Source organism: Rutilus rutilus (assembly GCF_951802725.1).
Source record: "Rutilus rutilus genome assembly, chromosome: 19".
In the NCBI taxonomy this organism is placed as follows: Eukaryota; Metazoa; Chordata; class Actinopteri; order Cypriniformes; family Leuciscidae; genus Rutilus; species Rutilus rutilus.
In genome coordinates, this window is record NC_140232.1 from 11,609,110 (window position 1) to 11,681,198 (window position 72,089).

The following is a 72,089-nucleotide window of genomic DNA, read 5'->3' on the forward strand; positions in this document are numbered from 1 at the left end:
ACTTCATAAACTAATCACTAGCTTCCGGTAACGTCCGTCCGCACGTTCACGAGAGAGTCAAGTTCCAGTGTGTGACGTAGGAGTAGCGTAAGCTTAGGTGAGAGTCAAGACCTCTCGCGGTTCAAAGAAATAGTGCTAGGCAACAAATTGAAACTCCTCCGACATTTCTCTTAAAAAATTCTCATTTTAGACTTCTAATTTGTGACTGGTGTTTTGTTTTGCTCTATCCTCTGCGCTTCCGCGTTCGTCACTATACATCATGCGTCAGGTCAGAGTTCACTCTTCAGCCAGAACTCAACTCACGTACGGAAGTCAGGGATTCTAGTTTATAAAGTTATAAATATGGATATTTTTCTTACAAAAATGCATCGCTTCACTTCAGAAGACCTTTATTAACCCACTGGAACCGGTATGGATTACTTTAATGATAGAAGGAAGCGTTTTTTCGTAACTTCAAAATTTCAGTTACCGGTACTATTCACTCCCATTATAAAGCTTGGATGAGCCAGGATATTTTTTTTAGTATAACTCAGATTGTGTTTGGCTGAAAGAAGAAAGTCATATACAGCTAGGATGGCTTGAGGGGAGTCAATTATTGGATCATTTTCATTTTTGGGGGCTACTTTAAGTAGGACTTAAGTACATCTTTGTATGTAATTTCATAATTACCTCTATTGTCTTCAAAATGTGGTTAAAGTGTATACTGCTGAATGTACTGATAGGCGTTTATGGTAAACTAAAATATACTCTAATGCCATTTCTATTTAAACTTGTATGCCATGTACTTAAATATATTTGTTATTACACATTTGTACGGATGAAACTGCAATTTAGTACATTTAAAGTATACTAACTTTAAATGTAATAGCAAATAACACACTACAGTTAAAATTACTTCTCTAAAGCATGAAAAAAGATTATTAAAATAATATTACTAAAAAAATACACCACTTTAAAGAAAACATTTGGCATTATTGCAAAGTGCACTTTAAAAAAAAAACAGTCATGAAAGTGTACTCTTTAAGTACACTTAAATGGCCTTTTATTTCATTAATATATTGTCTGCAAGTACGGTTTAAAAAAAAAATATATAATACTTTATTTTAATTATCCACTTTACTGACTTTCTATTAACTATAAGTGACTTTGGAACATGTCAACTAACTAGACTGTTAGTATAGGTTTTAGGGTTTGGAATAGTAGAATAAGTTGACATGTATTTGCAAAATTAGTAAAATGGACTATCCAAAAAAAAGTGTTACCACATAGTAAGTTTAATTTTTGAAGTACACTACAAATGCACATTTAATACAATTAAGTGAACTTCTTTTTTCCCAACGGATGATTGGAGTCTTCATGATGTGAGTGTACATGTCTTTAAACTGATTTAAAAAGTGTTATTCCTTTTTTTTTCTTCTTTTTTTTACTTTTTAAAGAGGAAAAAGCTACCAAGTACACATTTAAATTCTAAATCAGTGATGAACACGTTGTCTTGTAATTTATTTAAGCTTAAACCATCATAAATGTAGGCCTATTTCTCACACTCATTCTGAGCCCAACGAATATAATATCTTTAATAGACTTTTTTTAATTTCATAATTTGAGCATTTTTTTCAGCTCAAACATTCTTTTGCCCCACATACATACAATTTCACACAATTTTATATACAGAGTTTGAAAGGTAGACTGATGTGCTTGCCTAAAATGTATTTAATATCAATAAGTATTCATCTGACATTTCATTTTCGGTTTCCCTTTGTAATCTCACTTAAATAATACATCTATCTCTACCACTGTACCTGATCAAAAACCTGAACAAAAACATATGCACCTAAAATCCTGTTCTCATATTTGTCCTGTTAAACACAGCATCAAAACTCCATCATTTGATATTATAGTGCTAAAGTTGCCACAACTGTCCAATACTTGCTAGAAAAGCTTTTTGAGGAAATCAGTGAAAGAGGAAGTTGACTGTATCGACTTGGTATGGGATGGTATTGTGATCAGTGCAAACAGGAAAAATAAAAAAAAACAAGATTTTTGGCGAGTATCACATTAAGCATAGAAAGTGATATTATACAACAAATAGGTGAATGTGTTCCCTCTCGGCACACTATGTCAAAAATACATTCTAGTATATGGGGTTCAGGTGCTTGCTTATGTTGTAGGCCTATAATAAAAATAAAAAAAAAGCATTTTTTTTTTTTTAAATGTGCGTAGAGTCCAGAATATTGTAATGGTTGGAGGAGTGTAAAGCTTTTTTTTTTTTTCTCTTTTTTCTGAATTTTCTAAATAAACAAAAAATAGCAGCATTGAACAGATAAATCTGATGAGGGCCACAGTAAAAAATAATAATAATAATTTAACAGGGATTCATGGTATATTGATTATCGGATAATATTGGATGTATTTATTTATTTTATTTATTGGTATCCCTCAAAATTATATATAATTGTGTATACTTGATTACCTTTGTCGTCATCTAACACTCACTTAAAGTTAATCTTTAAATACAGTAAGAATTTGTCAAAACCACAATTTAATCTTTAGAGAATCTCAAAATATAGATTTTATTACAAATTCGTAATTGATTTTAGTTTAGATTTATTTAGACTAAATAGTGTAGAATCATTTGCTATTTATCTGGTTTTATCAGCATCAACCAGAATTTTAATATCAACGCATCCCTATTTTGAGTTAATGAAGAATTGGCATTTCTCTACTACTTTTTACAACAGCAACCATATTTGAAAAATCCATTGCAAATTGGTGAAGCCGTCTACACGCTCTCTCTGTTCTCGGGAGAGTTCAGGTTTGCTTGCAACGTGAGAGTGGGAAATCTTGTAGCTTATATTGAGGTTGCTGGACTGGGAAAAATCAGTGGACTACTGAACCTGGACAACACAAAAATATTAACGTGGCAGGCATTTTACACATTCACAGCTAAAATGTGGGGGTTAAAATAAATAATAATAATTTAGTATAGATATTGTACAAAATCTAAACTTTTTATATTTTAAAAAAACACACTGTGCTTGGAAAGTCTATAACGTCTAGAGTTCTTGTGTCCCATGTATTTGAAGAAGTCCATACTCAGAACATAGCACTGAAAAACATGTTGGAGGACCTACTGGTCTGATTCATTTTTTTTGGCAAACAAACTAGACCAAACCGGGCTGAAGTGGATTGCTCCTGTACTCCAGTACTTAATAGAACGTTAGCGGTATCAGATCGCTCCATATTACACTCCTTCATGAGCAGTACCAGTTCAGTCGTTCTCTCCATAGACGGGCTGTTTGTGAGAAAGTTCTCGTAGCGCTTGCCTCTCTCTGGTTTTATCTTTGCACTCTTCTGTCTTTTAGTTTTGGAGCAGGCTCCCCTGATGGCTTTCATGGATGATTTTTGTGGGCCCTTGTGGTCTCTGCTGGGGAAGTCCCGCCAACTGTGATGTAAGTCAGTCCTTTTCCCTGTTTCTTCTTCCTCAGCGTCCTTTCATTTCAGCCATGCTAGAGACTCTCAGCCATCCTGCTCCTCTTGGTTACAGCTGGAGGAAATAAATAATAAGTGTTAAAGCTGAAGTACGTAATGTTTTTCAATATATTTTGTAACTTTTTTCCTACTCCAACTGAATATGTAGAAACAAGTATAAGAACCATTTGTAGGTGCAATAATCAAACATTGGGCCCTATTTTAACGAACTTGGGAAATTTCCCATTCCCTTCCCATTTCCCATGACGGATTCGCTATTTACATGGCGGAATTTGCCAGCTTAAAACTGAACGCATCTCCAGAGAGCAAACGGATCTGCTCGTGCGCGAGGTTAAAGCGCGCAAGCAGACCATCTACGGGACAAGCCGGATTCCACCATATCTTTATGCACACAAAAATAATCTTTTACATTGTAATCCTTTTATTTTTAGAGTGTACGCATCCGCCTATAGGTGCCCTTTAAATAACAAAAATAAATAAATAAATACTGCGCCATTGGCCCGGTTTTTGTTGGTCATTGGCGCAGTCTATATCAGTTGCCTCAAAATATCAATGCGACAACAATGCGCCTGAACACACCTTGTTTTCAGACCAACATGCCCATGGGAGCACAAATGGGCGCAAATGAATTTGCCATTTAAACAAGGTGGCGCTGGACGCTGGTATTAAGGAGAGGATGACCGGGGCCATGTATTGCGAGATTTTGGGGAACAACCTCCTTCCCTCAGTTAGAGCACTGAAGATGGGTCTGATCAATGCGCCTGAACACACCTTGTTTTCAGACCAACATGCCCATGGGAGCACAAATGGGCGCAAATGAATTTGCCATTTAAACAAGGTGGCGCTGGACGTGAAAAAGATAACTGACACCAGCAAAAAACACTTGTGCCTGGCGCCACATTCCACCTAGTGAATGATAGGGCCCATTGTCTGATACAGCAACATTAGATTAACCGAGATTGGGGCGTTAGCGGTACTGTTTGTTTCTGACCACAGACAGGGAAGTGTTCTGTTTAGGGAAAAAGTCATTTTTTGGTGATACATAAATGACACACAACACCTTTAAGGGTTACACAAATTGTACAAAACAACATGTTTGGAAATTCAAAAGAAGCAGTCTGATATTACATTGATTTAAGTGGTCAAAGCTGTCCACACTGTTATAGTCAGTATGAACGGCAACATTGCCAAAGACGCTGGCTGCATGTCTAAATGCAAATCTTGTTCTGACAGTCACTGGCTTGTAAAAGGCATTAACTTGTCAAATGCTATTTAGATGGACTAGTACCCCCTTCCTCTGTTGCATGCCAGTTCCCAAATTCAGGGTTTCTTAGCTTTAAAAATCTGTTGGATATGGCAGATAATTAAATACAGTCCCAAACCGACCATTAAGATGTTTAGGGTTAGAAAGATTGTATTATTTTTTGGAAAGAAAATACTTTTATGCAGCAAGAATGCTTTAAATTGCTCAAAAGTGACTATTCATAAAATAATCCTAAAAAAAATGTATCATGGTTTCCATAAAAAAATATTAAGCATCACAACAGTTTTTAACATTGACAATAATAAGAATTGATTCTTACACTGAAAATCAGCATATTATATGATTTCTGAAGGATCATGTGACACTGAAGACTGGAGTGATGATGCTGAAAATTAAGCTTTGCTTTCACAGGAAAAAAATACAGTTTAAAGTCCCCATAATAATTTACAGTTTAAAGACCCACTCCGATGAAAATCATGTTTTTCTAGGTGTTAACATGTTCTTGTGGCATTTTTCTGATGTTAGAGGACATATATTGAGAAAAATAAGCTCAAAGTTGTATTTCTGAGTATTTCTGCATTCAAATGGCTGTGAATCAGTAGCAGGCGCTAAAATGCCAGCTAAAATAGACTGGAGTTGTGACGTAGTAACTCCACTGGGTGGGGCCACACAAGCGCATACTCCCCTCCGCCCCCGCCCGCTCAGGTTCTGAGGAGTAGAGAAGACGATGGCGGATCAACACCTATGTGCGGTAGCCGGTTGCAATACTAACTGTACGTTCACACCGCCGCCGACTTGAGCGGCAAAGAAGCTCTGGCCGCCCTGTACGCTTGTCAAAAAGTACGAGGAAGCTTGTTGACGCTTTGGCCGCTCTGAAGTAGCAGCATTCTATGTTCGATCATGGGAGAAGAGAAGTGCCACACCATGAAAAGTAAACAGAATAAACAAGCAATACATTGACACTAGAAACCTTTTATAATGACAGCATTTGTATAACCGTTTTGGTCACATTATTATTTATAATTATTAGTGAGTGCGCGCGCGCGGCCGGGGCTCTCTCTCTCTCTCTCTCTCTCCTCGTTCTTATATGCCCTGTCAAGCGCGGCCTGTTAAACTGGCAGGAGGACTTAAAAACACATAATGATAAGCTTTCACTCTGTGATGGTTAAACTGCAATTAATCCGATAATGATAGGAAACCCAGCAACGGCGATGATCAGCTTCTCCTCCGTTTTCTCGGAAGCTCAAGTCGGCGCCGGCGGGTGTGAACGTACAGAGGAGAGGAGGGGGAGGGTCGTCTCCGTGCCAACGGCTCCGCCCACAACGCAGAGGCGAATTGCTAATGAGCTACTGCCGCTCTGCTGAAGCGAAGTCCCAGAAAACGGCACAGGTTTTGTGATTTTGGCTAAAAACGGCATAATCATCATTTACAGACCACTGAGAATGTTTAAAAATAGCTCGAAATATGATCGGAGTGGGACTTTAAAGTCTCCCCCCCCGTACGGGTGTAACGATACCCTCATGTCACGATTCAAAACATACCACGATACTGAACGCGCGATACAATATTATTGCGATACTCCAAGACATACGGTTAACAAAAAAATTACTGTTAATTAAAATGCTATATTTGGTGTTACATTGTGTGTGTAAACGAGTAGGCTTGAACTCTGTCACTGACTAGATATATGTAAATTAATGTAGGCCAAAAAGTCCCCCATTGCATTGTTATACATTATATTCACCATTTTTCAGGTATATAGTAGTTTACTGTAGTATACTGACACTAAAACTCTGAAAACCTGCATTTTTTCTGACACTATATATTGTTACACCCCTACACCCTTGCCTAATTTAGTATATGTGGTTCTATGAATATGCAAATTAGCCCCGCCTCCACTCACACAAGCTCAGAGATCCACTCATTGATGATCACACGTTAACGTGATTGGCTACAAGGTAGTTTGTGACGTCAGAAACACCAGCGATTTTAAACAGCGTTTTTGAGTGTTTTTGGTTCACTGCAGTTTTAAGGAGAAAATACTTAGCAATGGAGCTGACTTATGAATTTGCACATGGTTTGTCTTAAAGCATATTAAAAACACCACATAGACACATAAACAACATTAAAATCTTGATTTTCACTTCAGGGGGACTTTGAATTATAAGAAAATAGAAAACCCAGACAGCAACATAGATCAGATCCGGGCCACATCCGGTACATGATGATTCAACGCCTACCTGATGTGGGCCGGATCTGGGCCGACACTATGTTGCTGTCTGGGAACAGTCATTTTAAATAGTAAGAGACTGCTTTCAAAAACATAAAAAAATATCACCCAACCCAGACTTTTGAATGTTAGTGTAAGAAATTTGAACCCGTTTCACCTTTCAGTTTTTTTTTTTTTGTTTTTTTTTGGGGGTCATGTCTCATCTTGCCTAGGCCAGCAAATGAGCTAGGAGTGCAAACTGGTGCATCTTCATAAAAAAATGTGCATCACGCTTCGGTTTCGTGGTTAATCTGTAGTAGATGGTAGACATTCTGTTAATTAGAATTGACTTCGACGGTTGGATCTGTGGGCGCAGCAGTTATAGTGCACATATTCCAGTCTACCAGTCTACGACATCTCAATCCAATTCCATTGTCAATCTCCTCTGCTTCCTCTAATGAAGACTGGCTGGCCGAGTGATACTTTTGCCAATGATATTCTCAGTTAAGAATCCCTCATCTCATAGCGGCCTCTCGTTAACCTCTTCACACTGCTGTGAGCCCTAACTCTTCTTCTTCTCCACTATTTTCTTTCGCTTTAAATGCCTGAGATTCTGATCCTATCTCGGCTACTGTACAAGTCTCCACAGGAACACATAAACAATACCAAGCGTTTATGTGCTATCTGAGGGAAGAGGAAAAAACAAAATGAGAAATGTTCTGAGAGTGCCCGGCCCACCACTCGATCCTCGGGGGGGGCAGCGTGATGGACTATAAGATGACCAGATACATTTCCTAGGTAAAGGTTCTCGGTTTAATTGTCAAAATACAATGAAATAAGACATTTTGGTCCCACTTTATATTACTATAACATTTAAATGAATCCATAGACACTTTCAGAGCCTGCTATGAAGATTTGACAAAGTGGATGTCTTTTTACATCTTACAATTTTCTACATCTTAACGAATCCAAGAAGGAAATCATTCTATTTGGGTTGCGTCTGCTACAGCAATCTAAAGACTAAACTTAAGAAATTTGAACCAAATATGAGATTTTGCATAAAAAAACTTGGGCATCCTAATTGAGAGCAAACTTGAAATGGATAACCAAATTAATGATGTTGCCCGGTCTAACTTCTTTCATCTTCGTCAAAACAGTGTATGTGTTCCGAATTGAGTTCTCTTTCACGTCTTCTTGTGCTTGAATGCTTTAAGGATGTAAGGGGCAGGATGTAGTAACACTTGAGTCATTACTATTACCTTACAAAAACCTCAAAAACTTACAATGCTGTTAACTTTAGAATACTGGTCCAAATAATTAGTAATTCCTTCTGAAGGATTTGGTAATACTTGAATCATTACTATTGGTTTACCATGATCTTCAGTCTAGAATAATTATACATTATGCATTACTCTCATTAATTATAAACCACATATAGTAGTTCTTATTTTTCCTCCAAGAGGTATAAAAAAATAGTAGCTACTGATAATAGTAGCTAGTAGCAAATAGTGAACTACCGCATTCAACTGAGCGCTGTTACTTACTCATTAGTTAATTAGAGTTTCTTGTGAGTTAATATTAGTTAGTAACTAGGGGTGTGTTCACACTTGGCTCTGATAATGACAGTTGGCTTTAATAATCAAAAGGTGCAGTTGCTGCATTATAGTTTCTGTTCATTTTTCAGAGCATACATTATAGTCATGAAAACTGGTTTCCCATAGCTTTCCAGTCAGTTAAGCCAGGTTTCATTGATTGGTTATTGTCTCGATTACTTTGTGAAGTTGAGTAAGTATGCTACTCTCTTTGCTGCTACTGTCACACAAACAGATGTATGCATGAGGTGTTATGTTCCAGTGAGGTGTTTTTCAGTGAGTTTTTCCCCATTTATTTTCTCCATAGAGAACCGCCCAGGACAAACTTTTACCATCAAACTTTTTCATTGAACTTTGGCCATCTGACTGTTGCACTATTGTTTTGTTACCTCGACATGCACCATCCGCTTTGATTGACATCATAACATGATCCATGTTATTGGTGTTTGTGTTCATAACGCTTTTCATGGACACTCAGCCAAGGTTAAAGTTTCACTGTGAGCTCCAAAATGGAATAATACCCATGGTGCATTGTCCATACATTTGAGAAAATATATTAACGTGCCCCTATTATGCTATTTTAAAGTTTCCTAATGTTGTTTTGGAGACTCTTACGACAGGTTTACATACATCAAAGGTCAAAAAACTGTTTAATTTCCTCATAATATATTTGCACATCACCACATTTTCATTGATTCTCAAACGAGTCGTCAGATAAATCAGTCTCTCTAAATCCCTCCTTTCCGCGAGCTACTCTGCTCTGGTTGACCAGACATTGCAGTCTGTTGTGATTGGTTTACCGCGTACAGCGCGTGTGTCGTAAACAAAAACGTCCATTGCCATAACAACGTCTGCATGTCCTGAGGCTTCCTACACGGTAAACTAAACACAGTAACGAACAATGACGTCTATTTTACCATATCAATCCGAGCGCGAGACCGATGATGAAACATTGGAAGAATTCATTCAACCCGAACCTCCATCGCAAGGACGACTCGAGCAGGACGTTTCTCAGTGATGCACTACTCGGTTTGAGGTGTTGCAACTGTAATTCCTCACCATCAGCATTAACAAGTGCATGTCCATCAACAAACTGATTATTTTACTTATAGGCCTACTTATTTATTTACAGAGTATTTTTCTAATTTATTGCGGTGAACATGTGGAAACTGTATCAGTAAAGTGTGTACATTAGCTGAGCTCTAGCGTGAATGACTGACAATGAAACAATTCTTGCTCCATGCTTAATCTTTACTCAAAGTAGTGAGAACGACAGACGATCTGCATCAATATACACAGTTTTAGGTAATAGTGGCCCACAACTGATCAGCAGAAGTATTTCAGTAAGACAGTAATAATGTGAGTTAGCCAGAAGCAGGAGACCTACACAATATAAAACTCAAAACTAAGTATTTTGAACACCATCTTTCAAGAGCAAGCGGTTTGCGAATTCTGGATTGAACTCCGAGATTTGAGAAGCAGTCGTCTGTCAGTAAAATAAAGGGAACACAGCAAATGTTTAGGATTATGCTGCTGTGGTATCGTGGAAAAGATGAATTTTAACCACTGATCTTTCACATTGTAGAGCACAGCTTCTTCCCGACATGATGCTGTCCAGTATCCACAGGAATCAGCTGCAGGTTTGAGGGCGTTCAAGTTTTCCCTGGTGTATGCGCGCGCAATATGCTAATGTTTCGTCTTGACGTCACAACGAAACGGCTTATGACTCGTTTGAAGAACAATTAATTTAATTGACTCAGAGTCTAACTTTATATACGGTGCACTTTCAGATTTAAAACTTTGCAGGATGTTTTCATTCACTTAGAGCTATGTTACACACTACATGAAAGGTCATTTTCAAAAATCCATAATAGGGGCCCTTTAAACAATACATAGCCTCGTCCTTTGCCACCGTTAGCCTCATCAGCCGGAAGCCCACTTCACCCAAGCTGCCGAGGTCAGTGGCAGTGCAGCCTCGCTTCTGTTGTGAGTTTGGCCAGTGCTTTCAGGTTAGTCTGCGAAAGTCTGTTAAGTGTGAAACTTGTGACATTTTTCCAACTTTTTGAAAACTGTGTATTTAGTTTAAAATATCTTTTTCTGAGTAAAGTTAGATGGTTATGTTGGCCATTTCTAGCTCTATATTGGACACTGCTTTATTTGGGAAAATGGTCCAGTGAAATGTCAGATCTTAAACATGGTGAACTTCAATGATTGATGACCTGAAAATATTTGAATCACGTCTCTCCTTGCTGCCATGCCCAGAAAGGCCACCTGGAACACGTTTTGAATTTCTTCGTTTGTGATCTCGCTAACTCAGCTTGAGCCGTTCCCTCCTGTCATGCTTCCACTGCTGTTTTTCTTAAGAAGCTATTCATTAAAACGGAGAGGTTTGGGAGTTACCTGACACTGTAGGGGTCAAAGGGGCCTCTTATGTTATAACTTCAAATTGGGGGTGTACTATTCCCAGTGTAATTATTCAAATGAATCATCGAATGCATGTCATGACATGAATGCGCATTTCAATATTCATATTATCCACACTATTATTTATATCCTGTTGGCTTTGTCTGCTTATCGGAATAGTTTTATGGTGGCACCCAAATCATTCATCTCATTAATCTCTCTCACTCTGTTATGGATTCATTTCTGATTACCTCATAAAGAATCAAAGGACCAAGGGGTATTTTTGATGCGCTGAGAAAATGTGCAGCATCTGTTTGTCTGCCGTCATCCATATCCATGTGATGTGACAATGAAAAGCAGACCGCAGAGTCTTAGTGGGAGTTTCATTTCCATTGCAGAGTCGATTAGAAGGTTATGCTCTTCAGCCATCAACTTTTCCACTTTTCAAACTGTCCTTTTAAACAGAAAAGGTTCCCTTTGTGAAGCAGACGTGCGCTTAATCTTAATTTTTATTAAAATAATATTAATTAAATAAAAGGTAACCTAAGTGTTTTTAAAAACAGCAAACTTGTATGTTCTTAGAACGATCAAGTACACTTTAAAAAAGTGCTCTTTTGTAATAAAATCAAATGAAAAGTTTAAATTTAAAGGTTTAAATTATTATGTTAATCTTTTGTCGTGCTTTAAAGAGGTACACTTATTTTGATGTGCTGACTAGCATACTACAGCACATGTACTTGAATACAATTTGAGTGTAATTTAAAGGGATGGTTCACCCAAAAATGAAAAACCTGTCATTTAAGAACAATTAAGAAACACATACAAGTTTGGAACAACATAAGGTTGAATAAATGATGACATAGTTTTATTTTTGGGTGAACTAATTCAAATATTTTAAGTGGGTAACACTTTACACTAAGGTCCCAATAGTTATTGCATTGAGTTACACTAACAATGAGCTATGCATTTGTTACATTATTTATTCATCTTTGTTAACGTCAGTTAATAAAAATACGGTTTATTGTTCGTTCATGTTAGCTCAAGTCCATTAAACAATATTAATAGAGACAACTTTAGTATTTTGTTTTGTACTTATTGTAAAGTGTTATCAACTGTGGTTATGTTCATTCATGCATTTTCCAAAACGCATGTCCTATGCAAAGTTGTGGGAATGTTGTTAGTTCACAGTACTCAATGCATAAACTAATGCCAATTAATTGAACCGTACAGTCAAGTCATTGTCCCTCATTACAGCATCTCATCATACAATTTTTTTAAATTTAGAAAAAGTAATTTTCCCCCATCCAACTCAAGACTCTTCTTGTCCTTCCACATTTTTTTATCCTTGAATATGAACTCCAGCATGGTAACATGAAAATCATAATGTTCTAGCTGTAATGTTCATTCTAAAAATGAAAACATACTAAAAATAGCCACTCTGGCCACACCTATAAAAAGGAATAGAGTTTATAAAACATAACGCAGTCACATATGCGCTGTCATATCTTACTCTCCATTGAGTTTTACCTTGATTTACTGCACTCACTGGGCATAGTGTTTCCATTTTAGATGAATCAAAGTAATTTATTTAGCACAATGTCTGTCACACACAGTGCCTGAGGGAAATTGAGGTCGCCATTGTAATAAAATGTAGACCAGGAGTGGAAAGCATGATATCAGGCTAAATAGAAAGGTTTAGCTTGTACTGAGGGTGGAATATCAGTATCCTGTTTAGCTTTAGCCCATTTATCAAATCCGTCTTTGAATGTCCGGAAAGCCTTTCATGCACAGTGCGTGGAATTCTTCTCATAGATGCTATATAGAAGTATAAGAAAAAACAACCTCCATTTACATATATTTTTTTACCCTTTGGTTTCTCATAAGAAAAATGCCTATATGTTTTGCTGACAAGCATTGACGAGTGACATTGTCCAGTATCGGAGGAAAAGGCTTTCTGCAAATATCAAGGAAGTGAGTGCTACACTGGGAACTAAGTCATGACAGGACCGGTTGACACTTTTGTTGAGCATTCCATCCAGATACGGCCTTTATAAAAAATAAAAAAAAACCCTACATGATCCAATCTCTGCTTGTTGGCCCTAGTTCAGCACAATCATCTCTTCCATCAGCTGAGTTCGTTGCAATCCAATTCTCGTTTGTTTGCTTTTTGCCACAGACACATCCATCTCCTTTGTCAATGAAATTTGGTGTCATTAAATGTATACACAAATGTTTGTGCAGTCATTTTGAGTAATAAGACGTCGTATACCGATTATGTGCTTCCATGGATGTAGCTTTGTCTCATCATTCAGCAAAATGGAGCTCTTCCAAGGCTGATTTTATGCTCCAATACCAGCTGTACCAAACAGTTAGATGACCAAAAAAGTCCTGTAGGTCCAACAGCTTCATAATATGCCTGTTGTCCATCTAGTTTACACAGTTTAATCGTAAATGAGCTGTTAAGCCTTGAGGTTAGAGTTCAGAACACTGATATAATTTCAGCCACTTAGTCAAACCGCAGTATTGGCATGGCTGAGGAGCTGATCTCACAATCGACAAATGTTCTCACAAGTTTTATTTGCTTACTAAGGGCCAGATTTACTAACTGTGCTCCAGCACAAACTCTCTTTTGGCATTAAAAACTACTGTCAGGATTTACTAAAGACACGCAATGAAAAAATTGTGCTGAAAAGGCATTAACAGGGTTATTTTTGCGGCTGACTTCATTGCATATGCATTTGTTGGAGTTTCGCTTTCAGACGCAAAATATATGGGGGGAGAGTATTTAAATGAATCATGCAAGGTGATTTACTAAGGTTTGCGCTAGTCAATTTACTGGTATACTGTTATATACAATTTATTGGTATATTATTTACCGCCCAAAAAAGGGTGTCTTAAAGGGATAGTTCACCCAAAAATGAAAATTATCCCATGATTTACTCACCCTCAAGTCATCTTAGGTATATATGACATTCTTCTTTCAGATGAATACAATCTGAGTAAAAAAAAAAAGAATCCTGGCTCTTCCAAGCTTTATAATGGCAGGGAATGGCTTTATATTTAATAAGTTCATGAAGCGATGCATTCGTGTTAGAAAAATATCCATATTTAAAACTTTATCGACTAAAGTAACTAGCTTCCGGCAGACGGCGTACACATCAGTTTGCAGTGAAATAGTAACCCTTGAACTTGATGCACAACGTAATGATGAACACGGAAGCGCAGAGGATAGAGCAAAACAAAATACCAGTCACAAATTATAAGTCTAAAACGAGAATTTTTAAAGAGAAATGTCGGAGGAGCTTGAGTTTGTTGCCCATCTCTGTTTGTTTGAACCGCGAGAGGCGTCAAAACTTACGCTACTTCTACGTCCTACGTCGTACATCTATCCTCTGCGCTCTTTTGCCGTAAGTCGACTTGCCTAGGCTGTCTGTCGGATAGGGCTGGACGATTTTGACTAAAATCATAATCGCAATTAATCAAACAAGTTACCTCGATTACGATTATTGAACGATTATTTATAAAAAAAAAATCCTATGTCACTGGCAAGGCTTATACTGTAAATACGTTCGTATTTTTTCTAATGAAAGATTTAGGGATGTCCCGATACCACTTTTTCACCGATACCACAGCTTTGGCTATTTGCCGATACCGATATCAATCCGATATCTTTATTTTATTCTTGAACTAATACTACTAATAATAAAATATATGAAAGCACTTTGCTCAATTAGCCACATAAAAACATCTCACTCAAATGGAGAACAAATACTTCTCCAGTATATAGTCCACATCAACAGTTGATAATGAAGGACTGCCACCCTTTATTCAAAAGGCCTTGAGATATGTTTGGTAACCTGAATGAATTTAAAATTAATTAGCTATATTTCAGATCAATATATTTGTTTCCTTAAAATTTAAATTAACTTTAATAACTTCTCATCTGAATTATAAATCGTTAATTTCTGTATAAAATAATAGTACCATTAAAAACACATTTTATTTTATTTTTTAATCAATGTAGAATGTGTAGGCCTAACTTAAAAATAAAAAGATTAGTGCTCTGTTTTATGGCAAGACATGAAAACCAATGCAATATGATGAATGTACAAAAGATGAGATCATTTTTGCTTTGTGATTTTGGTTGGGTGACAGTTGTAGGTTACAGTTTGACAAAAGCACAATGTTTTACACAAATATAAGTAGGCTAAACACTTTGCAGTTTTAATGATGTCCTGTATTTACAAATTGACGTTGATGTTATAATGACGAATGATGTTTTTATGTTTCCACTGTTAAGATCGCGCCCATGCCTCTCTCTCTCTCTCTCTCTCTCTCTCTCTCTCTCTCTCTCTCTCTCTCTCTCTCTCTCTCTCTCTCTCTCTCTCTCTCTCTCTCTCTCTCTCTCTCTCTCTCTGACACACACACACATTCCAGCATTGCAATCTTGACATTGCAGCCTGTTCATTATGCTGCGTTCACACCAAACGCGAATAGAGCGTCAAATTCGCGTCTATCGCATCTAGTTCTACGCTTAAACATTTTGAATCCATTCGCACGTCCAAAGCGAATAGGACGCGCGTAAGCGAGTTTGAAGCGAAATAGACGCGCGTTCACGGGTGGAGTCACGTGACTACACACGCGGTAATATGTTTTAAGGGGAAAGTACATTAGCACACAGAGGGAAATAACCGAAATAACCGTCTTGGTAAAATTACGTCGGTTATAGGCTCTGAATTTCGGTTTCGATTACTTTTCGATTAATCGTCCAGCCCTACTGTCGGAAGCTAGTTATTTTAGTCTATAACGTTTTTACACAAACGCATCACTTCACTTCTGAAGGCCTTTATAAACATGCCAGAGCTGTGTGGAGCACTTTTATCATGGATGGATGCACTTTGATGGACTTTGATGGACATAACTCCGATTGTATTCGTCTGAAAGAAGAATGTCATACACACCTAGGATGAATTGAGGGTGAGTAAATCATGGGCTGATTTTCATTTTCGGGTGAACTATCCCTTTAAACCAGACACTAAATTGCACTGCTCTTGGTAGATTGCGTTGGTCATTATGGAAAAGATCAGGCTGTGTCTGTGATTTTTTTTAATTTGCATGTCAGTAGATCACGCACAGAATTTTCCACCCCCATCTGCGCTTTTTTGGAATTACGCTCTCATGCTAATTTGCCCTGTTTTGATAAATCTGGCCCTTAATCTATTACAGGACTCTACACGAATGGCTTGAACAAATGCTAGATAGTTTGTTCCTATGAGGCATATGATAACTGAAAGTCAGCAAATATTGTTAAGAATTATATTTGTACATATTTGATTATCAAGTCACTGTCAAAGTTCACCTAAAAATCTCAGTTTTAATTTACTGCCTTCATGCCGATCCAAACCTATATGAATTGCATTGTACAGTGGATTACAAAATAAGATATTTTGGAAGAAGATTTTGAAAGATATGCTAATATGATTAAAGTCAAAGGGGCTTAGTGTTGGTTTGGACCCTTTGTATGAACCAAAACCACTGAAATATTTCCCCAAAAGAGAGAAAGTCATAGAGGTTTGGAACGACGGTAAGTAAATGATAACATAATTTACATTTTGGGGTGAACTATCCCTTTAAGTTTGTTCTGAACAAATATTTCTAAAAGAAGTTCTCGGTAATCCTAGTCCAAGCCCGTCAAATGTTATTTCATATTTTGGTAGAGCTGACACAAAGCTGTTTCAACATCGGTAGCTGAATGACAACAGTTTGAACAAATATTTCCAGTCGGCCCATCTGTCAATCCAGTTTCTATGGTAATTACTCCATTTTTACTGCATCGTAGCATAGCAGAACCACAGAGCTGCCCTTTGACATCCAGTGCTTATCCTACAGGGCATTCTGCATTTTTCCCTCAAGTTCCTTTTTTGAACCGAATGAGCCTTAACTGATTTGATTATACTATATACCTCTGAGACATTCATCACAGGCAAAACTTTAAAAAAACAGACTGAAAGCCTCGCAGAGCAGAACATCGAGGTTCTCGCCCGCTGATTTTCAGCTCCGCAAAGTACAAACACAAAAACAACCTTGCCGGTACATGTTTCGATGAGTGTGAGCCGTCAATGTTCACCCTAAAATCATACCACAGGGCAGTGCTTACCAACTTTTTTTAATCTTATGAACCCTCTTTTCACATCAATAAGGCTCAACCCCATGGTACAATTTTAGAGCGAACATCGAGCACTCGGTCATTCGCCATGCAACGCCGATCGCACACTCATCAAAACGTGTACCAACAAGGTTGTTTTGTGTACTTTGCAAGAACAACCTTTCTGGTACATGTGTTGCATGGTGAATGACCAAATGCTCGATGTTCGCTCTAAAATCGTACCTTGTGGCAGCGTTTAGCAACTTTTTTTTGTCTTACGAACCCTCCTGCCACATCAATAAGGCTCAAATATGATTTTTTAAGCAAATCACACGTAGTATTGTTCAATTTTCAAAAGCTATGCCTAATATTAGCCATCCAACATATTAGCCACCAGTAATACAGACATTTGGCAACCTCCAGCAATAAAATCCAGGTCAGTGTGAACGAGGCTTCGGTGTGAATGTCATCACCTCATAAACGGGCTATAATCCGCACAGCTGCTGGCCACTGACTCAAAAATCACACTGTATCATAACCATAATAAAATGTGGCAAAGCGAGACGGGAGCAGCTGCTCCTCTCGACTTTTGATGTGAAAACTCTACTCTTGCCTTTCATGAAAAATTTGGAAATGCAGAGATATTGACTTTATTACGCAGCTGTTTTGGCAGAATGAGAGAGAGGAGCGAAGCTGAGAAAGGAACAGAAAGATCACCTGCAACCGGGTATGCAAATCATGCCACCCAAAGATTGAATTAAGCTCAGAGCCAATGACAAATTAAACTAATTTTGGTGAGTTTATTTGCAGTCCCACAGGAGATTAAGTTTCACTCTCATGCACAGGATCTCTATGCTTTAGACTCTAGACAGAATCACCACAAAATGTGACCCAAACCAATATATACATATTCAAATGTGTATATATGTAATATGTAGTTAAAATATTTAAACATTCCTTAACATAGATTTGCTTCATAAGCAAAAATGTGTAAGATACTGTAAAACATATTGTTTTCAGATAATTTATATTGAAAATAAGGGATGGGAGGATTTCGTACTTTTAATTCTGATGCTGTAAATCTAAAAAAATATTAATGCAAAGTGTTTTGTATTGGTCATACAAATAAATCTTATGTTTTGTATCACAATACTGCCTGATGGTATTTTGTATTGGGTTGAAAACCTTCTGAAAAGTTGGGTTGAAAAGTCTATTGATTCTCAAGTTTAAATGATGTTTTGATATTTATTCTAGAGAACAAGACTAAGAGATGTGTAAAGCCTTGCCGGATAAATCCTTACACTGGGGGCAGATAACAGGTACTGAGGTAATAAGTGTAAAGCAGAATAAATTACCCATAATCCTCTGCACAGGATCACCTCCCCTGGCAACAGACGTACATGTGTCTAATTGTTTTATCCAGCCTTGAAATGGTTTAAGTGCTTAAATGTAGTAAAGCCAGGAGGTAGATCAGAAGGTTCTAGGTGCAATAATACAATCTTTAATAATTACCCATTAACATGAATATCTTTCTGGTTTAGTTAATGCAACAGCTTCCTTTACATCTCATGAGAATATTTTCTTTTTTCCCAAAGCTGTTGTTCAATGAACAACGATTAGTGAGGTGCCTGTAATAACACAAAGTGGCCTTGTCTACATCTGCGCGGCGACATATTGAGGACATTTTGAAAAATTGGTGGAATTTCCTTTTAGCTGTCAAAAGTCTTTTTGAGGCTAGAAAAATAACTCTATTTGTTGCAACTGAACCATGGGAAATATTCACTCCACTGCCCTCACTCCCCTTGCATGCTTAAGGTGTTGATATGGGTACGGGGCCATACCTAGATCTCTTCTTTGGGAAGAAAAACCTCTCCAGGTAGACTAACTACACTCTCAGACACTGATTTTACGCTCTTTTATTCCTGAGGTTTTGACCGTGTATTAGATTCAGTAACAGAATGTGACGTTCACAGCTGCATGAGTTATTATTCTCCTGCTGTTTGAAAGCCCTCTCCATTTTGCCTGCATGAGGAAAACCCTGATCTCAGCATGACATCTAAAACAAGCAAAACCACATCTCTCTGACACTCAGCAAATCATTTTTTTATTATCCTTTTAACCCCGTGACATCTCTCTCTTTTATATTCTCTAGCTGTTCGCTCGAATATCACTATTTTCATCCTCCAATTTCCACAAATGATTGTTCACATAGGCAGCACGCAAAGTTTAAGATGACTTTTCGGAACAAGCTCCTGTGATGCTTTGCATGTAGTAAACTTTAATGGATATACTGTACAATGTGATCTCTAAGTCTGCTAACAGTAGAGTTCATCGAGTTCAGTGTCGAATCAAAAGTGCATGTTTGCTTTCTAAAATCAAGACATCTATATTATGGACTAGCCAGTGCATTATTAAACACATAGTACATTTTAGCAGAGGGAAGTTTTTACTTGATTATTATATCAGTATTGTACTGGGGCATTATTGTTAAAAGACACATACCATGGATAAGACGTTAAGATGAAATCCTGATGATCTCATAATCAGTACAGTCAAATTGCTATATTTATTGATATTAATTTGTATATCTCTTGTATTTTATACTCATAGCTTATTATTTTATATCTCGTCTTCACTGTACAGCGTAGGGCATGGTTACGGAGGTTTCTCCCAATTTGAGTGGTAGCATCCAGAAAAGTGGTGTGCAAATATGGAATTATTATTATTATTAAAGTCCTTTGTCAGCATAATGCTCCCTTGATCTGTTGAGGAGAGGCACCAATGCCATTTTAACAGTTTAATAACTATACTGATAAACTGTAATATAAAAATTAATCTCTCTTACTGGTGTACACGGAGAGACTCCTACTAATGCTTTTGATTGATTTGTTTTATTATACTGTATGTTTCTACAAAATGTGTTTTTGCTGGAGCCAACGTGACCCCACACTCTTAAAAAATAAAGGTCCAAAAAGAGGAGTTTCTTAGCGATGCCATAGAACTGCCATCTTGGGTTCCCCAATGAACCTTTCAGTGAAAAGTTCTTAAAAGAGGAAGTGTGAAGAACATTTGAATAATCTTTAATAAGAAACTTTTTCATGGATCCATTGATGCCAATAAAGAACCCTTATTTTTAAGAGTGCAAGCAGAAGTAATCTTACTATAAAGATACCAGTCACATTTCTGAAAGTGCAAGTCTAAATTATATTATATTATATTATATTATATTATATTATATTATATTATATTATATTATATTATATTATATTATATTATATTATATTATATTAATGTATTATAAACTGTCAAAAAAAAGTCACTGTTTGGATTTAAATAGGCATTTATAGTGATTTGATCAATTTTACAGTGGTAATTATGTTTCTAGTGTGTTACATGTTTGGGAACAGTTCTTCTAACCCTCTTTATAGAAATAATTTATTACACTCTGTAAAGTCTCCTCCAGTACATCCCAAAGACTTTCAATGAATTCAAGGTCTGGACTCAGAGGTGAAAATGATTCTCCATGCTTCATCCCAACCATTCTTTCACAGTTTGAGCCTGATGAATCTTGATGTCATCCATATGGTCATGATGTGTCTTCATACATGTCTTCATACATGGTTGTTTAATAAATGAAAAGCCACACACTCCATCAATTAGAATTAGAATAACTGTTGCCAAACATATAACATACTAGAAACATAATATTAACTGCAACAGTGATCCAATCATTGACTCAATTTATTTTATTTTATTTTATTTTGGCCAGGCATTATATTATATTATATTATATTATATTATATTATATTATATTATATTATATTATATTATATTATATTATATTATATTATATTATATTAATTATATTATTACTAAAATAATCTCATGGCAACAATAAAAAGGTTAAACTCAACTTTACTATTATTATTTTCACACATAGGCCTACATCCATGTACTAAGAAATCAATATACATTGTGGATAGTGACAATATGTATTGTGTATAATTTACCCAAAATAAAAATGTATGTGTAATGTATCAAGTTTACAGAGTTTTAGTGTCAGTACTATATTAAACTACTTTATATAATGTTGAATATGATGTATAATAATGCAATGGGGGAATATTTGTGGGTCCTGATAATGCCAAATGCCAAGTTAAATTTCATTGACATTATTTTAAATATGTCTAGCCAGTGACAGAGTGCAAGCATGTTCGTTTGAATAATTCTGTATTTTCAGCTTCAGAATCAGGAATATTTGTATTCTGGTGTCACCATTGTCATTTGCATTTATTCAGACGCTTTTATACAAAGCGACTTACAAATGAGAACAATAAAGCAGTTAAACTAACAATAGGACAACAATATGCAAGTGCTATGACCCTTCCCAGTTTAATCTAACCTTTGTCCTGTGCATTGAGTTACCAGCACTAAGTCCAAGCCTATTCATTTATTCAATGTAAAACCAAATATATTATTTTAATCAACAGTAAAAAAATGTGAGTGTCTTGGAGTGTCGCAACAATATCGTATCGTGAGTTCAATATCGTGACGTACTATCGAATCGTGACATGAGGGTATCGTTACACCCCTAATATAAACTGAATGGATGCTACAGCCTCCATTGATAAAGAGTTATGAGCTTAGATTCAGGTGTTCTCAGAAAGGGATCCTCTCCTGAAATCTCATAGCAGGCAGATATTTGCTAGATCTTGGTGATTTGCTCTATATTGTGGCTAAAAGAGCTCTTTTCCATATTGAGTTCATATCCTGTTGCAGAGAATTACCTCATTGCTTAATCTGTCTGCACTTTTTTCTGCCAATCTTTTTTTTTGCTCCAGGTTTTTTTTTTTTTTTACAGAGAATGATAGAGCAATCATTTGAAGGCATGCTTGTGCTGATGTACAACATATGGCTCAATGCACATGTGCAGAGGGTGTTATTCGGAAACTAAAGGCCATCTGGGCATATTCAATTGTTCAAATATTAATGATCATTTCACTTTTGATTTATGTGATTGCATACACTTCAAAGGAATAGTTAAATCCCCCCCCAAAAATACAATTCATATAATTATAATTCAAAATAATTATTCATTACTCACCAATGCAAAAGCACCATAAAGGTATAATATATAAAATGTTCCGCCACAATGAGCTGGACCTGAGAATCAAATCAGTCTGATTTGTGTTCACAAATTATTCATGGCTTTACATTTCTTCAGAAAACTTTGAATATAGCTGTATGAACTACTTTTATGGTGCATTTAAGGAATTTTTTTTTGGATCCTGCTTGGTCTTCATTCATTGGCCATGTTTACATGCGCACCAATAATGTAATTATTTCCAATAATCAGAGTAAGGACATCCATGATCCATTGCATTTACATGGGGTAAAGTTGAATTATAATAGCATTATGAGGGTGCCTGTAAATGTCTTTGTAATTGCATGTAAAAGATTAACCAATAGCTTCTTCAAAATTTCTCTTTTTGCATTCAACGGCAGGAAAAACTAGTGTGAATTTGGAACGACATGAGGGTCTGCGGCTGAAGTATCCCTTTAAATGGAACAGAGAAAAAAGAAAGGCTTTTAACTCCCTCTATTCTGCCGCTCCTTGATTTGAGATCTCAAACCGAAACCTGTTGTGCCATTCAGTTATTTATCAATCAAGAGCCAATCTTAGCTCCCCTTTCTTGTAAAGATCAACAGTAGCCAGAGAGCGATACCAGTAGCTGATGGTTGCGATAAACCTCTGATCTGTGGAAACATGGTGTCCCACTGTTACAGCAATGAAGGCGATGAGAGCAGATAAGCCATTATACCAGCCTCGGCTTGTCAGCTGTATTGTGCTCTTCCTCATAAACCTATTCAGTGATTAAGCACCTGTTTGTAAAGTCAGGCTCCAGGAAAATACGCACACAGGTGTCAGACAGCCGTACAGTAACAGCCCGATTCGCAAATGGTTTTTCAATCAGTGGAGTCATGATCAGATGGAACCGACATCCTAATTTGTAGAACGTCATGCGGCATGACGCAAATTTTTTAATTCAAGCGAATGGAAATTTCCAGGCTTGCTCATATTGAAAGAATATCCTGTTTTAAAGCTGTTCCATTTTAAAAAAAAAAAGAAAAGAAAAAAAGCAACTGGTCATTTTTAAAGTAGAACATTGTAATCCTATGGAGTAATGCAGAGGGAATGCTCTCCAGTGTAGATCATTTTTGCCCTGTCTAGTCTTCTAACTCGTTTGATTATTTTCCCAACAAAACTTTACTTTTGATGTGTCCGTCTAACTTGCACTTTGCATGGATAGGTGAATGCAATTTGTTTCTTTTGGCCAAACATCAGCAGAGAACAACTGGACGTGCTCCACTCAAAACAGTCTTTGACTTTAGTATGCAAATGTATTGGAGGAGTAAGGTCTGCGTTCACTACTATGTTTACTGACCTTTGATACTTGCAGATAATATGCCAAAATAGTGCACAAACCAGCACTATGATGCAAAAACATTGAACACTGTCACAATCAAACAGAAGCTCCAGATAGCAACTAAAATAGTTGCAAGTGCAAAAATAATGAACATTTGCAATAATATTTGAATATGTTGTCAACACTAGTGATAGTCGGGTAAACTTTGTGCACATTTGTATTAGGTTTCCTCAAAGATCACCCGATTGCATGCATAACTATTTTTTCTGCACGGAATGATAAACATAGCGCAAGAAGATGACTGTATTAATCAGAACTTTTTAATAAGTCTGTCAATATTTATGAAACAGCCTTCAACAAGTAATCAGTCAATCGTTCACAGCGGACTGTAACACTGAAACGCGAAACTACTTTATAGTCATTAAGATTTTCACTGAATCTTTTTAGAGATATCAAAATGCATATGATAAATTAGCAATGGTATTTTAAAAGCATACATATATTATTATGTCATTTTTATTATTATTTAAATTAGGCTATATTATTATTTAATAACAACCCTCTTAATCATGAGTATGTAATGTCTTAGCTAAAAATAGTTTTTTTTTTTTTTTTTTTTTTTTTATAAAGTCACAAAAATATATATCGCCCATTTTCATGAAGAATTTGAGGTTTTCTGATAAGTGTTTGCCTACTATCTTGCCTTCTCTTCGAGCATTGGCTGCGCCTGCTCTGTTTAGGTCATAAACAGCTTCTCCTCAAAGGCGGAAGTGTTGCGTTTCAGTGATAAAGTTTATCAGCTCCTGGGGGTGTTAGAGAAGCAACAGAGGGGCCCTAAAACTTGCCAAAAAAACACTACAGAAACCACCTCATTCTCACCCAAACAAAAGTTAATTTAGAGGTAGAAACAATAAATCCATATTTAGCTTGTATAGCAGTAATATACAATTGACGCACGTTTGCTTGCAAAAAAAAAGAAAGAAAAGGTGTCCTTACAAAGTTCTTTCTCACGGAGGGTTAATCAATTTACATACCCTTTTCTCAATGCGCTCACTGAAACACAAAGCAATCATTGTGGCTTCATTCGTGTGTTTCTGCCGGCAACACAAAATGTACCCATCAGCAGCACAGCAGCAACATATTGACTTCCCGTTAAACAAAACACATTATCTTCCATCTGTCATTATTTGAATTACTGTATGTCCACAAGGGCAACTTTCATAGTACACTGCTCTAAAAATACTCAAAATGCTCATTTTGTCTTATTACATTTTGCTAGACAGAATTTTCTAGCTGCACCCGTATTAAATAAAACTCACTGGAGACCTGGTCACGGTGTACGGAAAATGAAGTACACAGTTTACGTGAAAGGGCTTCAGACATCACAGGGCACATCAAATTTTACTCAATGTACTCGCAAGATGGTGAGCTATACGCTGAATAATGTGATTTGTTTGTTGAAATGGGCTACCTGACACCAGTGAACTCACAGCTTTTGGAAATTGAAGTCGCTTAGAATTACTTTAAGTTGTTCCTTTCTCTCCGCCTGTGCCGTTTGGTCTCCACCACAATCTTTTTACTCACATGGAGTCTGTCGTGGTTTTAGCTGCTTGTCCAAGAGAAAAATTATCTGTACATTTGTGATATAAAATGATGCATGTGCGTATACAGATACAGTTTCATCAGTTAAGACTCTCACGCTATATTTTGAAACTATATGTAAAGCAGTTAGCAGTAATGCTTAATGCTATAATGAAAAAATGTAATGCACAACAAAAGTGCATTCTATTCAGTGGGACTGTTTTGAACCAACCAACCATTTTTTGGTCAGTTATTTAGTTTTCTGATGAGAGAAAGATGACATTATGCTCTTTTTTTATTATCTCCTCAACTCAAAATGCAAAACAACTAAGATGTCTCTGTCCTGTGGTGTCTGATGCACATGGCTGTGTTTGAATGTGAGATGCGTGTGCGTGTGCATTGTTTCCACTTCATTGTGGCTAGGAAATGTCTCCAGGGCTTGCCCACCCAGCCCCCTGTAACAGCTGCTGTAAACCCTGTACTGTGATAGTCAAGTGTGTCTCCCCCATTCTAGGAAAAGTAGTTCCTGAAAAGCCTCTATATACAAAGCAAAACCAATTCTGATATCCAGTTCCTATTTTAGTGCATCAAAAAATCCTACTGTATGTATATTTTTTTATTATCTGTGACATCAGAGCACTGACACTGTTTTATAAAAACAAAAATAATGTTTTTAAAATGTTTTGATTTTGTTGTTAGGAAATATTTAATGTAGTATAAGTATTTATTTCCTGTATTGCAGAAGCTCTGTGTTTGTACAAATGAAAACCCACAAAAACATCTTAAAATTGGCCTCTTCCAGCGAGTCATTAAAGTAACTACCACATTTTCTGGATAAAACCCTGCAATTATCGGATCACTATTTACATTGTAAGTCCGACAGACTAGAAAATGTCCCAAATGCAAATGCGTTATGAAACAAAACTATATGTGTTTGTATATCCTTGTGGACACTGATAATTATCTTTTTGGTCTGGATGAAGAAATTTAGATCTGTAATGAAATAAGAGATTGATATTAAAAAGTGTGTGTCTCTTTGTGTTGGGATGAGGTTTAAATTAACATTTGTATAAACTTTACGTGGTGTCTTTTTTTTTCTTCTTCTATTTTTGATTTCTAGGGAATGCACTGTTATTCTTGCTGCTATTTGTAAAGGTGACACTCAAAAGATACAAAAATTAGTGTCGTGACTATTTTTGAGACAGAATTCATGATCATATTTTTCAGTTTCTGTTTTTCATATTTGTACAAGTAAAGAGACTGTTTTTATATAAAGAAGTTACTTAATCATTATCAATAATTTAAAGTCCAACCAAAATAAACAAAAGGGCAAGTCTGGCTCTTTTTAGATGGTCAGTTCTCTTGGGCATTTAAGAGAAAGAGCTAGATTTAGAGCACATGGTTTCTCTTTCATATCAGAGCTTGTGTCCTGTTCCATTACTCATACCTTTCTGCTGACATGCGTTCTTTTACAGATAATGCTCAAACAACAAATGTTCAAACCAGAACAAAAATTCTTCCTTCATGGCAGTTTTGCTTAAGTGCTGTAGCTCCCGAGAGGAACCTTCATCTTCATTAGGTTTAACTGGCCCTCTTGTTTCTGTGTATTTCAGCTATAAACGCAAGTAATTATTAGCTTAAACGTTGTATTTCTTCCCCTATAAAAACTTCACCTGGCTGTTTTACATTCCACCGTAAGTAGTACCATAACAAGTCATTTATTTTTGCGTGAAATGTTGTACACATCCAATCGCTCTGTAACCCAAGACAACTTCAACATTGCCCTGCTCAACCTTGACGCACTTCTCACAGGGCTGTATCCCCCCCTGAGAAAAGTCACCACAAGCGCATTCGCAACTTTAGGTCACCTGATTACAGCAGGTTTAAAATTCACTGGACGTGATATTGAGCAGTCTGACCCTACTGACACTGATTCAGGGAAATTGATTTCAGTCATTTGTCAATACAGACCTAAAACTGACATACGTAATCAAGAAGTACATGCTCTTCTGAACTTCTTGGAAAATTGATCAGACACATTGTGAACACTAAAATAAATCTATAAGTATAAAGGAAAGTGTAAAACTCTTTATCTACAGATATTCTTCACGTATACACCTGACAGCACAGAAGTAAGAAGAAAACGAGACTCACAACTCTGTCTCCGGTTCGGATAAATCACTGAAGAACGTGCTGCCGTTGGAGTGCGGTGGTCCCGGCGACGGCTCCTCGCTCCTGTAGCTGCTCTGGCTGCTCCCTTCCCCAGGCAGTGTCCCTTGGGATGTGGGGGGCTTCTCGAACGATCCAGGCATTCCTGGCTCTGCAGAACCAAGGAAGCAAGGGCATCGAGTCCGAAGCTCCTTGTAAAGGAAGTTGATTCTCAGCGAGGATATCCAGGGGCAGCCAAGAAGATTCTTGAAGGCTGCACGAAACTCTGGGCTTCGGCAGTAGATTATGGGATTGAGGCTGGAGTTGATGTAGCCTAACCAGTTTAAGTATCGAAAAACACTTGGGTTCAGCAGTTCTCGATTAAAGACATTGAAGATGTTCGCCACGAAGAAAGGCAGCCAGCACAGTGTGAAGATGCCCATGATGATGCCCAGCGTCTTGAGGGCCTTGTGCTCCTTCAATACGGTTAATTTCGACGGTCGTCTGCGAGAACTTTTCCGCCTTGTTGTCATCCCTCCGACGTTATTAAACATTGAAGGCAAGTTGTTGTTGCCATGGATCGCCGTCTGTACCTGATTTCCCATGCACTCGTTTTGGAACCTCAGACGGTTCTTGCCAATTAGCTGTACCTGTCTTGTGGCAATGAGAAAGACACGAGCATAGACAAAAATCATGATGAGTAGTGGGATGTAGAATGAAACCACTGATGAAATTATAGCAAAGGGCATGTTTGTATTAAAATCACAGCTGTTTGTGACATGTTCCATTTTTATTGTTGAATTGGTCACAACATGCCAGTTGTTCATAATGGGGACGAAGGAGATAAGAGCTGAGACCATCCACACAACACAAACGATAATTCGAGCCCTGCACTTATTCAGGAGCACTTTATACCGCAATGGCCGCATGATCGCAATATACCGATCCACCGCAATGATGCAAAGGGTCTCTATACTGGCGGTGACACATAAAACATCAACCGATGTCCATAAATTGCACAAAGTCTTACTAAGTTTCCAGAACCCTGTTACAGCAATCCTGGCAGCCAGTGGCACCACCAGCACCCCCATTATGAGGTCAGCACATGCCAACGACATGATGAAGATATTCGTTGTGTTCTGAAGCTGGGAGGTACGTGCTATGGCGATGATGACCAGAAGGTTACCCACGATGATAAACGTGATGATGATGATCATCATGACCATGATGAACATCTCTAATGATATCCACTCAGGTTCAGGTGTTGGCGTCGCAGTGGTTAGTGGAGTGCTGTTTGTCTGGGATTCCATGTTTCAGTATTCAGAGATCAAGGTACGCGATTTTTCAAACTGGATATCAGAAACAAGCAGCAGCAAAGAGACATAGCTAGGTGCTCAAAACTTCAATTCGGTCTTCAAAGAAGTGATTGAGATACCATGACAATGATGTATTTAATCTTGCATTTTATACCACCATATCTCCAAATGTTGAGCAACAGCATCAATTCCTTTTCATATATTCTTCAGTCATCCTGCAAAGATTGTGCATATCCAGCTGTCCTGTGGCATTTGAAGCAAACATATGCGCCTGAACTGAAGATGTAGAAGGAAAGAAAAGTCCCTTTTATTCTGAGTTAAAACTGGTCCAAGAGAGATGGGGGAAAAACATTTCAACTTTTAAGAAAAGCTCTTGAAACCAGCAGAGAAAAGGCAGATAAGCCGCCGTCCTGTTGAAGTAGTCCGCTGAAGTGGAGTTTGAGCTGAAGTGGAGTTTGAGCTGAAGTGGAGGAGGTTCAGTCAGCGTGTTACCACCGCGTGTGTGGAGCGAGCGAGTGGAGGTGCTTCTACTGCCAAAAGCTCAAAGGAGCTGTGACACTGCCGACAGTCAACAGTGGTAAAGCGCTCTCTCTCTCTCTCTCTCTCTCTCTCTCTCTCTCTCTCTCTCTCTGCCTTTTAGTGTTCAGCATGCTGTCGTTGCAGTCACATTTCACCCAAGAGGGGTGGAGTTTTAAAGAGTGCCTCACTCCCAATATTCACACACACACCCTCTTGGTTTCTCTATCCAACAAGTACACAATCAGCAAACATAAAACACTTTTTATCTTGTCTGTCACACATCAGAAATGGACATTGGTTTATGTACATGCAATAATATATGTCCAAAAATAAGGAAACACATATAATTTTAATGCAAAGTTAACCTGTTACAACGTTAACAACATTACAATTGTAACTGGATAGCTAGATTATAAGATCTGTCAGTGATACTACCAAAAGGAAGTCTTTAAAAAAATTATGAATGAATATAGTATATTTAATATTATATTTGGTAACGCTTTTTTTTAAGGTGACGTAGTTACATGTTACTATGTACATAAACAGTAAATTATTTGTAATTACATGTAACTAATCCTAAACCAAACCCTAACCGTAACTCTATAGTAAGTACATGTAGTTATAGTAATAGTAATTAATATTACTCAGTACTTATTTGAGTAAGTACAATGTAACTACATCACCTTAAACTAAAGTGTAACCTTATATTATATGATATTATTTAATATAATTATTAATTAATTAAATTAACATTAAAGTAAAGTTATGATTGAATTGATTCACATGGCAGATCATTGTATCCAAAGCAGCTTACAGTGTGTTTCAAGTAAACATTTTATCAGTATGTGTTTTCTCTTGGGAATTGAACCTGATGTTGCAAGCGCAAACACTTAGTTTAATTCAATTAAGAGTAAAAGGATTTAAAAAAAAATCATATAAAATTCAGGATAAATGCTTAATGTTAACTGCTTTTAACTGTTGAGTTTGATACTGTTAATCCATTAACTGTTGCCAAGTGAAGATTACACAAAAAAAAAAAAAAAAAAAAATTGTTTGTGTTGAAGTAATAAAATGTAATAAATTACTTTATATTACAGAGACACATGTATCCAATGTATCCAGGGTTGGCAATGCCTTGGTCATGTCTTGTCTTGTCTTGGTCACCTTCTCACCCTGACAGTAGTCACTGCAACCAGACAGGCCTGTTCAGACTGAGCAATATCTGTTCATACCAATCTTTACTGCCTTGTCCTGGTGTTCAAAGAAACTCAGAAATGTTGTCATATGCCAAGAATTCAGTTACAAGGCTAAGGCTCTGTCAATCATGCTGTGCTCCACTTAGTTGGAGTCAAACTGATGGATGATAGTGCATGTCTACTTATTGGGGATTTCTTTCTTTTTAAGTCAGTGCCTGCCTTTAATTAGAGGTAATTTGAAATTTGCCACCCAATAAATTACATTACATTACAATTTATTTAATAAATTATTATATTTTATAATAACAAAATTATTATATAAACTATAATAATTAAATTACCGGTGGGGGGGGGGGGGGGGGGGGTTGTCTCTCCATAATAAGTTGGAATATGTTCATGAATTATGTTGCATTAGCTCATTTTAATTACCTATATTTAAAAAAAAAAAAAAACACAAATCCATTTTTAATCCAAATCCATTATTCCATTTTTTTTTTTAAAGATGAGCTGCAAAGTATTTCATGTTTTTAGTCATCCCACTGATACGACATCCAACCTGATGTTGAGTATCTTCTATTATCACATTCTACTGTGTTCTTTTGCAGTGTTTGCCGATATGAACAGGATACCAGCTCCCTCAGGGCCGTTGTTCAGCACTAAAAATAATAGATGCTTATCTGGCCTGCGACTCACGCCAACCCGGCCGCAACCAGGAAGAACAATCAAGACAAATGCCTGGCATGCCATTCAGCTGCGAAAATCTGGACCAAGTATTCACCAAGGTCTATGTCATCAAGTACTTCCTTCCCTCTTCTGTCTCTTTCCTCCTCTCCCTCTTTCTGCCTGACATTATCTTATTTTATTCGCAAACACTCAATGCACAAGTGTGTTTTCTCAGTTGCAAACCACTGTGAAAAAGAAGTACAGTTCAGCCAACTTAAAAAAAAAAAAGCTTATTATTGGAATAATATACTTTAGAATTCAATGTAATGTTCAACCTAATTGCATGTTAATTGCAATTAAATGAAAATGTATTATACAGTAGTTTAAATTTCAGTCAGTTGAAAGTGTGTTTTTTTTAGCCACTTAAGTACATCTTTGTATGTAATTTCATAATTACTTCTATTGCCTTTGAATTATGGTTAAAGTGCACTGCAAGTAATGTATTTGTTTAAAATTGATGTTGCAATTTAGTACACATATAAACCAGGGTTTGAAATTAACTTTTTCACTCACAGGCCGATTTGGCTACAACATTTTTAAGTTGCCGGCCATTCATAACTTCTACTAGCCAAAATAAATAAAAAAATAAAAAATAAATCAACCAGATTAACTACGTCACACACACACACACACACACACACACACACACACACACACACACACATATATATATATATATATATATATATATATTAGGGCTGTCAAAAGATTAATCGCGATTAATAGCATCCAAAATAAAAGTTTGTGTTTACATAATATATGTGTGTGTACTGTGTATAATTATTTTGTATATATCAATATACACACATGCATGTATATATTTAAGAAATATTTGCATACATATACTGTATATATTTATATATAATTTATATTATATATAAATATAATTTTTTTATATATAAATTACACATTTTTCTTAAATATATACAAGCATGTGTGTGTATTGATATATACAAAATAATTATACACAGTACACACACATATATTATGTAAACACAAACTTTTATTTTGTCACAAATCGCGATTAATCTTTTGACAGCCCTAATATATATATATATATATATATATATATATATATATATATATATATATATATATTATTATTATCTTTTTATATCGAATTTGAATTTCATACATTCATTTCCTATTCAAACAAAATCCTGTCATCCAACCATCTCCTCACTTCCTTTTTCACCCTCATCCTTTTCCCTAAAATGTTATTTTAGGTGGACAGATCAATACAGTACAAAGAACATCAAACGTCACGTGGAACAAAACAAATCTGTGGTCTCAGGATAAACCAGGGTCTGCTAAAATTGTAGGATGTTGGAAAATAACAATGTCTTTTCGGTTAACCAAATGCTCAAATGTCCTCAGACAGACAGAGCTCTCATCTTCAGCTGTATCAGTAAGGTAGTGTTGTTTTTCAGCTCAGTCTTTGCGTGTGAACTCTGGTCTGCGGGAAGTATCGCCACATTATTATGTGTTTTTTGATATTCGCTATTGCTTCAATGCAAATGCACAAGTGCGCCGTTATTTGTTGTGTATTGATGTGTGTGTTCAAGTAAGCCAGATATGCGCAGATTCTGTGCAATACGCTGTATTTAATATAATGATGACTCATGAGTGGAGTATTTGTGTTAAATCTGCGCAGATTTGGTTTACACAAACTTCCCCAGCAAAGTAACGCCAAATTGGTTAATGATTTGACAGCGTTACCCACCACAGTTGATTTTTACCCTCATTTGGCGGGTTGGCGGGTGTTAATTTCAAACCCTGCATATGACATATATTAACTTTAAATGTAATATTTAAGAACACAACAGATAAATGTGTATCGGACAAGAATGTATCCTCTCAGACTGTATTAACTTAATGATATTGTCAACAAAATTAGAAGATTCTATTTTCGGGTGGAGTCCAATATTGAAAACAAGGTTCACAATTAGTTCCGGTCACATGGACAAACTGTATTTCCTCTGCTTCCCCACAGAGTTGGCAGCATTATTCTTTCTTCAGTTAAGTGAGGCTTTATTGGTTTTGTTGTTCTCTTGGGACCTTTAAGAAATGAAGTAGGCTACTTGGCAAAATTGACAATCTAAGACATTCAGTAAGAGTTTTTATTGACATGTAGAAATTTAAAAATATCAAAGTGATCTAATGCAGCTAAAGGTCTAGCAGACTAGACTAAACTGAGATGACCTGAAGTGTATTATATCTCCATCTGAGCATCTGAAAGTATGTCGGAGCTCATTACCTTCAGAGAAATTCTTCTGTAAACCCTGATGTGACTTTATTGCTTTATTAGATTTCAAAATGATCACTTAGCCACAAGCTTCATGCCATTCTAAATGAATTTGGGCTGAGGCTATATAAACAGGTAAACACTCAGCTATCCTCAAAAGATCTAGCGCTTTATAGTTATTTTAGACTTCTACTGAAGCCTTTTTGCTTATTGCTCAGAGATATATTGTTCAGACCTGCAGTCATAAGATTCAACATTTTTCTTAATTAAATTCTGTCTGTTTGTGTCAGTGTTATTTTAGTATCCCTGACATAGGCTACTATATATATATATATATATATATATATATATATATATATATATATATATATATAATCTATTTTGAATTAGATATTTTTATTTGTTCTGTTTTCATTTTAATTTTAGTCAAGTTTTAGTCATTTTGTCATGTTTTTGTCATTTCATGGTTATTATTATTTTAATGTTGATATAATGTTAAACTAAAGGTACACAATGTAAGTTTTTGTTGTTCAAAATTAACAAAATTTATACTGGGCAGGATGGTTTTCACTAGCCTGGTAATACCAAACTCTGCTACTTCGCTTTGCTTCGTAGACAGAGTCTGGAATGGCATAATAGAGAAGTGTTTTCTCTCTCGCGGGGGGCGCTTGTCTGAAGTTTAAAATCATTGGTTACCCGTAAGCCAATCACATAACGTTTGGTTATGGCGTGTGTTATGCGCATGCTCAGCCGCATCTAACTTCCACTGTAAACACATGTATGATGCGAAAACAAAACCACCGAGCGAAATACCGGAGTGAACATGGCTGTGCGCGACTTTTGCAGATTATGTGAAGTAAAAATCTACGCATCCACGGTACAATCAGTGTCTACGTCACCGCTCTCAGCCCGCCCTCTGTTCGTTGATTGGCCCGGCTGTTTTCAGGCCGGAGGCAAACAGAAAGCTATTACGCTGTCTCAGACTGACTACAGGAGCGAAATGAAATTGAGCGGAAGTAAGAAGTCTGACGTAGTCAGGCTAGGTTTTCACAGGAAATTACGTACATACGTCACTCACATGTCTCGTCATATCCGTAAAAAGAGAAAGGTTTCTTCGGCTACTTTGATGTGTGTATGGTGTAGGAGTGGCATAGTTGTCACAACGAGCGAGAAAGGTCGACATGAGGCAGGTACAACTCTTGGGGGAATCACCCGTTTAAAAAAAACGCGAACAGAGGAGAGTTTACTGCCAAAAAGAGAACGCGACAGAGCTCATAATAAAACATATCTCTGCTCTCACACAATATTCAATGGCAACGGGTATGTGGTTGTTAATGTCCATTGCTGTCTCTGAGTGCAGTAGCAAGAGGGGTAATAAATGTGCTGTGGAAGTGGAGTGACTCATTAGCGAGAGGCTCATCTGAACTTGTTAAGGGCTTAACTGGATTAAGCAATAAAAGCTCATTTACAGTCTCTTATTTTGATTGATTACAATGCACAGGTGCACCCCCCTCCTCTGTCTCTCCCTCTCTCGGTCTACTTTTTCTCTCTGGGTCTTTATTGAGATTTCAAATTTTATGGAGTGGTTATACTCGAGCTGTGAGTATAACTCCACTTGTAGACATACACTCGCGAACTTCTCCATTGTTTTGAACTGCATTCAACTTCGTCAAGTGGGCGAGGGAAGTTTATTTGGACAGACCCTCAACCCCTTGATAGAGGGAGTGAGTATGCTCAATATACTTCAGGCAGATCCATAGACCACAATGCAACAGAATTGTAATGTCACAGCAGATCGCGCTTAATTTACCCCCCACCCCACGCAACTCTAGTGTATGATATTGGGTTTATTTTGACATTTAACCTTGACTTAACTTTTAGCTACCTTAAGATGACTGCTTTTTTTACATAGTTATAGTTTATTGTATTGTTATCATTTTCATTTGTGTATGTTTTAATATTTTCTCCAACATCCCAAGCATGCATTCAGGCCTATAGAATGGTGCATAAACACAGAACCACAAGAGAGAATAAAAAATAAAATAAAAATGTATATACTTGCAGTTCGCCTCCTTCTGCTCAAGTAGGGAGATTGTTCCCTCAAGGACCACATAAGGGATTTCTTAGATCTGGCGTGCCTTACCCATTATTCCGACCACTCACTCTGTTCTACAACACCAACCACAGGTCCTCGAGGGAGCTTTACTGCATATGTGGAGTGGGTACTGACGCAGTGTGGTTTTCCATTCACAGTCTGCCCCGCAGAGGAGGACATCACCAGCCCCAATTCCACCATGGGTCCGGAGCCCAGCCAGCCTTCATTCATGCCCACAACAGACCATATTCAAAAGCCCACCGAAGACTCAGAGCCACGAAGGTGCTTGGATGCGCCTTGGGCCTCCCGTCCATCAGCTTTGCCTTGGTTTGAGGATCCCTTAGCTCCACCTCAAGCTTCCGAGCCCTGGATTCCACCTCGGCCCTCCAAATCATCGGCTCTAACTTGGGTACACACTCCCTCACGTGGTCTGTCATTCCTCAGGCTCTGCCGGGCTCTCTTGTCTCTCTGGCTCCACCTTGGTCAATCATCAACCTGGCTCTGCTTCAGACCTCCGGATCTCCAGCTTCGCCTCGACCCTCCACCCCTCTGGCCCTGCCGGGCTCCTCCTTCCCTCTGGTTCCGCCATTGTCCTCAGTCCCACTGACTCTGCCTGGTCTGCAAAGCCTAAGTCTGCCTTGACCCTCAGGCCTTCTGTGTCACCCCGGGTCTTCATCTCCTCGGGTCTGCCTGGGTCTTTACTTTTCATGTCTCTACCTGTTGGTCGGGCTAGCGGCGACAGAAGCTGACTGTGTTGTCGCCTCTCATCGGCTTTGTCTCGGCCAAAAAGCTCTTAAACACACCAAAAGGACTAAATGCGACTGTCAGCTAGCATGTGCGTTCTGTGCCTGTGTGTAAGTAAATATCTGCCCATATCAGAATCCGAGGGAAACCAAAACTAGGACTGCAGATATACAAACCTTAAACAAAGCAGCACTTGCTTACCATTTTGAAATATTAATCACGCTGATCAAGTTCTTCATTCCAGCTAATTAGAATTCTCTCTCTCACCGGCGGCCCAACGTCAACATGCTTAATCAGCCCAAAAAACCCAGATGGCATCCGACTAGAGCCAACGGTGGAACACACTGAAAAACTGGCTTGGTGTGTCCCAGCCTTTAATTGTCAGTCTGCACAACTGACGGAGTTTGATGTTGCTGTATTCCAAATTACAAAATTTGTCTAGTGAAGGGAATTTATACAAATGTTATCAGATATTGTTCTGTGTGCAGGAAGCAGCAAACACTGCAGTATATGTCAAATGGAAAGCTTCTGTCAGCACTCTTTGCTCCCTATTTGGAGGACGATGGATACTCCCTTTGAAGGAAACAGTGAAGTGAAAAGCCCTGATAAGGGGCAGGGCAGTATTTCTCGAATGGGAGAGTTTGAAGGGATATCCTCTATGACTGCATATAAAGGGCATTTTGCAGTTTTCACCATATGTAGAAACAGCACATATTTGTAATTGTGTTCTCATGCATCTGAGTGTTTTCTTGTTCTGTGTGTGCATGTTTTAGGGTTGTCAATAGGAACCGCAGCAGCCAGTGTCAGAGCTGACAGACTTGGCAGGTGGTCATTATAGTCTGTGCGTGAGAACATGCCGTAGCTGGCTGTGGTAGTAGTCCAGAGGGCTGGGGTGAAGACTGGCACAGCTTGAGGTGTTGACGGCCAGTGGCCCTCTAAAGAGTTCACCTCTCTGCTTTCATGCCCAAACAAACTTAGAAGCGGTATGCTTGGCTTGTCAACTAACAGTCAATAGCTACACTGTAAAAAATGGCTGTGAAATCTACAGTTATTTACTGTAGATTTCACAGTAACAGTACTGTATAATATTTTACAGTAGAATATTGTAAAGTTTACAGTAAGACCGTAAAAATCACAGTAGTCCAAACATTACAGTTGAAATCACAGTAGTCAAATCATTACTGTAAAAAAAACACAATTTAGCCACTATAGTACTGTAAATATTAAAGTAAGCTACTGTATTTTCCTTTTTTTATCATATCTTTCTTTGTACCCCTTTCACATGGACGGCCCCAGATTATTGTTGTTCAGAATTCATTACCGGAATATGATATAAATACTCGATGGTGAGCTTTAAGTAAAAGTGTTTTAATAAATTAAAATATGTCATGTAACTTGTACTCTGCACCTGCTGCAGGAGCTTTCTATTCCATACAATATCTTTTTTTTAAGAATTCACATAAGATTCCAAGAATATTTTTTGTTTGTTTGTTTTGTGACTGTAAATGGGTGTTTGGGTGTAAATGGGTGTTAACAGGGAAATAAAATATTTGATAAGCGTTAGTCTCCCCAAAGTCATACCCAAAGTCTCCCTTGACATGGTCTAACAATATAGGCTTCATAAACGCATAATTTTTTGAGATATCATCCTCAGATTTGAAATGAAGCATGACCATTGGTTATAAGTTGCAATAGTATATTCAAATAATTATGTTATTAATATTAAAATATTCATGTTTTTTATACATTTAATAAATATATTCTTAATATTTGTTGTTTTTATTTTTGAGCTTATATATCTCAATATTAAAAACATCTGATTAATTTTGAGTTTTAAACTTGAGCCAAAACTCTCAAGCTTTCTAAGGTTATGTGTCTCAGAATGACTTTTATTTTGGGTAGGCAAAAATTGGGGCTGTCTGGTTAACTCATAAATACGTCCCATGGGATTTTTATTTTACAAAAATCAGTGTTATATATTTTTTCTTCGGAAGCAGGAGAGATAAACATGCAGAGCTGTTTCTGAGCTGCAGGGCGAAATAAGGCGCCGGCAGAGTGGGCGGGGTTTACCCAGTCTAGAAAGTTCTAGAATCTGTGGGAAAAAAGCGCGAAAGAAGCAGCACTTGAATTTCTGACTCGTCGTCAGTGACAGAAAAGCTCCGTTAATTCTCAAATGTACGTTTATTTACACACGGCTTTGTCTTGTGGTTGTATTTATTTTGTTTTCGTCTTTGTGTTGATTTCTTTCACTTTTTGCCTGAGAGGAATTCAGCGAAAACGTTTCCGTGAGAGCTCCCCGACCGACGGAGACGTTTTCACAGCCGTTACAGACTACTCAAATTTACGTTTCTTTATACACGGCTTTGTCTTGTGTTGTATTTATTTTGTTTTCGTCTTTGTGTTGATATCTTTCACTTTTTGCGTGAGAGGAATTCAACGAAAACGTTTCCGTGAGAGCTCCGACGGAGACGTTTTCACAGCCTTTAACGTTATGTATTTTTCCCACCCGTGGCCTCTGCTGGAGTTTCCATCTTGGAATCGCGGATCCTTCACCAACTGCTTATCGGGACTTCCAGAAAATCAGTAAGTAAATTTACCATCACTGACGTACTATATATGTATATAATCTACAAAGTCTAGGTCGTCCAGTTGTGTAAATGGGGTCCTTTGGATCCCATTGCGCCTGTTGTCAGTGGCTTGCCGCATGATCTAACGTTAACTTAGTCGGCCGCATGATCTAGTCGGCCTTCGAAGAGGAATGGTAACGTTAATCGAGAAAGTAGACAGCCTTGACTAACTCCTGTTGGGATGTGAAATGCCTCTGTCTGCTGGCCTTTATGTATGATTCTACATTGCTCACTGCACTTACAGTTATTCATTAATGTGTACATATTGTCCCATCCCCTAACTCCTATACTCATGTTCATAGGTTTTTAGTCAGGATCAATCCTGACTCCAACAAGTGCACTGCCAAGGAGCAGATGAGCAAGACGACAGGGAGAGTGGTGAAGCGGAAGACTTCATACATGAACCCCTTTGTAATATCCTTCATCAGGGACTTCACGGAGTTCTATTTGCTAACTGACTAGATACAGGTGAGGTTCTGATAATAGCTTTAATAATAATTATAATATAATTAATAATATAGGTATATGTGGGTATAATATAATTAATAATAATTTGATAATAATAATATAGGGATGCACCGATACCGGTATCGATATCGGGCCGATACTGAGCTCAATGTACTCGTAAAAATGATTTTTGTACTCCGATACCAACAACCGATACCAGGCGTGTAAACAGTGTTTGTGTTTAGAAAACGCGTGAGCTGGTCGAGCGCATCCCTTTAACCAGACGTCATTGGAAAGTTTGTAGTTCAGTGTGATGTAAATGGCAAAGAAAGTCAAACAAGACATAATGTAGCTTATCAACGTTAACTGAGAGAGAGAGAGACTTGTTGATTGCTCTTGATTGACTAAATCATATATGCAAGTAAAACATAAACTGTTATTTATTAGGGCTGGGTAAAAAAATATAGATTTTTTGATTTGAATCGATTCTCATTCTTACAAAACTGATATCGATTCTTAAACATTTTCATAGAGACATCAGTAGCTATATTACTAATATCAGTGATACACGCCTTCATTCATAAAAATATTCCATTAACATATAGGGCTGGGTAGGGATGGGTACCGAAAGCCGGTATTAAATGATCATGAAAATCGGTTCTGCTGTCAGTACTTGGAAAAATACACGTAATGTTATTATTGCTATCCACCTTATTCTGCTCAGTCTAAACAATGCGCGCTGCCATGACGACGACTCTGGTTGCCTACTTCCGGTTCGTCTGGTTGCCTACTTCTCCTTGACCGTAGCGCTAAAGACGTTTTATCTCGCCAGCCATTTCTATATAGGCTACCATAATATTAAACCATTTGTCTGTGATGCATTTTTTCTATTCGCAGTCCAAGAGAGAGAGAGAGCTCCACAGCGCGCACAACATGACAGCCCTAATGAGTGATGACGGAGGACAGAACTAAACATTCAAACGTAGCCTGGTTACACTTCAGATTTGTGATTAGTCTGATTTTATTTTAGATTTTGGCTTCCAAAGATTATAATAATAATATATTTTATAATATAATATAATAATAATATATTGAGGTAAAACCATTAAAAACTATAGCTGCATTCCCTTCACAGCAGTAGGCTACGCTCTCATTTTTCCCTAAAACTCAAACGTAACGACAGAATCAGATTCAGCATTCAGTGATTGTTGTAAAATGCAGGCTAGCTACTGTTGCTAAATTGCGGGACACGTTTAATAATAAAAAGAGCTATTAATAGCACAAAAATATGCTCATGAGATGCTGTTCCCAAGGTGGCGCGCGCGCTCCGAAACACACCGCAAAGAGATGAGCAAATTTTCGGTTTCATGTGCAAATGATTTTAATGTTTACGTAAACAAAAAGTGCATATTGATGCTAGGGCTGAACGATACATCGAATTTTCATCGTCATCGCGATATGAACTCGCGCGATGAACACATCGCAACAGACAGCCTGACACGATGAATAATGCCTGGTTCAGATTACAAGATTTTTGTGTCTGTTACGATAGTCACGGTGTCAGATTACACGATTTTGACTCCTAAAATCTTGTCGTGTCGTGGACAAGAAACATGTCAGACTACACGTTGCTTTCCGACCAGTCATCGCGTGCCGTCACATGCACACATTCACTCGCACGCACACATTCACTCGCGCACACACACACACACTCACTCACTGACCCTCACTCACTCGCTCGCACACACACACGCTCACTCGCACACACACACACTCACTGTCCTCGCTCACTCACTCACTCACTCACTCGCGCACACATGCTCACTCGCACACACACACACACACACACATGCACGCACTCGCACACACACACACACACACACTCGTCTCGCTCACTGGCGCACACACACTCTCGCTCATACTCACTCACTCTTGACGGAACCCGTCGTGGAGGACCGTTAAAAAATTAAACATGCTAGTCGTGATGTCGTGAAGCATCGCAGACTTGGCGTCGGTTGTCGTCCACTATGACACAGTATACGGGATGAAACGATCGAATCTTGCGTCCCGACTCCCGTTGTTTTTACGAATCCCCACAACACCCTACATCAAACGGATCGCGCTAAAATCGTGTAATCTGAACCAGGCAGGTAATAAACGTTTGACCTATCACGCAAAGAACCTATTAAAGCACTAAGACATGGGAACAGTATAGCTAACATACACATTTGAATATTTATCGCAAATCATATCGTCATCGCAATATTAAACAATGTTATCGCACATCGCAGCTTTTCCTCATATTGTGCAGCCCTAATTGATGCTAATCAATTTGTTCTTTGCTGTTTTTCAACATACAACTTGTTGAATTGACTTCATTCTGTAGTATTAGTACTTTTTGAAAAGGATTCTGTGATAACCGTGATAATTTTGGTCACTTTAATCATCTCATCATTTCCTCTCTAGTTATGATCAACTAAAATCAACAATAATTGTGTTTTTACAGTATAATATGCAAAAGTACAATTTTCTATTAAAAAAATATCTACCTCTCCCTCTCTCTCACACACACAATCAGATAGTCCTAGATAGATAGAAAGATAGATATAGGGCCCTATAATTTCCGCGATCACGGAATCGCGGACGGAATCGCGGAATTGGCAAATTAACGCGGAATCTAGTGTCAACGCGGAATTTCGCGGAATTTTACATATTTGGAATACAATTCTGTTTTTGTGTGGGAGAAAAACGTATGTCTGAGGAAAATCGCATATTACTGAAAGAACGAGCAGAGAGATAGGCCCGGTCGCGCGCGCGTCTTCAAACTGTCTTGCTCTCTCTCACTCCCTCGCGCTTATTAATCTAAATCAATTGAGAATTGACACAATGGTAAAAGATCGGAAGAACGAAGTTTCACATGGAGCATTCGCATATTTTTTTCCTGAATTAGGCTACCGCTGGGTGTGAATTGTGCAAAAAAAACTTTTTTACCTTGCCTTCTTCTCTGAAAAGCGTTCCGCCCATTCAGCTGACATAAAAAACACTTTCAATAAACTAAACAAAACCTATCCAATGATGAAATGTTTTCTGTGTTGACAAATCTTGTGCGATGTCCTAACTGCCGGGATAATCACACAACGCGTACAAGTCTGCTAATGATACGTCCGATTCACGAGCTAATGACTCCTTTGAATCGATTCACTTTAATGAATGGTTAAAACAACTGATCTGTCCAACACTGAATCGGTTCGGTGTATAACAAAATCGGTAACACTTTACAATAAGGTTCCATTTATTAAACTCTAGTTAACTAGATCAGTTAACATTAACTATTAATAAACTGCACTTCTGCAGCATTTATTAATCTTTATTAATGTTATTTTCACCATTTAGTAGCCTACATTATTTAAATGAAAAGTTGTTAACATTAGTTAGCTTAATGCACTGTGTGAAGTAACATAATAAAAATACAGGGTTAGGGTTAACTAAGATTAACAAAGATTAATAAATACAGTAACAGATGTATTGCTCGTGGTTCATGTTAGTTAGCCTAATACATTCACTAATGTAAACAAACCAAACTACATTTAACACCTCTTTAAATGAGAATTTTGTTTGTTACCTCAATAAATTTAGGGTCATTCCTATTTTATTTGTGTACATTTAAATCATCAACATTAAAAACACTCTTTTTACGACTAAAATAACAGTAAAGGGTAAAAAAAAATGAATTCCCAAAAATTAAAACGGAAAAAACGGAATTTGCAAAAATTAAAACGGAAAAAACGGAATTTGGGAAAAAATAAAACGGAATTTGGGAAAAAATAAAACGGATTTTACAGGGCCCTATAGATACTCTAATGATCCCGAGGTAACTATCTAACTTGGATAATGCGTCGTGTAGGTGTTAAATTTCAATCTTTATGGTCTTAAAATGTCTTAAAAAGGTCTTAAATTTGACTTACTGAAACCTGCAGAAACCTTGTAAAAAAACGTTGCCTTATGTACTCTGAAAATTGTTACGCATCAGCTGAAATAAAAACACTTTCAATAAACAAACAAAACTATCCAGTGATGAAATGTTTCCTGTGTTGACAAAAATCTTGTGCAATGTCCTAAACTCCCGGGATAATAAAACGTGTGCCATAGTCCGCTAATGACACATCCGATTCTCGAACTAATGACTCCTTTGAACCGATTACATTTAATGAATGGTTAAAACAACTGACCTGTCCAACACTGAACTCACGAGACGTCTGAATCGGTGTATAACAAATTGGTAACACTTTACAATATGGTTCCATTTATTAAACTCTAGTTAACTACATTAGTTAACATTAACTATTAATAAACTGCACTTCTACAGCATTTATTAATCTTTCTAAATGTTAATTTCACCATTTACTAGTAGCCTACATTATTTAAATAAAAAGTTGTATTTGTTAAAAGAACACTCCACTTTTTTTGGAAATAGGCTAATTTTACAACTCCTCAAGAGTTAAACAGTTGAGTTTTACCGTTTTCAAAACCATTCAGCTGATCTAATGTGTTTTCTTCTTTAATTTCAGGGCTCCAACTAGGATTCTAGGTCTCCAAGGTCAGGGCATGCAAGAGGTCATAGACCTTTGTCAAGTGGCAGGGAAAGTTTATTTTCCTTTCTGTTTTAAATGTTCATGCAAATGTTAAATATTTTATTTTTTAATGTTCAATGTTTTATTTTATTTCAATACTGCCATAGTGTTATTTATTGCTCTTTAGAATGTGGTAATAATCAGTTATTTGCATGGATTTAAAGTAGTTACATTTTTTGACCGTATTGTATCAATTTGCATTATTGTTCCGTCATAGCAACCAGTCATGCGGAACTAGTGAATGAACTAGTAACAGTTTGCTCTGTAACTTTACAAAACTTGTAATGAAACAGCCTCGTTTTGTAAAATCTTCTTCAGTCGTAAATTAAATTTAGCAACAGTGTAATTCAGGGGTGCAAACAGCGCGCTTTTCGGCGCCTCCCGCTTTTTTCACGTCAGTTTGGGTGACTTGTGTGAATCGTGCAGATCCGAAGAGTTTTTTTTTAAGGAGGGGAGGGGGGATGGGGGTTGAGAGGGTCTGATTATAATTTAACCAACAGTAATTCTGGATTGCGTCCACCAACAAGTAAATAGGAAATAAGCGAATCAGAACAATGCGCGCCAAACCAGCAGTATGTGCGCAAGCGTGAACCACTAGTGTTTCTGTCTCACTCTGGATCTGCCACTGCATCACATTTCTCTCTGCGTGGCGTGGAGTGTCCGTTTTTATGTCGGCTCTCATGTTAACTGGTTAGAGCTTGTGTTAGAGCACAATGCCTGCGTGACACACACACTTCTCGAGCCGCGCCGAAACCGCATGCTAGAAATAGAACCGCAACCGACGCCTATTTTTCACGCGACACGCAAGAGTGTTGGAAGTTTTCAGACAAAATAGAAGGCGCAAATACATATTAATAAATTACATTTTGATGCTTGAAAGTCTCTCGGTTTTGACAAATGCATATATAATTGCAATTTAAAAAATAGGCCTAATTATCGATTTTCAAATATTGCCCCTGTCAATAGGCCTACAGAACGAAATATTCTGTAGCCTATTTTGCCGTCAATACTGCCGACGTTGTCTTTGCTGTATCAGGCTATATATATTATGTTTAACATCCAAATGTAGATGGTCTGTCGGCGCACAGAGCCACTCAGTCGCAGACAGCACGTGAAGTTCGTGAACACCGAATTCCCTTTTCTTTCTTATCTATTTGTGTTTGAACAAACATGTGCACGAAAAAATAAGCCAGTGTCCGTCTCAACGAGTTTCCCCGTAAACGCAGTCAAAATAAAACGGATGCGTGTCATTACCGGTATTAGATACGTGCATTCGTCTTAAAGGGACAGCACCCAATACACCTGCAGCTGTTTGTGTCACCAAAGTTAATCAAACAACAAAAGAGAAAGAGCTTAATCACGTTTTGTCTAAAGATAAACTGTATTAATACTTAATACAGTTAATTTACCTGAAAAACATAAAGTACTGCTTTATTTCTCGTGTATTTGTGTTTTATTGTATTTATATTTGTATTTTGTTTATTAGTTTCTATGCAGATGCACTAGGCCTACCCTACACAATTACCCCAATCATCCTAGAATTATTAATTCTTTACAAAAAGAGCTATTCAAATCATCAGGTGAAATTGTTTTCAGGAAGTAGCAGTAAAGCAAGAAGAAGAAGTGCAAGATAGTTTTTCTAAATTTCATTTATATGTGCCTATAGGGGTGGGTTGGGGATGGTGGCAATGTAGTATCTGGATATTTGCCGCGGGACGAGGGCTTCGATTACCTCTCTCTTTTTTGACCATACATGTGTTTGCACCCCTGGTAATAAGCGGGATAATAGACTTCACGCCATTAGACTATCCAAAGTTAACACACTCCGCTGGGCGTTGTGGCCGCATTACAAACATAGAATGTGCGTTAACTTGGATGGTATAATGGCATGTTGTCCAATGTCCATTATCCCTTTATGTTGTACCTGTTTTGTCATTCCTGTTTACCAAATGTTTTTAAATAAATAACTATTAACAATTTTCTTATTGTCTGCAGCTGATTGCAATGTTTTAGAATATGGGTGATTCTTTTAATGATGGCTAATATTAAATCAGTGATACAGTATTTAAATTGTACAGTGAGAAACTGAATTTACAGTGATTAACTGTTATCTACTGTTTATAGTACTGTATTGCATACAATACATAAAAAACAGTGCTCAATTGTTTTTTGTATGTAAATGCAATTGAAATCACAGTATTTATTTTTTTCTGGCAACAATTAGCCAGTAAGTTACTGTAAATACAACTAAAATCACAGTTTTTAATTGTTTTTTATTTTACAGTGAATACACAAAATACTGTAAATGGAAGTACAGTACCCTTACTGTAAAACATATTCACAGTAACTTACTGGCAACAATTAGCCAGTAACTTACTGTAAATACAACTAAAATCACAGTATTTAATTGTTTTTGATTTCACAGTGTATACATAAAATACTGTAAATGGAAGTACAGTACCCTTACTGTAAAAAGTATTCACAGTAACTTACTGGCTAATTGTTGCCAGTAAGTTACTGTAAATTTTACGGTAAATTTTTTACAGTGTACTGTTAATGATGGAAGGATATTGCCGAAATGACACTTTAACTTAGTCTTTGTACGTTGATCAAATGAGCCTTTGATCGAATTGGCTAAATTGAATTTTTGTTTTATACTAGTCTAATGTATACTGATTGGGGGATTAGGGTACTGATTGACAACTTGTTCTTGATTGGATAACACTGCCCAAAATAGTCTAGGTTTCTGAGCCAATGACTTATATAAGGACAGAAACCAATGGAAACCAGAATATATTTGGTACAATCACCTTATAATCTCTTGGAAAAAGAAGTCAGATTTCTTCACATTTATTGGTCATGGCAATGTAATGGTCATGGAATGTAGCAGTTTTATTGATGCAATATTTGTCCTGTTTCTTTTTTATATTTATAGAAGTTGGATGCAGTAGTGAAATTCCTACCTTTCAAATTTATCATGCGTTGAATGATCGTAATCTACATTCAAGTTTTTGTCATCAGAAACTACACTACATGATCAAAAGTATGTTTTTTTTGCCATTCACTTGCCATTTTAGTTACACCCTTTACTAACAAGCGTTCAGGAATGGGGCACACACAAGTTCATAAAGTAATGATTTACTAAGGGGAGAAATTGACTGATCCACACAAAGCCTAGACCTGAACCTGTATTCAACACTTTTGGTATGAATTTGAACACTGGGCCATCATTCAACTGATCTCACTGATGCTCTTGTATCTTTATGAGATCAAATCCCAACAAGTCACATACTTTGTATATATATATCTGGTGTTAGTTGAAGTATTTAAAGCAGAACTCGGCAACTCTAGCGAACTCTAGTCACTTCTTCGCTGATTTTCCCTTTTGTTGTCGCATGTTTTCCCCACGAGCTCCCCCTACAGCTGTGGGGCGTATATTTCACAACACGGTTGTAAAAAACTCACTTGCGGCGGCCTCCTCCCCCTCTCTACCGCTGCTCATGTGCGTTTGTTTTGATCGGAGAAAGCCAACTGTATCGTGTGGAGCTATGTCTACCGAGGTGGGTAATCTGGTAATACATCATACATGCGTGTGTGTTTATGTCGAATTGCCGTAAAGCAATTCGCGTTTCGCGCTCGTTCTCGTTCTCGTTCTCGCTTCTCACGAGACTTCAAATTTCTATCTTGCCGGGACGGTAGTCCCCAAGTTGCAAGGTTGGTTTTCCGCCTGGGAACGCTGGGGGGAGCGGGGAAAGTCACCAATATCACCAGAACAGGTTGTTTAGCCAGCCAAAGTTACCAAGTTCTGCTTTAAGGTATAGTTCACCCAAAAATTCTGAAACTGATGGGCTGTATGTATGTGTTGATCAATGTCAATATGTAAATAAAATCCTAAATTAAATCAGTTCATCATACAGTATAAAGCAATGTCTCTTAGGAAGATTTGGATTGAAAAGCTCAGATGATAGGAATTTGTTTTCTTTATGAACTTTTTAAAGCGTGAACATAATGGACTTTAAAAATATCTTCATTTGTGTTTCAAAGATGAATGAAAGTTGGGAGGTAAATGAGGGTAAACGATGACAACATTTTCAGTCTGGTGTGAACTACCCTCTATACTGTCAATACTCTCAATGTTTTAAAAATTATGTTCAGCAAGTAAATTTGAGGTTTCAAAGTGGTGTCCACCTGTTTGTGGTAATGTAGAAACCTCAAGAGGTGTGTTGGATCATGACGCACCCATGAAAGCCCTTTTTTATTGTAATTCAACACTTAAACACCAGCAAAAAGGACCTTGATTATTAGTCGAGAAGCTTGACCCCTTGAGAACCGCCCTTCCAGAAAATTCACATCATCCCAGTAATGACTCAGGAAAAGCTCTTTATCACTGCGGGCAAACTCAAAGCTATAATCTCCTCAGTATCCACATAGTCTCGATGCCTCGTAAATTTGTTTTGCTCCGTTTCCTTGACCCTTCCCACATCTGTCCGCCTCCAGTCTCTCTAAGCATTGCCTTAGAAGAGCCTAGCCGGATTGTAAGAAGTTTACAAGACTACAACTCTTTCCTTCAAAGAGTGGAAATGCCGTTTACAAAGAGCAGGCCTCCTTGAATTAGCTAGATTCTATCAAGCTTGGCCGTATGTTATGAGCACAGTCAGAATGCCTTAGCTTGCCTGTTTATCATACACCCGCCACCAATTTGTTTCGGGATTGTTTCATTAATTGCCATGGAAACATCTGCGTACGTTGGGATCAAATTAGAGACGGCCCTCTTTGCGGAACAGCGACATGATCCCGTTCCTTGAGGGGGAAAGCAAAGTGAGAAAAGTGGAATTAAGGATGAAAGGAAAGTTCAAATCCAATTTAGAGAGTGAGATTGCTTAACTTGAATGTGTGTCATGTGGTATTGGTCAAGAGAGGACAGCTGAGAAAAAAAAGAAAAAGAAAAGTACTGTCAAGTAGAAACTGCAAATGGGGTGAGATGAAGGGACAGACTGAAAACCAAAATGAGAGAAGGACATCTTTGAGCAAATTGCAACTAACTCCGGCTTCTCAGATTGGCCTCTTGCATGACTGGAATTTAGCCTCTCTGGGAATATAGCAGGAAAATCCCCACACTGTGATCATATATGGCAAATGTAATGAAAACGGTGTCATATTTTACTCAAATATGTCAGTCAGGTGATTGCTCACACAACCAATGAGCAGCATATTGCAAAGCAAACAGACAAGAAAATATCATATAATCTGGAGAATTACGTCTCAGGTCTGAATCAAAAGAAACTTGGCAGCAAGTGATTTTGAAGGGTTTGTTTGAATAAAATCTTTCCTAATATTTCCATGTGTTGCTCTTCTCAAAATCAATTGGATATAGTACCAAGAAAAATAATGTATATTAATCCATGTCAAACATAAAAAAATGCTTTTCTCAAACAGCTGAAGTTATTAAAAACAATGTTTCCATATGTCCAAAAGAATGTCGGCTTGAAACGTTGCATGCTGTTTTAATATTTCTTTTTTTTTTTTTTGGACTTTCAAGGCTGCATGTCGTGACTAGCCTGTTTGTGTGTAATTTAGTATTGCCCTGTCTCGGTTTGTTTGAGTGGCGTTTTCTTAACACAGGAAATTCTCCATTAGCATGGGAGGCTAATCAAGAGCGCTGAAGGAAATAGGAAATGTTCAGAGCAAAACAGTGCGTCCCTCCCACTCAGCAAATGCTATTCCAGTAACATTTCTTTTTTTATTAATTTTTTTTTTTATAATGTACTATTTAACTATATTATTTAACTTATCTAAAGCTGATCATTCATAAATAAAATATACATTTTAGTGTGTGCTAATTAACTTATTATTATTATTATTTTATTATTATAAAATTGTTCTTGTTAAAACATGTGTTTTGGACACACTTGCATAAATTGTATATTTTTATTTATTGCATTATTTATTTACTCACTCACTTATTTCGATTGTCCACTTTAGACATTCTGTAAGTAACTTTGCAAGTACATATCAACTTCTATGTCTTCTAACCCTAAACCTAACCTAACTGTCTACTAATATTCTAATGTGAGTTCGTTGACATGTAGTTGTAAATTAACGAGAGTTAAAGGTGCAGTATCTGAGATTGACAGCTAGCGTTTAAAATGGGTACGAAATATTGGAGAGAGTTGTTTCCCCCGCCCCCTCCAAATTGAGGACATGCAACAGGAACGAGCGCAATTGACAATTAAATGCGAGGAGACTTACGTAAGATGATTTATTGGTTTATGATGAGTTTTAATATGCTCCCGTTCATAGAGATTTTTAGATGGGTGCGGAGGCTTTTTAGGTCGGGTAGAATCTGCGATCTCTGTCCCAGTTTGTTCGCTGGCTTCCATGGCTGCAATATGTGTTTTCTGCCAGCTGGCAACCTGTGGTGGCAAAATACTATTGGGTAAATTGGCAATGTGCGGTATATCCCACAGACCAAAACAAAAACAGACACTCTGACACGGAACGCACATTTCAAAGTAAAATAACTGGCTGTAGCATTGATTTTCAGAGAAACGAGTATGTGAACTCAGCATGTTTCCTAAATATCCGCAAACATATTATGGTATTTTTATGCTTTAGTACAATCAAAAACGTACATACAGCATCTTTAAGGGACAGCCTCACTACACTTTTCGTTCCGTTGATTTCCATTCATATACATACAAATTCTGAAGACAGGAAACGCAAGCTCATGTGAAGAAGTTTTGCATTTCTCTACGTTCCAAATTTCAAGTTTGGGGAACTCTGACCTGCGAATTCGTATCACTTTTAAAAAAGACGCCAATGACGAGTGAGACATCATATCACAACTGTTCCATGACTGTTCGTGTGTTAAAAGTCTAGTGTGACCGTAGCATTAGTTGACGTAGTTGCAAAGTTACAGTACCTGTCAAAAAATTATATATTTTTTTATGATTTTGAAATGAGTCTCTTATGCCTATCAAGGCTGCATTTATTTTGTCAAACAGTAATATTTGCTGTAAAAACAGTAATATTTTGAAATATTATTAACATTTAAAATGATTGTTTTCTATTTTAATACATTTCCAAATGCAATTTTTTCCTGTGATGACAAATCTGAATTTTCAGCAGCCATTACTCCAAACTTCAGAGCCACCAGATGACAGAAATCACCATTTCCACAAAAATGCTAACTGTTTTCAACATTGATGATAATAATAATAAGAAATGTTACATGAGCACCAAAGCAGCATATTAGAATGATATCTGAAGGATCATGTGACACCGAAGACTGGAGAAATGGCTGCTTAAAAAAAAAAAAAAAAAAAAAATCAGCTTTTCAATCACAGGAGTAAATTGCTTTTTAAAATATATTTAAATAGAAATATAATTTGCATTATTATTTGTTTTATGAAAATAAAACAGCAGCCTTGGTAAGCATAAGACATTAAACATATGAATGTTTCTAATCTTTTGACAGGTACTGTACTTATACCTGTTGTTAGTAGAATGTCTGGGTGATCGAAATAAAGTGTAACCTAATAATAATAATAATACAGTAAAAACAGTAATATTGTGAAATATTTTTTTTTCTTTTAAGATTTTTTTTTTTAAATGTAATTTATTTCTGTGATGGCAAAGAAAATTTGTCAACAGCCATAACAATTACAAATGTCACATGATCATTCAGAAACCATTCTAATATGCTAATTTGGTGCACAAGAAACATTTCATATTATCAGAGTTGAAAACAGTTGCTGCTTTTTTTTTTTTTTTTGTGGAAACCAGTAACGTTTAGTTAGTGTTCATTTCATGTTTAAGGACTTTTTCTTTGATTCTTTGATGAATAGAAATTTCAAAATAACAGCATTTATTTGAACTAATTTGTAACACTCTACATGTCTTCACCATCACTTTTGATGAATTCAATGCATCATTGCTGAATACAAATATGAATTTCTTTCACAAAAAAAAAAAAAAACCTTACTGACCTAAACTTTTGAATTAGTTTTAATTATTATTATTATTATTGTTGTTGTTGTTGTTTAATCAATGAAAAGTACATAAGGAAAGCATTTATGTGAAAAACTACACCCATGGGCTGAAATGTGGGCATAAATACCTTGGTCATAAGGACACCAGTATAAAGTTAAAAGAGCACAGGCAAGTACGTGCTCCACAGGAAATTAAGAGACAGTTTGTTTCAGCCTTGTTTTGTAATGACAGATCCAACCAATGTAGCTTGGCAAGAGACAACTCAATGTGTCAAAGTTCAGGAGCGCACTTCTCCCCTCATTGCATAATGGAGCTTTGGGAATGATGGCCAAACAATCTATAAGCTCTCAAGCAAATCTATCCAGTAATTGCTCAGAGACGTGCTAGAGTCAAAATCCACATGATTTGTGAAGCTCAGTTGGTCAATCTGTCTGTGCGTTTCAACACAGCAGGGAAAAATGCAATTTCAACACCAGAGTCAAATGAGTTTTTGTGGTTCACTCCTCAGAAAAGACCAGAATTTTAACAGTGTAAACCATTATGTCATGCTACCTACAGTAACATTCCCCTCTAAAAACAAGGAAACAAAATGCCAAACCTGTCCAGTCTCTATTGTACACTTACATTCAGATTTGTAAGAAACCCCTTTATATTATGTTTTTCATAACTCATAATAATATAACATTTTCATAATTTTCATTAACTCATAACCTTTCCTCATCTTTTGAAAGTGCATGAAATTGGTGAAAACGTTTTATATTTATATATAAGTCTTTTTTTTTCAGAGACATGTTCTTGTGGTGAGTGCATGTGTACAGTGCTATGCATAAGTTTAGACACCCATGCTAAAGTTGACTAAAAAGAGGAATAAAAAATCATCTTTTGGAAATTGAACTTAATGCCTTAATTAAAAAAATTAGGAAAAATCCAACCTTTAAGGACACCAATTTTCTTTGTGAATGAATAATGTATCGTAAATAAATAAATGTTCTTCCTTAAAATACAGGGTGCATAAGTCTGGACACCCCTATGTTAAATTCCCATAGAGGCAGGCAGATTTTTATTTTTAAGTATTTAAAAAAAAAAAAAAAAAAAAAGGATACTATATGCATCCTGATAAAGTTCCCTTGGCCTTTGGAATTAAAATAGCCCCACATCATCACATAGCCTTCACCATACCTAGAGATTGGCATGGAGTACTTTCCATAAGATCATCTCTCAATGCAAATCAAACTAGCTATTAGGCTAACTGAAATAAAACCATGCCAATCTCTAGGTATGGTGAAGGCTATGTGATGATGTGGGGCTATTTTAATTCCAAAGGCCAAGGGAACTTTATCAGGATGCATAGTATCCTGGGTCCATGAAGTAACTGGCCTTTAAAAATAAAAATCTGCCTGCCTCTATGGGAATTTAACATAGGGGTGTCCAAACTTATGCACCCTGTATTTTAAGGAAGAACATTTATTTATTTACGATACATTATTCATTCACAAAGAAAATTGGTGTCCTTAAAGGTTGGATTTTTCCAAAAAAATTTAAATTAAGGCATTAAGTTCAGTTTCCAAAAGATGATTTTTTATTCCTCTTTTTAGTCAACTTTAGTATGGGTGTCTAAACTTATGCATAGCACTGTACATGCAACATGATGTGAGGCTACAGCTAGAATGCAATACCTTAAGATACCTGGAGAAAGCTCTCGGTTAGCATTGCCATTCATCTCATCAGTCTTCAAAGTCATTAATATCACTAATATCACAAAGGCAGAAGACAGGGAAAAGTCAATTTCACACCTGAAGAGCCTCCCAAAAAATCAGAAACTGGTCAAATATCTGTCAAATAACTATAAAATATCATCAATAGAGAAAGACATTTTTGCTTCCAGATCTACTGGCCAGACCTTGACCCCTTTGTCACTTGGATGACACTTTTGCGAGCAACCCGAGTTCAAACCTGGTTCATGTAATTTCCTGATCCCATTCCCTTTCTCTCCTCTCATGTTTCACTGTCTTCTCAATAAAACTGTCAAAAACACAGAAGGTGGCAAAGACTCATTTTTCTACATGCATTGTTCTTAAAACAAGATATTTTTTAGAATATATCTTTAATTATTTTTAGTATTTTCGTAGGGATGCAGCATACGAGTTATATTTGAACAGTTTGCTCATTGTTATTCATGTTGTGTTAGAAGTCCTTTAGTTCTTTTCATACTTTTGCAATTGTGTCTCCTGAGCTAAAAGATGTAAGATTATAATATTTTAAAGGCAGAGCTCTGTTTCTTAACTCCCATTTATGTCACCATTTAGAAAGTCAGTAACCTAAAAAAAAAAAAAAAAAACTTGAGCTATGTAGAGAAAAAAAGGGTGGAATCATCCTGTGAAGTCCCACCAGTGTTTCTTCGTGTCTGTAGAAGAAAGGATGAGATCATAAAGCAAATGTTTAACACACACTGTGCAGGTTGGAGCAGTGCAACTATCAGTATGTGGGGGAAATCGCTGTCATTACTCAAAGAGTGGAAACAAATGCTAGTTTTTGCTCTTTGCCTTTTCCTTTTTTCCCATAATCACACTGATGAGCTTGTGTTGTTGTGAAAACCTAATGCGAGAACGTGAGAGACAAAATTTCAATTGCATTAAAACATTCTTAAGTGGCTTCATATGGTTTCTCTATGTATGTTAAAAGCCCTTGAGTAGCGATACGTTTCCCCCGCACCTGAATCTTGCCAAGAGGAAACGCTTATAGAAAATGAGGCCCTTTTGCATATGGTCACTCCATAAGTGCTGCTTGGTTCTGTGTGTTTCATGTTTGCTTTTAGCTCATGAGTAGTTGGAACTTGCAAAATGGTTTAAAATCTGTCTTTTATATGAAATACAGCAAAAAAAAAAAAAAAAAGTGCCATAGTTTATGCACTTAAATTCTCATAGTCATAGTTTATATGAAACGACCCTTCATTACAGCACACAGAAGTAACTGTTGGTTAAAAGGTACTGTGGAATGAGGAGCTATGCACTCAATGAACTGAAGCGAAAAAAAGAAAAACTGTTCCATATGTTAGCTGATACTAAAGCATAAAACAAAGTTTAAAGGGTTAGTCCCCCCCCCCCCCCCCCCCACACACACACACACAATTTTTATTTTTATTGTTTATTAAGTCATCAATTACTCAGCCTTGTTGTTCAAAACCCATAAGACAATTAAAGTAATCCATGTGACTTCAGTTTAACCAGTTTAACTTTAACCTCAGTTTTATAAAGGGACATGAGTGGAGATTCATATTTTGTAAATAAAAAAAACTTGCGTCACTTCATAAAATTGAGGTTAAACCAATGGACAGAGGTGTGTTCCGGAGGTGAACAAATGTGATGATGCATTCTAGGCATTCTGTGAGGGAAATCAGATTTTTAACATTTTTGGAATACAAAAAAAAAAAAGAAAAAAAAAAGGTTAATATCATATGTATGTCATTCTGTATACACATAACAAATTAAATATTTTGACACGTTTTTTGTGTGCATATTTTAACATTACAGCTTGACTGGAAATAGCATTAACATTAAACATTAAACATTATATTAACCTTGTTTTTATTCAGGCTCTGAGTCTGACACTGTTGTCTCCTTGGTAAACAAGTGCACTAACTTAGTAAATAAGAACTTTATAAGGGGCAAAATTGGGTGAAAATGTAATCATCAATGAACCATCATTTATTTTTGAAAAATGAAGATAAATCTCTTTTAGTATTTATTTTGTGATTTTGTTGTTGTTGCTGCTGCTGCTGTTTATTTCACTCTTTACTTAGAATATCATAGTTATATCCATCATAAAAAATCTGATTTGTATGATATTCGTTCTTTGACAGGTTTGCTGTTGTCTTGATAGAGCATAGTTTCATATGAAAAAGAATTGAAATACTTTCCATTTTTTTGTTGATTTCATATTTGTATATTCATGTTATATTTAAAACAATAATCTAACATTATGCAACTGTAATCGTTATGTGAATGCATGACACCTATAAATGCTACAGTTTAAAGATGGCTTAAATGTATGATTTAATTCAATTGTTCCCTAGTTGTTTTGGTAGTCTGGAGCCTTGTTTTAATCCGGTTTGGAAAATGCCACCTGCACACTTCAAAAATCTGCTAAATTTCTGGTGTATGGGAATACCACCATCATTTGTGTGTGTGAGTGTGCATGACCCTCATGCTCTCAAATGTTCTGTATTTGGCCATTTAACTGAAAGGCGGCAGTCTGTTTGATCAGTTCACGGTGCATAGCATTGGATTTGATTTCTTCAAGCAGTATTTATTTATGCAGCTTGCCTTCTTCCCCTCAGTCTTCCACCAGTCTATTTATTAGTCCTGAATTCACACGAATGTACAGCAGTAGCTTTGGGAACTAAACAGGACAGTGGGGTATTTTCAGAATGACATTTCAAATAGATTTCATCACTAGGAAAAAATTAAAGGCAGGAAACACAAACCAACTTTACAAGCAAGCCCTATTTTCACAGGCTGGGGATGTGTTTCCCAAAAGCATTGTAAGTCTAAGTAGATCATAAAACCATTGGAAACAATGCTCTGTTATACTATGCACTTAGGCTTGCGATATTTTGGGAAACAAAGCCCAGATTGATGGCTCTTCTTTTGTAGTGGTTAAAGTGATAGTTAACACAATTTTTATTTTTTTTACTCAACCTTATGTCGTTCAAAACTCATGAATGAAAGGGGAAAGGTGGCCAGAGGTGACAATACAACTACTATTACTATTATTACTATATTACTACTACTACTGCTACTACTACTTATAATAATCATCATCATCATCATCATTTCAATAAAATAAAACCATGATGTGTGGTCATACAGTAGGTGAGCATTTAATGTAACCATTTTATATTATTCTGCATTTATAGACTATTAATTTTTATTAAGCCATTAAGTCATTGAGCTTTGCAAACTAGTACAAATGCATTTAAACTAAAATAAACTAAAAACTAAATTACATTAATTATATTCTAATCAAAGATAGTCAAGCTTATCTGAATTCATATACAGTAATGCAGTTGTGATGATGGAGGAAGTCCAAAATGTGAGATATTTGCTTAAAGGGATAGTTCACCCAAAAAGGAAAATTCTGTCAGTAATTACTCACTCTCATGTCGTTCCAAACCCGTAAGACTTTCGTTCATCTCCGGAACACGAAGATTTCTGTCCCTTCATAGACAGCTACGTAACTACCACTAATGTAATTTATTTTCCACCTAAGCAAAAAGTTCATAAAGAGATCGTAAAACCAATTTTTCTGAAGAGACTCGATCACTTTATATGATGAACACATTTTTTATTCACATATTAACATTTATCAGCAAACATAAACAGAAGTTCAACGGAACCTGCTTGACGCCCAAGAACAAACCTCTTTTGGAAGCTCAAACGTGCTGCGTAACGTCGGTTCTTGCAGAAGCTCAAACGCGGAGCACATGACAACACGTGAGCTCAAACACTTTTATGATACTTTTATGCCTCTTTTTGTCATTTTTGGAGTTAACAGCAACTGGTCACCATTCCATTCCAATGTAAAAGAGCACCATCAGCATCTAAAAACTTGTGTCCCACGGAAGAAAGAAAGTCACGGGCTCCAGCAAACAGCAAGGGGACATATTTGTTTTGAAATAAGACAAAACAAGCATTAAAATAAGCTAAAGGTAGAAGTGTCTTTAACTTTTTTAATTAATTATTTGATACAATGCATTTACTGTGAACATACTTTTTTTTTTTTTACATAGTGCTTATAAAAAAAAAAAAAAAAAAAAATACCTGCATGTAATTAAATCTGTAATTACTTTATGTGATTACATAATTACACCTTTGACCCTTCCCTTACCCCTTAACCTACCCTTAAACCTACCCATACCCCTAAACCTTTCCCAACCTTACCCGTATCTCACCTCAATAATAGCAAAGGTGTTTCGCAATACAACATGAACACAGTACATGGTACTTATTATTTGATGTCAGTGTGACCTTTTTTTCCCCACTGGTTCCTGTTATTTCAGAGAGTGATTTCTAAACCTGGTCATGTAAATTATTATATATATATTTTTTTAATAATGAATATTCTTTAGTTATGCTAAGATGCTAAAATCGGGTAGAAAATGTGAGCAAAGACCCTTAATCCTTATCCAGTAAATAACTGGTAAAGTCACATAAATGTGTGGGTGGGTTCCTGACATTTAATGTATACAATCTAGGAATGTCAGTGAACAAATGTGGGCCATAAAGTCAAAAAGGTTGAGAACCCTTAAAAGTCTTAAAATTGTTACTTTTTTTTTTTTTAACCCAAGATGTTTCAAAAGCTCATAGGGAGTGTGTAGCCTCTCAGCACTTCCTATTTATGAGTGAACGTGTCACTGGTGGAAAGGAAACAGGAGTGCTGCTGAGAATAATGCTATGGTGTGGCACATACTTGAGAGAACAAACGTAAAAACAAAAGGAAAAGGTTGTAAATTAAGATGAAAGCACAGTGGAAAGCTTTCATAATCAGGTGACAGAAAAACATGTGGAAAGCTAGAATAGAACAGGCAAACAAAAAAAAGAGAGAGAGAGAGAGAGAGAGAGAGAGAGAGAGAGAGAGAGAGAGAGGGGAAAAAAGTTAACAGAGTTATAACTGATAAAACTGCAAATATATATCTTCTATAAATATCTATATCTATAAATATCTACAAAGTGCATATATATACCTTTCCCCTTTCATTTTTGAATGACATAATGTTGAGCAATCAATCTGGGCTTTGTTTTCCAAAACATTGTAATATATATTAATAATATTGAATGTTATAATAATAATAATAAATTATTAATAGTAAATATTAAGTAAAGTATATAAAGTACATAAGTAGCATATTAAGTAAAGAAATATTGCTATTCATCACATTTATTCAAAATGATCGATTTAATTAAAAACAGATTTATATTTATTATTTTTAAATCAATTTATTAACAATTGGTGCATTTATTTAGACTAGCAAACTGGCACCTTATTTTAGGATGTGCATTCATAGGTGTTCATTTATAGTGATTTTACAACTGCTTTGAACTTGTCAATGTAACTGTTTTATATTAATATTCTGAGAGTTTAGTGCATTCAGGTACTAAGCCAGGAAGGGCTTTTCAAATAGTGAAAATTTATTTAAAATAATATTAATATAAAATCAGTAAATACATTATTATGTTATTATAATATTTTATGTTCTAATCAACCAAGGTTTCTCTTAAATATATGTCTTAATGCTATAATTTGAAATATTACACCTTTTTTTCAAGATTTATGGATTTCAATAAATTGTAAAATTCCATCAAATTGAATTGAATAATCCTTTCATATTGTGAATTAAGAATAACAAAAGAGTAAAAAACTAGAGCTTAATAAACCATTTTGTATAAATCTGAACGTAATTTTTATTTCTTCTTTTTTTTTTTTTTTTTTTATGTATGAATATGAATCACATTAACTATTGTAAATGGTCCATTCACATGTTCCTTTAAGATTTATATATTTTATATATATATATTTATATCATTTAAAATTCTTAATTCATAATATGAATAATAAGGATTATTTAATTCAATTTGATGGAATTGTATAATTGAAATGCGTACATCTTGAAAAGATACTTAAAAATAGTTTGAGTGTGGAATTAAATTAAACCTTTTTTTCCCCCTTTTTTCAAAAACGTATTGAATTATAGATTATAGCACTCATCATCACTTTGGGACTTTTTGTGTGAGAAAGCAATTTAGAGGATAGCTGTTACGGTACATGGACAGGAGTTGCACATCGATGAGAGTCGTTTGAATCCGGGCCTCAACGAGTATCATGACGTAAATGTGGTCTCTCTGCAAACTGTGTTTAAGATGGTGGCAAGCCTGTTCAAATTGAGCGCAAACAGAGATCGAATAGAGGTGGTCCCACCGCAGGAGAGAATGACTGCTTAGTGTTGCTTCATTTTGTGGGAAATTTAGCTTCAAACAAAACTTTTTTTATTTGCTGCTTCTGCTTTGCTTCTCTGCATTTTAATGTCAGAAAACTTCTACTCTATACCGTATGCAAACTATTTGTCTTTAGGTTGTGTGCATGGGTTGTTGGGGGATATTAAAGCATTTTTTAGTGTTATAGGACATAATGTTTGTAATGACATACTGTAAGAGCCCCATCCAGGTTGCATTGCGTTTTGGCTAATATGATTCTTGTTGATGGTGATAAATGATGTGCGTGAGAATATTTTGGATGGTAATGTGAGGAGTCTAGAATATGATTTCCTTATGTGATATGACCCTGCTGGAGCTGACATTGCTCATGTGAGGGTGCAGCTGGCTTTGTGATTAAAGTTGCTGTGGTCAGTGCATGTCCGCTCAAGGAGATCCGGTTTATTGGCTAGGATGGGACTGTGAAGTTCCTGTGGTGGCAAGTGGAGAAATATGTGGAATTTTGGGGGGGAAACAAGAAAGAGATGTTGCCAAACAAAACCATATTAAGGAACAATTTTGACAAGTGTGTAGACACCATCTATTCTTTGTATCACTGACACCTATTCTCAGCCTCAGATGGCTCACGGACTGATGCTGAGATAGATAGAACCGAGTCCATCAGTCCAAATCTCACTGACTGGCCACAACCTTTGGAAGTCAGGGGTTACCAGTGTTTTTATCAGTCCAAATTCTCCACATTCTCTGTAAAAACATATTACTTATTTCAACTTATTACTAAACTCATTTTGTTAGACAACATTTTATGCTATTTCAAATGGAATTACCCTCATTTTTCAGAATAGATATAATATATCATTTGGTGGATATTTATAGATATACAGTTGGAATTAAAATTATTCAACCCCCATTGCAAATCAGGTTTATTGGCAGAATTTTAACATTTTCAGATATGTGCAATGAACAAATCAAAAAAAGTATTTCAACACAGCAAATGTTTCAAGTGGTTTACCCAATTTCAACTGAAAATGCAACTTTTAATGCAGTCTCAAAATTATTCAACCCACTGAATAGAATCCCTCACAACAGCACAAATCTGCAAAACAGGTGTTGTCTCAAGCACACATGAGGCAACTAATCAGGGGCTTCATTAGTTGCACCAGGTGTACTTAAGCTAGAACACATGCAATATCTGAACTGGCTAGGTTTGTTTGTTGTCGTCAGCACTCGCCCCCCCCAAAAAAACAATCATCCAGTCGTGAGCGCTCTGGACATGGTGGAGGATTCCATTCCAGCCTGATGCTCGCGGCTGCCCGGGAAAGCATGGCTGTCAATTCCGGATCAGACTCGGGCAATGTTGGCACACCCGAAGGCGGCAGCACAGCCAAGTCTTCATCTCCGGAAGACTCCAGCCCACCTTGTGATGCGGCGATGGACATCGTCTCATCATCTGGAGCGCCGAATGAGACACAAGGGGCGTCAGAAGACGGTCCCACGATCTCATCGCGAACACTCTCGGGTTGCTGTGCGCAAGAGGGGGGTGTGACCTGAGGAAGAATCGTCGGGGCTAGGGGATAGATCGGGGTGTGGCAGAGGTGACTCTACCTCCACAGAGGTCATTGAGTCTAGACCGCAGCGCCAGGATGGTCATGTTCCCGCAATGAGATTGCCAGCGTCCCTCCTTTTATACCCACGCTGTGGGGCAGAGTTGCACTATGCAAATTCCGCAGACCCTTTGCATTTTCATTGCCATTGGCTTGTTTTATAGAACTCGAAGGTGATAGGCTTCTAAGCGAACCCCCCATTTCGTCATTCACTGACGTAACTCATAGTGACGGAACGAAAGGGAACAGTGGTTACACTACCTGGACGGAGCAGAAAAAGGAAGCTATCAACGGCTGCAACTAGATTTCTGAGAAGGCAGGTTCAGAAAAATTCTAGAGTGACTGCAAAATACCTGCAGCAAGACTTGGTTGCAACAGGCACTGAGGTTTCAGCTTGCACAGTAAGGTGCGTACTAAACTCATGCGGTTTCCATGCCAGAACTCCAAGTCGTATACCACTACTGACCCAAAAGCACAAGAAAAGTGCTCAAAATCATATAAATAAGTCACTGAAGTTTTGGGATTCTGTTCTGTGTAGCGATGAAACAAAACTGGAACTTTTCGGCCCTATGGATCAGCACCTAGATAGTAATTAAAGGGATAGTTCACTTTGAAATTAATTTTTGATATGTTTTAGCTTACCTCAAGGGCATCCAAGATGTAGGTGTCTTTGTTTCCGCAGTAGTTTCAATTTTGATATTTTTAGGTCAAACCGTTCTTGTCTGTCAGTCATATAATGCAGGTCTATGGTCACTGGCTCAAAACACAAGCACAGAGTCCAAATTAAAACAATTCCCCACGTCCAAATGAAACAATTCCCCATCATAAGTACACATTGATGGCCTAAGACACGAAACGAGCGGTTTGTGTGAGAAAACGAACAGTATTTATATCGTTGTTATCTCTTGAAAACAGCACACGTCCAAATGATCTGACGGCGCGGGCGGGTATAGATATATACATAGATGTCGCCTTGGCTACGGTTTCGTTCCAATGAACTGCAGTAGCGAAGGCGACATCTAGTGTATACATCTATACCCGCCAGCGGGCGGGTATAGATATATACACTAGATGTCGCTTGGCTACGGTTTCGTTCCAATGAACTGCAGTAGCCAAGGCGACATCTATGTATATCTATACCCGCCCGCGCCGTCAGATCATTTGGACGTGTGCTGTTTTCAAGAGATAACAACGATATAAATACTGTTCGTTTTCTCACACAAACCGCTCGTTTCGTGTCTTAGGCCATCAATGTGTACTTATGATGGGGAATTGTTTCATTTGGACGTGGGGAATTGTTTTAATTTGGACTCTGTGCTTGTGTTTTGAGCCAGTGACCATAGACCTGCATTATATGACTGACAGACAAGAACGGTTTGACCTAAAAATATCAAAATTGAAACTACTGCGGAAACAAAGACACCTACATCTTGGATGCCCTTGAGGTAAGCTAAAACATATCAAAAATTAATTTCAAAGTGAACTATCCCTTTAATATAAAAATGTCTGGAGGAAGAAGAATGAAGCATACGCAGAAAAGAACACTCTGCCTACTGTTAAGCATGGTTGTGGCTCTGTGATGCTCTGGGGCTGCTTTCCATCCTCTGGCACTGGAAACCTGCAGCGTGTGGAAGGCAAGATGAATTAATTTTTTGTATATCAGGAAATAGGAGAAACTGTTATGCTGTCAGTAGCCACATTTCCATTACCCTTCAATTTGCGCAAATTGAAATTGCGAATTGAAAATAAGCTTAATGGAAACACGTAAAACTCCCATTTATCGCAAAAAAAGTGTTTACGCTCGCATGAGGTGGTTTTTCAGGCAATTCAAAAAAGAAATATTTCGCAAAACTGCAATGGAAACAGCTTTTGTGCATTTATAGGTCACCTGACGTAGCCTAGATGACGCGGTGTGTTTGGACAGAATACGAGACAGAGTTCTTTATTAAATTCATATAAGACAAAATAATTACAGGAATAATGGATTCTAAACCTCAAATACATGCCACAATCAAGACCTCGAAGCAGATATGAGGGAGAAACACCCAGGAACACCTCATAGGCCTATGTGCCGCTCACAAGTATAAGGGTCGTTTCTTACTATTAATGCTTGGAAAACACACATACATCTCCTTCGATTAATAATAATGGCTAGTGCAGTGGCTGGGATTAGTAGGCTACATAAACCTACCAACGTCCGTTGCCGTGGTTTTTGGAATGACTTTACTTATCGGGAGAGTTTTTGGCGCATAACATCGGTTAATGGAAACGCTGTCATTTCGCAATAGTTTTTTGTCGACATGTAGAAAAAATCGCAAAAGTTTTGCGCAAATCTGTAATGGAAACGCGCCTAGTGATGAAGCTGAAGCTTGGGGGTCTTTGGAACTTCCAACAGGACAATGATCCCAAGCATACCTCAAATTCCACCAAGGCTCGGTTGTGGTCCTGGAAGATTCTACGGTGGCCAGCACAGTCACCTGACTTGAAACCCATAGAACATCTCTGGTTGGATTTTAAAAAGGTAGTTGCAGCCCACAAACCAAAGAATATTACTGAACTGCAGGCCATTGCTCATGAGGAATGAGCAAAGATTCCTCTGAAACGTTGCCAGAAGCGGATGTCTGGTTATATATCTTGTTTGCAGCAGGTCATGACAGCAAAAGGGCATTCTACTAATGCTTGCCATGAAGGGGTTTGATTTGTTCATTGCACACAGCTGAAAGTCTGTAAATGTTGCAATAAACCTGATTTGCAATGGATGTTGAATCATTTTGATTACAACTGTAATATATAAAAAAAAAACCTGTTTTGATGTGCTTTTTTGATGTTTTACAGTGTCACTCCATTGCTGTCCACTTTTTTCTCCATTGCGGCTGATTTGTAGATTGTAAACAAAAAACAAAAAAGTATTTTTATATTTTCTCCTATTTACCTTTCATTTCATATAGTGGTCATTTGTGACCCTGAAGACCTACATGTGTGACTTTTTTTTAACAACCACAATCTAAATGTTTTGTCCGTTCACACAGCAAGTGCCCCAAAAGTCACAAAGTTTCATATCACTCTGATGAAGTTTTCAGTCATTAAAAGTTTTCAGTCAAAACACCAGAAAAGAAGAACACCAGCCTAACCAAGCTAGTTTTCAGCTGGTCGGCCAACTGGAAAAGTTCCCAAACTCCGCTCAAACACTCAAAACATGCCAGCTAACCACCTTTGGCTGGTTTGTTCTAGTTCTACCCGACAAGTAAACAGCTCCTTCATTCTCTTCATTCATGCCACTGAAGTGCCTCCTTAATGTTAATTCTCTAAATACCCTAATTTGCCTGGAGTCTTGCTAATCAATTGAGGCACCATACATCTTATGGAAAAAAGCAAGGAAGGACAAAATAACTCTTTCCATTTTATACTGATCTCTCGGCATTAGCTAACTCGCGTTAGCTGTTACAGTTGAGAAGTTTGATTGAAATTAACACCAAATATTTATATTTTTACAGCCTTGGTGAGACTTTATGTACTGTCTGAGCTGTCAAAATAACCTGAATGTTATTGCACAGGGCTTACTGGATTGCCTGTGTCCTGTTCTTTTTCATATTCTGCAGACATTACCTAGGCTAATGATCAAGGCTTGCATTAGAGAGTCGAGCTGGGATGGACGAGGAGAAAGATGTGTTTACTTTCCAGTCTGCCGTCAAAACCCTGATGCCATCATCAGAGGTGTCTGGCTTCGGCATCGTTTCTGTCCATCAGCCAGACCAACTCCACCCTTATTAGACTCATACACACACATGTACACAAACTGTTTACCTCTTTCTCTGGCCCCTCACATCCCACCCTGGTTTGTTTCTCTGAAATCATCCGTGAGCCAGCCTTCAGATGTGATAAACCGTTAATAATGTGTTTAAGTAGCACTGACAAAACATGCCTTTATTGGTAAAAGACAGAGGCTTCTTTGATTGGCCAAACCCATGAAGGATTTTTCCTTCAAAGGTCCAGCCCTGGTCGACGAGAGGACGTGAGGTCCCTTTGAGTGGACAGAGGATGCTGTAATATGCATGTGTGTTGTGTGAGGGAGAGGTGGGGTGCGTTATTCCATCAAAGTGGTCTCTTTATGTAGTTAAGCAATGTGGAGCCAACCTAAAATGTCCTGTTGAAAGTTCACATAAGGTGAAGCCTCAGGTGACCGCAGTGTCAGATCAGCTGAAGGAATGTGCAAGAGAGAAAAGTGTGTTTGCTGTGTACAGCAGCTAACAAATTTACTAAAATATGTCATCATCAACCGTAACAGAGTGCAACTGATGCAGCTTTGATTCTGTGTAACAGAGCCGTGGACAGGCGATTTTTATTAAAAGTAACAGATTTTAACTTTTCGTTATATGATGCTCACATTAACCCTTAAATGCATGAATGTTTCGCCAATCATTATTACATATTTGGGTCGTTAGCGACCCGTAGCGATCTATTTCTAACATAGGTGGATCTCTAACTGTCGCAGTAGTAAAAAACTCCCCTAATAACAATTACAGAAGAATAAAATAGAGCATATTTTCTCACCTTTTGGAACTTGGAATGTTTAAATTTGAGCAGATGCTTTTTAACATCATCACTGTCCTCGTTATTGTTTTATTTTATGTCTGCGTGAATATGAGTGAAATAGCACATTATCATTGTGTATCAAATAATATATTGCCACCTTAAGGAATAAAGGTGAATTGCACTTATTGAATCATCAGAGATTAAATTATTGTTGCACAGAAAAAGTGTACACACTATTACAGAACTCGGGTCGCCAGTGTACAAGTACACTTTCAAAAAAAAAAAAAAAGGTCTAAGAAGGTTGATGTCTAACTTTAAAAAAATGAATGAGGGGCCGGGTAGTAAATGACATATGTCAATAAAGACCCAACTTTTTATCATGCCTTCATTATGTGTTTTTAATACTTTTCTACTTTTCTATCCAAGCCTTAGCAAGGCCATTTTATTCTATTAATATATATATTTCCATAACAGAAAGATATTAATCTCAATACATCATATGTGGTGGTGATGTCTACGTAGTTGGACATTTCGATTCATGTACAGTTCTGAGATTATCTTGTAAATGAGGCACCTGAAATATATAACCTACACTATATTGCCAAAAAAATTGGGACATCTGCCTTTACATGCACATGAACTTTAATGAAATCCCATTCTTAATCCGTAGGGTTTAATATGAAGTTGGCCCACCCTTTGCAGTTACAACAGCTTCAAATCCTCTGGGAAGGCTTTCCACAAGGTTTAGGAGTGTGTTTATGGGAATTTTTGACCATTCTTCCAGAAGTGCATTTGTGAGGTCAGGCACTGATGTTGGACGAGAAGGCCTGGCTCACAGTCTCCGCTCTAATTCATCCCAAAGGTGTTTTATCGGGTTGGGGTCCGGACTCTTTGCAGGCTAGTCAAGTTCCTCCACACCAAACTCACTCATCCATGTCTTTATGGACCTTGCTTTGTGCACTAGTGCGCAGTCATGTTGGAACAGGAAGGGGCCATCCCCAAACTGTTCCCACAAAGTTGGAGCAGGAAATTGTCCGAAATGTCTTGGTATGCTGAAGCATTAAGAGTTCCTTTCACTGGAACTAAGGGGCCAAGCCCAAACCCTGAAAAACATCCCCACACCATAATCCCCCCACCACCAAACTTTACACTTGGCACAATGCAGTCAGGCAAGTACCGTTCTCCTGGCAACCGCCAAACTCCGACTCATCCATCGGATTGCCAGACAGAGAAGTGTGATTCGCCACTCCAGAGAACATGTCCCCACTGCTCTAGAGTCCAGTGGCGGCGTGCTTTACACAACTGCATCCGACACTTTGCATTGCACTTGGTGATGTAAAGCTTGAATGCAGCTGCTTGGCCATGGAAACCCATTCCATGAAGCTCTCTATGCACTGGTCTTGAGATAATCTGAATGCCACAAGAAGTTTGAAGGTCTGTAGCTATTGACTCTGCAGAAAGTTGGTGACTTCTGCGCTCTGCGCGCCTCAGTATGTGCTGACCCTGCTCTGTGATTTTACGTGGCCTACCACTTTGTGGCCGAGTAGCTGTTGTTCCCATGGGTTTCCCAGTACTTTTGGCAATAAAGTGTATGTTAAATGGGGGGTGTGGTGCTAAAACTCGCAACTAGTTGGCTGGTTTGAGCTGGTTTGAAGGAGGAACCTATATCTATCATGCATCTTATCACAATACCTAAATGCTGTAGGGACAGGAGGAGGGTTGTAACAAGGGGTTCATTGTAACACCATCCGTTTAAACCAGTTAGAAATGAGCTGCACACGGGTAGAATTAAGGGGAGATCGTACGTTTTAGTAAATTAATTTAACAAAAACTAATACCAACCTCGCCCCAATAGTAAGGCAGATTAATCTACACAGTTTAGGGATAAGTTGTAGATCAACAACTTTAACTTCTTGCAGATAAATGTGGGAAAGTACCATCACTGAGATAAACAGTGGGGAAAAAACCTACAGACGTTAAAACAAAAAGTGTTACAACAGTCCCATTACAAGTTTATCCCTGTAAAGCCTGACATATGAAGTAATATTCTGAAAAATAGTATTTACTTTTTTGAAATGGAACAGTTTAGATAAAAATCTGCACATGTGTTTTTTGTTGAGTATCATATTTGATACATCAGGCTTTCATACTTCACATAGTATGATAGGAAAATACAGAGCTCATACTTGAGGGAAAAAACACCTCAGTTATATTCAAACTGATCAAAAATATGCAATTTGGTGCAGATGCTGATATTTAAATGGTAATTCTGATAGCTTGTAATGTAAATCAAATGAGATCTTTATAACAGTATATCAGACTAATTATATAAAATGCATACACAAATCAGTTGTCACTCTATGGGCCCTATCTTACACCCAGCGCAATTGACTTTGTACACCGACGCATGTATCATTCCTATTTTGCACCCGCGCAAAGCGGACTTTTCCCTTCACAGATGCACGTCGGTTAACTAAGAAATACACTTGCGCTCCCCGGGGCGGTTCAGCGCAAAGAGGAGGCGTGTTCCGGCGCAAACGTTCCCTCATGCTATTTTACAGGTTTAGAAAACAATTGCGCCACTGACCGAAAAAAAAAACAGTTTAAAGTCAGTGGCGCGTTGCGCATGTTATTCATATGCTATTTTAAGGGCGCATGCTTGGCCTTAATCAATGTAGCGTGTGCACAACGCGCATACACTTTGATTCTCTCATCTACACACAGACGCAGATAGTTATCATTTTTGCAAATCATACATTATTACGATAGATAGATAGATAGATAGATAGATAGATAGATAGATAGATAGATAGATAGATAGATAGATAGATAGATAGATAGATAGATAGATAGATAGATAGATAGATAGATAGATAGTTTATTATAAAAGCGTACATCTAGCTTACACATTTACCCAAATTATCATACGCCTGTTTAACCGAAGTTAATTTGGGTGTGTTTCTCCATCCCCAACTTCCCTGACGAGAACGTCGGTCTCCTCGGCCTTGAACCGCTCCTGGCGTGCGCCTGGCAAATCCGCCGTTATAATAGGAATCCGCTTTAGAACAAGCGTGCCTGCTCTTAAAGGGAATGTGAGATGTCGCTCTGATTGGTTTATTTCACGTTACGCCCAAACCACACCTATGAATAATGAAGCTACTTCAGACCAACCCCTTTTAGATTTGCGCCAGGCGCAAGAGTCATTTATCCCGCCGGGAAAATAGCAACAGCGCCCAAGACCCGCCCACAAAGTTACTTGCGCTTTGCCCTTTGACACTTGCGTTTCAGATCGTTAAAATAGGGCCCTATATCTTCTAAATGTCTTAAGATGATATTGAAATGCTTATGTTTATGATAAAGCTCTGTAGTTTTTATAATGCAATGCAAAACAATGATGATTAGGAGATGTTTAAATAAATGTTCCTCAAAAGCCTAATGTATCATATTTGATACTCACATTTTAACATGATTTTTCTAAACAGTTATGTATGGACAATCAAGTAAGCCTATGTTGCTTCAGTCCAGTAAGTGTTCAACTTGAAATATTGCTAACAATATAACATTTTATTCTAATGTATACATAAAAACAGTAAAGATTTCACAGCAAAAAGACACATGTACCAACAACCTGAATGTGCACAGTTTTTTTAGGAATTAAAGGCCTTTTATTTCCTAAAAAAAGTATTCATTATTAGATATCAGAAGGCATGTAAAATATTGTGTAACAGTTTTTTTGTTTTCAGCAAAGTTTTGATCATGTTGATAATTTAGACGCCATAGAAATGTGCATATCACATATAATAATGTTGGCTTTTTAGGGTTTATCACACAGACCTTCTTTACTTGGTTTTGCAGCCACCATTGACTAATTACTATAATTCTCCTCAGATGTTTTCTTCTGCACTGCTGTAAAGTACTGTTGAAAATAGGTAGGTTAACCAAGGCAAGTGGTGTGGGTATTCCCTTGTGATGGAGGCCCTGTAGAAGGGCAGAGCGCTCTTATCTCTGTCTGTGTGGGAGGCGATTAGCTGGGTGTCTGACAGCCTGCCGGGTTCTCCGGACTCCAACTCTGCCTGTGGTTCAGCTGTGATAATTATCCACCAAATGAAACCAAACCAGCATGTCCTCCTCAGTGTGTTGACTGTGTCGATGGCACTTTGCAGCACAAAAACAGAACCACGCTATTAAGCTGTGGGAAAAATGAATAATTGACAATGAATCGACCACATCCTGCTTAAGCTGTTTTTGGTGTCCCGCGTTTTAACCTGATAGCCCTCTGTGTAGCCGCATTGTTTGTTTTACAGACGTGCCCTTTTATGGCCTGCACTTATAGGCTGCTGCTGAATTATTTCCTCAGTCTTTTCCTATTACAAGCCCCAAATGAATACAAGTCACTTATCCAAATACACACTCTGGCACACACAATACACACAGTATGGACACATACTCAGGCTTAGTTCTGCATTTTTCAAACATATAGTTTGTGGTGCTGGCCCCTTCATTTTATCAGTACACCAAGAACAATTACGCAACAGTTAGTTCAGTTTCTCAAATCTGATTGGCCGGTCCAAGACTGCTGATATGTAGATGTTTGTGGCATGCAGTTTGTCTGTGTTTGGATCATTCCAGACCAGAGTATGAGAGTGGAGTGGAAGTGTTTTTTTTTTTTTTTTACCACAGACATTACCACAGTAGTGGCCAAATGTCATGTCCAGCCTAGGAAAATTGACATATTTGCCCTTTAATCATATTAAAGTAATCATATTACATAGGCTAATTGTGGTTGGAGTCAATTGTTTTATTTGTGATAATGCAAAGAAGCAAGCCGTATTATATTTTTGTAGGCTGTCATGCAAATAAATTATGAACACATGCAAAAACATTAATAACTGATTATGCTGTCAATGTATGCTTTTTCTTGTGAGCTTTTTGTTTTTCAATGCATTTTTTTGCATAATAGTATATTATTATTAATATTATTATTTTTGTTTTATAGATTTTAGATTATATATGTATTATATATATATATATATATATATATATATATATATATATATGTATGTATAAGATTTGTAATAGATTAATTGCTATATATAATGTTTGTAATTCAGAGAGCGAGATTATTCTAAGGGAGCTGTGGAAACTCCGACAGAGTTTCCCTGGCATTATTTGTGCTATATTTGTCCAGCGTTCATGCGGGCAGAGCAGGATTTGTTGTCTTTGCTTCACATTAGGTCTGGTTTACTCTCCACTGTATGTTTTGTCTGGTTTGTTTTGATTGTTTGAATCAGTGTGAGGTCCCTTCAACAGAATCTAAAAAGACATCAGCATGTTATTCCTGTCTCATTCTAGACCTGTTTATTTTATTGAAATCGTAAGACAAGCAACACTGCATGTATAGTAATTCGGTCAAGCGTACACATAGACGAGCGTGGAACTGTTTCTGCCTTCCATTTGGTGGGCATACAGTTTTGGTGTACAGCGCTGATCTCTGGCGCCGGCTCCTGCATGCTGTAATGAGCTTTCAGAGTTGCTGATTGCAGATAAGCTTCCAAAAAAAAAAAAAAAAAAAAAAAAAAATTCAGTGAGGGAAAGAAAAAAGTACAAGAAAAGAGCCAAAGTTCCAATAATTTATTTACTTGTTAGTTTGCTTATTATATAATATTTAAATGATTTGCAGATAAAGTTAAGATGCACAACAACCGCTTTGGCATTTGCAGAATTGTCATCAATCACAGAAATAAATTTTAAAAACAGAAAACAGTTATTTTAAAAACATGCTATATCTCAATATTATTGTGTTGATCAAATAAATGGATTTAATTTTGAAAAACAAAACATGACAATAAAAATAGGACATCATATACCTGCCTTTATATTATGTTATATGTTTTATATTTTATAATTGTATATAAATGTGTTATATTATATATTTATTTTATATATACATTTTCATTCTTACATGAAATTATTTGGGTAGCACTTAATTTTACAGTCCTGTTCCGCATTTATATACTATGCACTTATTTTAGTAATTATAATAACTGGGGTATTCTAACCCTGGTTCTAACCCTGAACTTAGTCCTAATCCTAACCTTAACCCATGTAGTTACCTTATATTGCCCATTACTTTCTTAGGGAAGTACACGTACTGTAAACTAAAGTGCAAC

The 72,089-nt window shown here is 37.2% G+C and overlaps 1 protein-coding gene across 1 annotated transcript; it reads right to left on the bottom strand.

The window, feature by feature from the left end:
- Positions 1-2,272: 2,272 nt before the first annotated feature.
- On the bottom strand, positions 2,273-29,079 carry adrb3a (adrenoceptor beta 3a). Its single transcript, XM_084389077.1, has 2 exons — positions 27,266-29,079; positions 2,273-3,544 (listed from the first exon to the last, which is right to left on the bottom strand). The coding sequence occupies exons 1-2, from the start codon at positions 28,567-28,569 to the stop codon at positions 3,517-3,519; spliced, it is 1,332 nt and encodes a 443-aa protein (XP_084245203.1). The 5' UTR covers positions 28,570-29,079; the 3' UTR covers positions 2,273-3,516.
- Between the last annotated feature and the right edge of the window lie 43,010 nt (positions 29,080-72,089).

Bases quoted from the DNA above. Each gene is read 5' to 3' on its own strand.
- adrb3a (XM_084389077.1), bottom strand. From the start codon at position 28,569: ATGGAATCCCAGACAAACAGCACTCCACTAACCACTGCGACGCCAACA. The intron at 3,545-27,265 runs GTGAGTCTCGTT...TATTTCCTCCAG, and splicing joins TCCGAACCGGAGACAGAGTT to CTGTAACCAAGAGGAGCAGG.